This window comes from Onychomys torridus, chromosome 1, assembly GCF_903995425.1.
Source record: "Onychomys torridus chromosome 1, mOncTor1.1, whole genome shotgun sequence".
Taxonomy (NCBI): Eukaryota; Metazoa; Chordata; class Mammalia; order Rodentia; family Cricetidae; genus Onychomys; species Onychomys torridus.
In genome coordinates this window covers 82,680,542-82,752,630 of record NC_050443.1, presented here as the reverse complement: position 1 = coordinate 82,752,630, position 72,089 = coordinate 82,680,542, and the positions used below count along the sequence as shown (strand labels likewise).

General features: G+C 36.6%; 6 protein-coding genes and 1 pseudogene across 6 annotated transcripts; 4 read left to right on the top strand and 3 right to left on the bottom strand.

The window, feature by feature from the left end:
* The first annotated feature begins 152 nt into the window (after window positions 1–152).
* On the top strand, window positions 153–1,100 carry LOC118587693 (olfactory receptor 51B6-like). Its single transcript, XM_036194100.1, has one exon. It carries the CDS (start codon window positions 153–155, stop codon window positions 1,098–1,100), a length of 948 nt encoding a protein of 315 aa, XP_036049993.1.
* Window positions 1,101–9,804: 8,704 nt separating this feature from the next.
* On the top strand, window positions 9,805–10,758 carry LOC118579420 (putative olfactory receptor 52P1). The gene has a single exon (XM_036180702.1). It carries the CDS (start codon window positions 9,805–9,807, stop codon window positions 10,756–10,758), a length of 954 nt encoding a protein of 317 aa, XP_036036595.1.
* An 8,634-nt stretch (window positions 10,759–19,392) lies between these two features.
* LOC118576734 (olfactory receptor 51V1-like) lies at window positions 19,393–20,352 on the top strand. The gene has a single exon (XM_036176948.1). It carries the CDS (start codon window positions 19,393–19,395, stop codon window positions 20,350–20,352), a length of 960 nt encoding a protein of 319 aa, XP_036032841.1.
* A 14,201-nt stretch (window positions 20,353–34,553) lies between these two features.
* On the top strand, window positions 34,554–35,495 carry LOC118586996 (olfactory receptor 51V1-like). The gene has a single exon (XM_036192932.1). It carries the CDS (start codon window positions 34,554–34,556, stop codon window positions 35,493–35,495), a length of 942 nt encoding a protein of 313 aa, XP_036048825.1.
* A 1,829-nt stretch (window positions 35,496–37,324) lies between these two features.
* On the bottom strand, window positions 37,325–46,104 carry LOC118576725 (annotated as a pseudogene).
* An 11,370-nt stretch (window positions 46,105–57,474) lies between these two features.
* On the bottom strand, window positions 57,475–58,431 carry LOC118569928 (olfactory receptor 52Z1-like). The gene has a single exon (XM_036168216.1). It carries the CDS (start codon window positions 58,429–58,431, stop codon window positions 57,475–57,477), a length of 957 nt encoding a protein of 318 aa, XP_036024109.1.
* An 8,573-nt stretch (window positions 58,432–67,004) lies between these two features.
* LOC118596883 (olfactory receptor 52Z1-like) lies at window positions 67,005–67,970 on the bottom strand. Its single transcript, XM_036207894.1, has one exon. It carries the CDS (start codon window positions 67,968–67,970, stop codon window positions 67,005–67,007), a length of 966 nt encoding a protein of 321 aa, XP_036063787.1.
* Between the last annotated feature and the right edge of the window lie 4,119 nt (window positions 67,971–72,089).

Below are 72,089 nucleotides of genomic sequence, written 5' to 3'. Positions count from 1 at the left end.
TTTCTCCATACCTAGAAGGCTCCCAGGAATTATTGAATTACAATTGTTGTTGAAAAGCAGGACCTTGAACATCCACATAGCTGGTAATACCTTCAAAGAGAAAATCCCAAAGAACTGATTTTTATCAAATAATGTGGAAAATTTCCTCTGCAATGCCTGCAATTTGGCTCAATGCCTCCACCTGCCCATTCCTGCTCACTGGCTTCCCAGGTCTGGAGAAATTTCATCACCTGATCTCTCTCCCAATGCTGGTGGCCTATGTCTCCATACTCATTGGCAATGGCACCCTTCTTTTTCTCATTAAGGATGACCACAACCTCCATGAGCCCATGTACTATTTCTTATGTATGCTGGCAGCTACAGACCTTGGAGTAACATTGACCACAATGCCCACAGTGCTGGGTGTACTGTGGTTTAATCACAGGGAGATTGGCCATGGAGCCTGCTTCTCTCAGGCCTACTTTATCCACACTCTCTCTATTGTGGAGTCAGGGGTCTTGCTTGCCATGGCTTATGACCGTTTTGTTGCCATTCGCAACCCATTAAGATATACTACCATCCTTACAGATACTAGGGTAATAAAGATTGGCATAGGTGTATTGATGAGGGCTGGTCTATCAATCATGCCAATAATCATTCGCCTGCATTGGTTTCCCTATTGTCGATCCCATGTACTCTCTCATGCTTTCTGTCTACACCAAGATGTCATCAAGCTAGCCTGTGCCGACATCACATTCAATCGTCTCTATCCAGTTGTGGTTGTATTTAGTATGGGACTTTTGGATTTTCTGATTATTTGTTTCTCCTACATTTTGATTCTCAAGACTGTCATGGGCATTGCCTCTACAGAGGAGCGGGCTAAGGCCCTCAACACGTGTGTCTCCCATATCTGTTGCATCCTGGTCTTCTATGTGACTGTGGTTGGTCTGACATTTATTCACAGGTTTGGAAAGAATATTCCTCATGTGGTCCACATCACAATGAGCTATATCTGCTTTCTTTTCCCCCCTTTTATGAACCCTGTCATCTTCAGCATTAAGACCAAACAGATTCAGAGTGGTTTGTTTCGCTTATTCTCCCTGCCTTATTCTAGAACATGACTCTGATTATTTTCTGAGAACAACTACTGAAATTTGAACAAGCTGGCAACACTTCGTGCAGGAGAAACAAAGAAAAATATTTAATAGAAACCTATTTGATTGTTGTTTATTACTGATTTGACGTGACATAATATATTCACAATACTAAGCACTATGTAAAGATCTCACTTTGGTCTTAAGTGTTGTACTTAACCCATTCGGTTTGGCCAGCTTACAGTACATGACATGTATATTCATATATAGTCTTTGAAACTACAGTATACAAATATTTGGATCAAAAACATAACCTTCAGTATGGGTTTCTCATATTGGCCTTCATTTGTCTAGGGCTAAGTTTTGTTTTGTTTTTCTTTTTTTTTTTTCTTTTTTTTAGTATTTTTGTTCAAATGGAACTGGTTGCTGTTTTGCTATTTCTAGAAACTTTCACTAAATGAAATGAGCTACACATAGTTCTCAATTCACATGGTTACTCTAGGAAAAACATGTGCATGAAAGTCTGCCCAGTTAATATTTTGATAAACAAACATTTATAAAATAAGAAAACCAACAATAGAAATTTATGACAGGAATATAGTTCTAATACAATAATCATTATCTAAGTTTAGTTCCAGACACTGCTGAGTAAAAGTAGGGCATTTTTACTTAGTAAAGATGTATAAAAAGTCTTTTGTAGAGAACAGCACATGTAATACTAGATAGAAGATCTTAGTACACAGAGTTCCAGACCTTGATGTGGCTGGTTGTTTCCTAGGGTGGAGAGGGAGGGAGAGGGTAGAATCAATGGTTGTAACTGAAAGATAAATGTTCTTTTCTGACTCAAACATTTCTTTTAAAGTTGATTTTGATCTCTCTTTAAGCATAAGCAAAGGGTGGTTGTGATTCTGTGGCATCTTGAAGGACAAATATTTGCTCAGTTTCACTCATAGCCACCCTAGTCACAATATCCAGGTAATGAAAAAAAAAAACTTAAACATCTGCAATAGATGAAGTCATAGTGAAAATGTGTTACATATACATAATGGTGAATACTGTTCAGCTAAAAATAAAATGAAATCATATCAATTGAAGGTAAATGAATGGACCTTGGAAAGATTATAGTTAGTGAGTTAACACGGACTCAGAAAGAGAAACAACACATATTCTCTCCTCTGTGATTGCTAGCTTGAAATCCTCTGATATAAGGTTTTTTTGTTTTGTTTTGTTTTGTTTTTTGTTTGTTTGTTTTTTTTTTGTTTTGTTTTTTGTTTTTGTTTTTTGAGACAGGGTTTCTCTGTGTAGCTTTGCACCTTTTTCCTGGAACTCACTTGGTAGCCCAGGCAGGCCTCGAAATCACAGAGATCCGCCTGGCTCTGCCTCCTGAGTTCTGGGATTAAAGGCGTGCACCACCACTGCCTGGCATAAGTATAGTTATTACCCATTATCAAAGAAGCTTGTACTTTACAGCAAATGGAGACCATCATAGAAAACCACAAATGGACACAATGAAGATATCAAAAGTTTGTAGAGAGCTCAGCACCAGTGGATATATCTACATCACAGCTTGCACATTTATGGCTAGAGAACACCAAAAATACCAGAATACCAGAAATTTTTGTGAAAATCTCCTATAGAAATGGCTGTTTAAACAAGATATAAGCAATAGCTATATAAATGGACATATTAACTGTGGTGATATTTTATTTGTGCTTTAATAACAAAGTTTGCCTGGCAATCAGAGGAAATAACAAGCCATTTTAAGTAAACAAAGAAGTCAGGCAGTGGTAGCATGCGCCCTTAATCCTTTCATTTAGCTGGCAGGATCTCTGTGTGTTCAAGGCCACACTAGGGAATAGAGCCAAGCGTGGTGACACATGCCTTTAATCCCAGTACCAACCATAGAGGCCTGGAGGTATGTACAGACAGAAAGTGACAGAGTTGTGTTGGAAGAGGAAGTGAGGTAGCTGGGCTAAGACAGCCAATGAGAGGGCAGAACAGCAAGGCAATAAAGGTGAGGTAGACAGGAAGTAACTCACATTTGGAAGCTGCCCAGTTGGTAAGGTAAGTTTAGCTGTGGCTTTCCCTATTTCCCCAATTTTTCTTTAAGGATTTAACCCCTATATTTGGCTCCATTTTTTTTTTAATAAGTCCATTTAGAAAATTGTCTATAATTACATGGAAGGAGAAATTTTTGCAGGATCACATACCTAGACAAAGAACTATAGGCAATTAATAACTTCTGGTAGAAGGAGAATTAGCCTCTCTTAGGGTTGAACTCCATTGCTGTTTGCCCAGTGCAGATTGGTCAGCCTTGAAACCACAGAGATACAAACAACAAAAAAGGACTCAACAGAACAAAAACAATTTTAAAATATATACAAATTAGAGAGACAATCAACTAGAGAGTGAAGGGCATGGGACTCATTTGAGGGAAGGTAGCTGGGAGGTTCTGCAGGCAAGAAAGGAAGTTCTGTAATTATATTTCAATTAAAAACATATAAAGGAACCTGTATCTGTGATTCAAATGATTTTTTTTTATATTTACCAAACACATTCTTATTAGCAACATAAAGTACTAGCTAGCATCATGGGCTCCAAAAAGCCAGCTCATGTACCAGGGATAGATCTTGATCCTATTGTCAGGGGCCCTTTGAAGAATTCCTCTTCCCTCTCATTGATTGGACTCCTGGAGCTCAGCCTGGTGCTTGGCTGTGGATCTCTGCATCTGCTTCCATTAGTTACTGGATGAAGGCAGGGGAGGGACTTAGTATGGCTTAACTGAATATACCAGGCTTTGCTGACTCCCCTTGGGAGGCCTTGCCTTTTCAGAGGAGGAAATGGGGGGGGTGGATTGTGAGGGAAGGCTGGGGGAGAAAAAGGAGGAATGAGAGGATTATCTGTGGTTGGTATGTAAAATGAATACCAATTTCTTAATGAAGAAAGAAAAGAATTAAGAAAAAGTACTATCATCATAACATAACATTAAGTGCTGAGTTGTTCAAGTCTGTTCATATCTTTGTACCCTATCTGTGGACTCTGTCACCCTGGCCATGTTACAAAATGGTGATAATTTTACAGAACTTCTGGAATTTATGAATAACTTAGAGAAGAAATCCAAACAACAGTAACTGTGATGACTGGTTTTATGCCATCCTTTCACAAACTAGAGTTATCTGAAAGGAGGTGCTTCAATTGAGGAAATGTTTCTATAGTATCTGGCTGTAAGGCCTTTTCTTAGTGTTTGATGGGGAAGTGCCCAGCTCATTGTGAGTGGTGCCATCCCTGGCATGGTGATCCTGGGTTCTATAAGAAAACAGGTTGAGGAACCCATGAGGGGAAAGCCAATAAGTAGCATCCCTCAATGGCTTCTGCATCAGCTCCTGCCTCAAATTTCCTGCCCTGTTTAAGCTCCTGTCCTAACTTCTTTCAGTGATGAACAGTGATATGGAAGTGTAAGCGAATAAACTCTTTCCTCCCCAAGTTGCTTTGGTTATGGCGTTTTAATCCCAGCAACAGAAACACTAAATAAGACACCAACCAACAAACCAATCAAATGATAAAAACAAATATCATATCTGATCAGTCTGTTAATGAATTACTTCTTGTTTTATGTTTGCTTATGTAACTTGGCTATATGTTTGCATTTTTTGTATAAATGTTGTATTTTTCCTTTTTATTCTGGTTTATTCTTTATACAGGGCAGGCTAACATGGGTCTAATCACCATATTACAAGATTTTCCAGTTAAGATTATATTTAATCAAAGTATCATTTTGAGTAAATTGATTGTTGAAATTTGAAGAGACCTGGATATCTGTGTGCATTCTGGGTTATTCTGACTCTCTCTCTCTCTCTCTCTCTCTCTCTCTCTCTCTCTCTCTCTCTTTTACTTTAAATGTTTTCCAAGGTATAGATAATATAAATTGCAGCATCATCAATAACATAAAAATTATCCTGGCTTAGATAAACCTCAGTAAGGCAAGTGCTTTCCCAGCATGTTTATGCCCTCGGTTCAATCCTTATCATCTCATAAAACTTGATATGGTACCGCACATCTGTAATCCCACCACTTGAGATGTGAAACCAGGAGGACCAGGAGTTCAAGATCATCCTCATCTACATAGCAAGTTTGAGGCACACCTGGGATACATGGGAAGCTATTCCCCCTAAATCCTCTTCCCTCAGGAAAAATCCTCTTCCCTTTAATCATACTGGAAGGTACTGGGTAAATTTCCAAAGGATGGAAGTAACCACTATGGTGCTTCTAATGTGCTTATGAACCATATCAATGACCAGCATAGCACTAAACTCTAAGGATGCAGTAGTGACATGAATACCTTGGTGGTAAATAGCAGCTCTCTACTGGGACTTAAGAAGACCTACTCAACAGGCAGGAAATCATTTCAGGTACTGGAAACTTAGCCAACTAACCAGGACTAGTAATGTCATGGATCATGGAGGAGACTTTCCAACCATAACCTTTCTAAACCAGCATAACCCCTAACTACATTCTAAATATATACTTTCATACCCACAGATATGTGTAGTTTTCATTCCTCATCAAGGAAACTTCTCTTTACAATATCAGTGGGAGACCATAAGAGAAAACTATACAAGATCAAAATTCAGAGTTGTGGAGTGGATCCTAACTAATATATCCACAAAATGACTCTTACTCCCAAGTCTCAGGGATCACAGTGGAAAGGAGCGAGGAAAGATTTTAAGAGCCAGAGGAACAGAAGGTTTGTTGTGACATTCAATTTTCTAAAAGTGTCAAAAGCTGCATCCATGACATCTCACCAACATGGCTACCTAAACATACCTGAACATGGATGACTCAAAAAGACATGCTAATGTAAGATCTGAAACTGCAAAACTGGGAGGGTTGGGTGGAATTTTAGAAACTCCCTGATAATGGTGGTACAATGCCTCCCCCAGATAAGATATTCTATTAAATAAAAGCCTATTTCCAGGTATGTGATACATATGTTTGAGTTGTTGGTTAAAGGGGTCCCATGGACCTCCTCAAATACTACAGGCTATTGCCATTGCTCTTGGTTACCCTCCAAACCTTGACAGTAGGCCTTTCCATGAAGACATCAAGTACATGTGCCATAGACATAGGGCACAGAGAAATCAAACCAGTTATACCTGGAGGCATTTTCCCTACTGGATACCGTTTTTAAAGCCAGAAGTTTCTATTTATGATACAATGGGGTAAATATAAACAAAAGTCTTATGAGGATATGAACCCTGAAGACTATATGATAAGACTTGCCTGGCAAGATATGCTCAATTGTGTAATAGTAGCACAAATGTTGTGGCAGTAGCCAAATATTTTTGGGTTGAATTTAACATAGAATTCATACCTAGCACCATTAACTGTGCCAAAAGTCCCATGGATGTATAGGTAGGGGAAAGTGGTTGAATATAGAGGAAGATTTAGAACACCCTATCTATGAAATTCCCAAACAGCATAAGATACATAATAAAAATAAAGTTTACATAAATAACTTGTCCCATTCTTAGTGATATCACATGATTTTTTTTTAACCTTTAAGTTATATAATTTGACTGTATAGACACTAAAGATTTGCTCTGGGAAGGACAAATTCACAAACTATACCAGAGCTTTGGAGTATGCAGGGTTAACAAAGCAGTGTTGAGGAATATTGCATTGCTGTGTGTTTCAAGCTGTCCCAAACCTCTTTTCTCTTTATTGTTATATCCCCCAAGGAGGGCACCTACCTCTGAATTGAGGGGCCTCCTGAGCATTGGGATAAACACATTATCAGCCCTAGACACCAACTTGATCATATGTTCTCCTGTGGAGGAAATGATTATTCCCTGGTCTCATAGAACATAAGACAACAGTAAAGATAAGGAAATAAAATCAAATGGGAAAGGCAGATCCATACAGATTCCACTGGCATTGTATATCTAGATGAAGCCAATGGGAATTTGATTTGGTAGTAAGGAAACAAATATTATGGAATGTTTTATTGCTCAGGAAGAATATTGACAATTTTTGTTGCAGGATTATTTCTAGTTTTGTAAATCATTGCAGAAATAATTTGGATAAGAGCCAGTCCGTGGAGGAAATTGAAGTAAATGGAGATCGGAAATACCTTTGAATAAATCATTACCTGTGGAACCTTAGGTGATTAAGACTCAGATGGAAAAAAAATCTCTTAATGCTTCTGAGACTGAAGAAGATGCTACAGCTTCTGATCTGTAAGAATTTATTGTGCCTTTAGTGGATTTTTGTGCATGCCTTAGCATGTAATTCCTAATGAAAAGTACTGACACCAGACACTAAATTGAGAACACTAGAATAATCACAAAGTTATCTATGATTGATAAAATATTAAAATTAGTCCATCTTGGAGTATCTTTATGTGTGTTATCATGACACATTAAGATAAAATAGGCAGTACATTAAAAGAAAGCTGTATCAAGGTGCCACAATGTTTCACATGAGTTATCTGCTCTCAAGGCAAGAGTTCCAGGCTATGGACTGTGTCCAGAGATTTAGAAACAGTGTCACTGCTCAGGCTCTATGAAGCAACCAGGTGTGTTTTGAGTTTAAAATGAAGAAAATTGTGTCAATAGATGTTAGAGGTCAGAGTAGTCCTGACAACTGCCTCTATACTGAAGATTATACTGCAGGGATTCCATTCACAGTAAGCCTGGGAGTGAGATAGATGATATTCATGGGCCAACGGCATAAGCAGATCACTCTCCTAGTGTGGGCTGCACGTCTGTGCTTTCTGAGCTCTGCCAAGAAACTTTTCTTAGAAGGCGTCAACCTATCTCTTTTTCTAGGTATGAGGCAGCTATGCTGTCTTCATGAAAGTGAACTTACTGGAAACAAAATGATTAGATTTTAATGAACAGAAAGAATTTTAATTATGACCTTTAGAAAACCTTCCATTCTAAATTTTAGGTGATCTTACAGTCACAACTTTCTGCTTAACATGATATCCTCTAAGCTCCAATCAGCCTTTTATGAGCTTAATTCTTCCAGAATCAGATCAAGTATGGAACATTGCTTAATGTCTCTCCCAAGGCAAATCATTGGAGGGACTCATAAATAGCAAATGTTTGGTAAATATAGAAAACCTGTCTGTAATTGAAAGTTTCATATTTATATTTTTGCTTTAATTTCTTATCCCCCAGGCTTTAAGCTTCAATGGTAATTTTGGCTCTAAATTATTATTTAAATTTAAGCCATGATTTACTCCCCAAACTGGAAACAATCTTACTTCTTTAGTAAGAACATTTTAGAAACACATTTGCATCACCCCAAAATGGAAGTTTTTACAGATAAGTAAAAACACAGCTTGTCTCCTCATATGTCCTCTTCAAATGTTTAGGCAAGGAAGACTTTCCAGAGGAATACATGAATGAAGTTGTCTTATGAAGAGTGCAGGCAATAGTCCACAGTTTTGAATCTAGGTTGAAACTAATTCCAAGAAGAATGATTCAGGATGATTGTTAAAAGCTAAAGAACACCGTGAGAGGAGAAGCCTAAGAATCTGTGCATGCTGCTGAGATGAAACCCTGAATTGATGAGTCTTTCAGCCTTCTAGTCACTAGGCAGGGCGAGCACTCGAATTAGAGGAAGGGCTCATCTGCACATCTGTGGCTCTACAGGCTGACTGGGCTTATTTCTCTCATGACCTTACAAGGAACAATTTTTGAATATTTGACTAAGTATCTTTCTGTGTCTTCATTATTTATTTATTTATTTATTTTTGGTTGAGACAGGGTTTCTCTGTGTAGCTCTGGATGTCCTGGAACTCACTCTGTAGACCAGGCTCGAACTCACAGAGATCATTGCCCAGCTCAAACTATCTTTATAAGAATTTAATCTTCTTAAATAGATATAATATGAGGCCATTGCTAGTTTACATACATCCATGAAATTTCCCACATTTGACAGTTTTACATGACAGCATGTGGAAGGTCTGCCTTACACAAGAAAGTTTGTCTATGACCTAATGGTAGAAAGTCAGTAATCATTCCAGGAAAAGCAATTTTGAAATGACCAGCCAGCCTTTATTTTTCTTATAGTGTTTTTAAGCCCTTTTCCATCAACTTGTTATGCTCATGGTATTTTTATTTTATACTCTAAAGGGTCACACAATTTTGAAATGGAAATGTATATGATTTTTCTCTTGGCACTATGATGAAATTTGCTTGACTTTATTTTTGAAGAGTGATAAAGGATTTATGTCTAGAATTTTATATTCTTTGTTCTCATCCAATCCTATTGGAATATCTAAATATTTAGTTATACTAGGATAAAATTATAAATTTAAATGATAGAATGTTCTCACACATGTAAGTAAGATCTATTTGTGAGTATTTTCATTTCATTTTCTGCATTTTATTTTGTTTCTTGGGAAGAAAATCACCAGCAATAACCAAGATATAAAATAGTTTATTACAGATCCACTACTATAGAGGAAAATGAGTAAAATTGAAGTAAGTCTTGAAACTCAGAAAAAGTAATGAATAAATGCATTTCCTTTCAGATTGAAAGGCTGAATCTTAAAGCATGAAGACATTTACCTTAGCATTTTCAGAGGTTTGGTTGAGTCAGCCTTCTGGGAAAATGTTTTGAAGTGACTCTGGATCAAGGAAGAATTTAAAATGTTCTTTTCTGTTTATAGAGTATTACTCTTGGTATTTTCTGCTACACATACAGCCCATTGGGTTTTATCATGGCAGTCAATGTTACACGTCAACAGATTGCATCTTTCTTCCTGGTTGGTATTCCTGGGTTGGAAAACTTTCACTGCTGGATTGGCATCCCTGTCTGTCTCCTATTTGTCCTGACCTTTTTGGGGAACAGCATAATCATTGCAACTATCAAGCTAGAGCCAAGTCTCCACCAGCCTATGTATTTCTTCCTTTGTATGCTGGCAATGAATGATATGTGTCTTGCCTCTTCTGCAGCTCTGAAGATGCTTGGCATCTTCTGGTTTGATGCACATTGGATTGACTTTGATGTCTGTCTAACACAAATGTATTTTATTCATACACTTTGCATCATGGAGTCAGCCATCCTAGTAAACATGGCATTTGATCGTTTTGTGGCCATTTGTATCCCCCTTCATTATGCATCAATCCTGACAACATCTATGGTGACTAAACTAGGTCTAGTTGGCCTGATCAGAGGTGTGCTCATGGTTTTGCCATGTCCTCTTCTCATTAAGAGGCTGCCCTACAATACAAAATACATCATCCATCATGCCTATTGTGAACACATGGCTGTGGTGAAGTTGGCCAGTGCCAACACTCTCATTAACAGAGCATATGGAATCTCAGTGGCCCTTTCAGTGATAACAGTGGACCTAGGACTCATAGCTACATCTTATGTAAAAATCCTCCAGGCAGTGTTCCGACTCTCTTCCCAGAATGCCCGCTCTAAAGCCCTGGGCACCTGTGCTGCACATGTCTGCACTATGCTTGTCTCCTATACACCTGCACTGTTTAGTTTCCTAACTCACCGCATTGGCAAGAAAGTACCTCCAAGTGTTCACATCATTGTTGCAAGTGTGTACCTCTTTGTACCTTCTGCAGTTAATCCAGTGGTGTATGGTGTCAAGACCAAACAGATTAGGGATCGAGTGGTAGATCTTTTCTTTACACACAAGAAACTTTCTGAAAAGTAAAACATTACCATAAAACTGATTTTAGCAGATTTTGTCTTGTGAAGTCAATGTACAATAACAATAGTTAATTTCTGGTTTCAACATTTTGTTCTAACTTAACTAATATTTCTAATAGACATTTTAAGATGTTATATTTTATTAGTGTATTATTTTATGTAAACTATTTGTAGAACTGTATCATTTATTTCACAATTTTATCTTATATATATTTATAACTATGTACTTCTCATACTCTAACTATATCTGAACTTCTCTGTTGTAATATTTAGGTATGTAGGAAGACTTTCTGGAAGAGTATATTCACTAGGTTATTTTATTTCCATCATATAGTATGTATTGAAATCATCACTCCTATCCTTAAAGCCTGAAAATCAATTTGAAAAATATCTAAAGCTAATGATATTTCTTCAGTTTATTAGGAAAAAATATGTTTCAAATTACTTCCATGAAAATATACAGACCAGAAACACAGAAGTACCAAAGTGAAGTCTAAATGGCTGGAGACCATCTGACCTGAGTCTTAATGTTTTGCTGCACAAATATTATAAACAGATTTATGATGTAAGGAAAATGGAGATGTCAAAAATATGAATCCATGTTTAGTGAGAAGTGAAATAAACTAATTAGAACTAAAATGTTTGTTTTTTTTTATTATTCTTTATTTAGTGTTCAACACATCATTCAAAGCAATCTTAATCACAAGGCTGTAAGTAAAAAGACAAGAATATGAAAAATGATCATCATAAATTAGTAAAGGATGAGAGAGAGGATCTCTATCATACGGGTCCCCTCTGCCTGAGCTATAGTGTACTGATATTTACAATGGATAATTATGATTTTTATTTGCATATAGATAACTCCAGGGCAACCATTAAACATTTTAAAAGGATATAAATGGAAAAATACTAAAATGCTTAAAATGTGCAACTAAATTTATAAAATACAAAAATAGATGGGGAAAATTAATAAGTATGTGTAGAAAAACTTGCTTCAAGTACTGTGGTAATTATTCAACTAGAAGAATAATCACAGTGAATGTGAATTGTCTAAATATACCTGACATGATAGATTTTTTTAGTGTAAAATCCAGTAAAAGCTGTGTATTCCATATGAAGAACCCACTTTTTTTGAAAACTCTAGAAGTAACCAATTTGAAATCCTTGCTATTTTATGCTACAAGTGAGAATGTAAGAATTAACAATAATATGAATTTGGTAAAAGACTTACATTTCCTATAGATTGAGCACAAATACAATAATTTATATAGATGAATGATTATTCAGACAAGAGAAAAGCACTGTGATGGTCAACAAAAAGTTCATATTCCCCTGAGATTGCTTCCTTTCTCTTTCTGAGAGTCTATATTAAAAAAAAAAAAAAAAAAGATGTGTTCCTTTAACCAGTCTATTTCCATAGCGATCATTTAAGATTTGAAGAGAGTGAAACGCCCATCTGTAGTACCAGAGAGGTTGCCCATGCATTCCACATCCTCTTAGTCAATTATGTACATAGTTACCATTTATAGTTATGTGTATTTGTGTGTGTGTGTGCACGTGTGCTTATGGGCATGGGTGTGTGTGACTGGACTCTCATGTAATATCGAGTGTATAATACACATTTTAATAACTATAATTTGGATGTTACACATTGCTTGAAAGTATTAACTTTTAAAAACATTTTTCATATTTCTTTAATCTGCAATCTCCATCCATAGTCACTGTAACCTCCTTTCCTCAAATTTAAATATTGTACGATTCAAAATTTTAATGATACCAAGGAACATTTATCTTTCTTTGCCTGGCTTACTCAACTTAGGACAATGAATTCTGTGTCATTCACAGTGATACACAGGGCAATATTTTCTATTCTAAGCTTGGATAACATTAAATTTGTTGGGATACATTATTTGCTTTATCAATTTCTCTATAGTGAAAACCTGGTACTTCCATTTTATAGTTGTTGTGAATACCACTGCAAAAAATGGAAGTAAAAATGACTTTTTGAGCTCTAAATTTCTTTACTGCTACTATCAATAAGAAGTGGAATTTATGGAACAAATTGATAGACATATTGATAATTCTTTGAGGAACTTGTATTTGGGGTATTCTATTTAAAATTAGAATAAATATAAAATGATTAATATTTTTATAAATATGTCTGACCCAGAAAATATGATAAGACCTTAAAATCAATTATTATGGTAGTACTCTAATTGATATAGTTGTTCAGCATTACAGATATCCCTCTGTTGTTCATTTTATTTGGGTAGAAATAAACATGAATTCCATTAAAACAATGTATGGAAAAGACACGCTGTCCTGACAGATGACTGTACCCTATAGAATTACATTTCTGTTAGGAACATGAAAAAAACATCACAAGAAGGGAAGATTCCTGCTTCCACTGATGTATGGAAAAAACACAGAAAAGTGTGGGATTTTTCTCTCATACTTTAGACTAAAAAGTTTTTAGAGGATGCCACACTTTTAATAAGAAAGTCAAAATCATGTTCAATCTTTTAAACAAAGCTGTGGCAAGATGAGAGGATGTTTGACAAAACTAATACTCAAAAGGAAAGGATTTAGGCAGGGTGAAGTCAGAGCCAGCCCTGGCAAGGCAAGATGGTCCAAAGTGAAAACTGGATACTGAGCACCGCCTCCTCAAAGGCTGTGTGTTCATGATCCCTATAAACAGATGACAATTCCCCAAACATTAACATAACAAGTCACAGGCAAGCCTAAAAGTACAAATTCTCCAACTAGTGTTCAACTATTTACATGCATGTATGTGTAGGCTACTTATTAAAAACACATAGAAATGTTTGAAGCAAGCTTAAACTAAGATACAGACCTGTCTTGGTTGTGTATTTTTTTAAATCACATTTCAATTAAATAAGCAAGCTAAGATTATATCTTTTGTTTTGTTTCTTAATTGTGCAACATATGTTTGCTCTGCTTTTATTATAGTAAATAATTTGGGAAATCCTTATAATGTTTTTATCTACTACATCTTTTTCATTATTAATTGAAATTTTCATTTATTTTACATTCGTACCACAGTTTCCCCTTCCTCTTAACCTTTCTTTCCCTCCTGTCCCCTACAACCCACTTCCCCTCCTCCCCATCCATTCCTTCTCCCTCTCCATTCAAAAAGGGGCAGGTCTTCCATGGTCATGATCAAAGCATGGCATATCTAGTTGAGGCAGGACCAAGCCTCCCACCACCCCATTCCCCACCCCCACCCCCACTCCCACCACACCCCACCCAACTGCCCCATATAAAGGCTGGGCAAGGCAATCCAGCATGGGGAGCAGGTTTCCAAAAGCCAGCTCAAGTGCCAGGAACAAGTCCTAATCTCACTGCTAGGGGCCCCACAAACAGACCAAGCTACACAACTGTCACATATGCAGAGGGCCTAGGTTGGTCCCAAACAGGCTCCCTAATTGTTGGTCTAGACTCCATGAGCTCAGATCAGCTGTCTTTGTGGGTTCTCCGGTCAGGACCTTGACTTCCTTGGTCTTACAATCTCTCTTCCCTTTTTCAACAGGACTTCAGGAGCTTGGCATAGTGCTTGACTGTGGATCTTTGCATCTATTTCTACCAGTTACTGAATGAAGGCCTCTCTGATGACAATTAGGGTAGTTACCAATCTGATTAATGGCAAAGGCCAGTTCAGGAGCCCTCTCCACTATGGCTAGAAGTCTTAGCTGGGGTCATCCTCGTGGATTACTGGGACTTTCACTGGCCCCAGGTTTCTCCCAACATTGAAATGCTTCCTACTCAATCCAGACATATTTCATTACTCTCCTATTCCATCTGGCCCCCAACTCCTCAGCTCTTATCCTCATGTTCCCATCCTCCCATTCTCCCTTGCCCCAGCTCCCAGTTTACACAGGAACTACCTTCTGTTTCTCCTTCCAAGGGAAATTCACAAACCCCTCTTTGGGCCTCCCTTGTTACCTAGCCTCTCTGGGGCTGTGGATTGTAGCCTTGTTGTCCTTCACAGTACAGCTAATATCCACAGATGAGTGAGTTTTATGGTGATATTTTACTTGTACTGAAATGTGATTTTATTTCTATGTTAATAAATAAAGTTGCCTGGGGGTCAGAGCTAATAGCAAGCCATAGCAGAAGCTGGGCGGTGGTGGCACATGCCTTTAATCCCAGCACTTGCGAGGCAAAGCTAGACAGCTCTCTATGTATTCAAGGATACAGCCAGCATGAAGACACATGCTTTTAATGTCAATACCAACCATAGAAGACCTGGAGATTTGTATAGACAGGCAGTGACGAGGAGGTCATGTGGTTGGGTTTATAACCAATGAGAAGGCAGAACAGAAAGTCAATGAAAGGACAGACACACAAGAAGTAGATTCTTCCTGAGGGGAAGGACAGCAGTAGCAGTGAAGGGTAAGAAAGGGTTTTTAGCTCTAGGCTATTGCTCTGACCTCTTGGGCTTTTAACTCTGCATCTGGCTCTGTGTTTCTTATTTAATAAGACTGTTAATCTACAAGTACATACTATGTTTGTCTTTCTGGGTCTGAGTTATCTCACTCAGGATGATTTTTTTCTAATTCTATTCATTTGCCTGCAAATTTCAAGTCATTGTTTTTTTACAGCTGAGTAATACTCCATTGTATAAATATAACACGTTTTCCTTATTCATTCCTCAGTTGAGGGGTATCTAGGTTGTTCCAGGTTCCAGCTACTGTGAATAATGCTGTTATGAACTTAGTTAAGTAAGTGTCCTTGTGGTATTATTCAGCATTCTTTGGGTATATGCCCAAGATTGGGATAGCTGGGTCTTGGAGTAGATAGATTCCAATTTTTCTGTGAAACCACCATATCTATTTCCGAAGTGGCTGTCCGAATTTATTCTCTCACCACATCTACTCCAATATAAGCTGTCATTAGTGTTTTCAATCTTAGCCATTCTGACAAGTGTAAGATGGTACCACATAGTTGCTTTGATTTGCATTTCCCTGATGACTGAGGATGTTGAACAATTCTTCAAGTGTATTTCAGCCACTTGAGATTCTTCTGTTGAGAATTCTCTGTTTAAATCTGTACTCCATTTTTAAAATGGATCATTTGGTATTTTGATTTCTAGTTTCTTTTTTTATTTTATAATTTAATTTAATTTTACATATCAGCCACAGATTCCCCTGCCCCCCCCCAACACCCCATTCCCATCTCCACCAGGGCAAGGACTCCCCTGGGGATTCAGCTCAGCCTGGTAGATTCAATCGAGGCAGGTCCAGTCCCTTCCTCCCTTCACCCAGTTCTAACAAAGTGTCCCTGCATAGGCCCCAGGCTCCAAAAAGCCAGCTAATGCACTAAGGACAGGTCCTGGTCCCACTGCCTGGGGACCTCCCAAACAGTTCAAGCTAGTCAAGTGTCTCACTTATCCAGAGAGCCTGATCCAGTTGGGGGCTCCTCAGCTATTGTTTCATAGTTCATGTGTTTCCACTAGTTTGGCTATTTGTCCCTGTGCTTTTTCCAATCATGGTCTCAACAATTCTCTCTCATATAATCCCTCCTCTTTCTCGCTGGTTGGAGTACCAGAACTCCACCTGGGGCCTGGCTGTGGATCTCTGCATTCACTTTCTTCAGTCATTGGATGAGAGTTCTACCACCACAATTAGGGTGCTTGGCCATCTGATCACCAGAGTAGGTCAGTTCAGGCTTTCTCTTGACCATTGCCAGTAGTCTATTGTGGAGGTATCTTTGTGGATATCCAGGGACCTCTCTAGCACTTTGCTTCTTCCTATTTCCATGGGGTCTTCGTTTATCATGGCTCTTTTTCCTTGTTCTCCCTCTCTATTCTTGATCCAGCTGGGATCTCCTGCTCTCCTAAGCTTTCTTTGCCTCAACCCTTGCCCTTCATTAGCCCCCCTCATGTCCAGTTTGCTCATGTAGATCTCATCCATTTCTCTGTCATTAGGCAATCCCTGTGTCTTTCTTAGGGTCTTTTCTAGGTAGCCTCCCTGGAGTTGTGAGTAGCAGTCTAGTCATCCTTTGTTTTACATCTAGTATCCACCTATGAGTGAGTACATACCATGTTTGTCTTTCTGAGTCTGGGTTACCTCACTCAGGATGATTTTTTCTAGATCCATCTATTTGCCTGCAAACTTCATGATGTCATTGCTTTTCCCTGCTGAGTAGTACTCCATTGTGCATATGGACCATATTTTCTTTATCCATTCTTCAGTTGAAGGGCATCTAGGTTGTTTCTAGATTCTGGCTATTACAAATAATGCAGCTGTGAACATAGCTGAGCAAGTGCCCTTGTGGTATGATTGAGCATTCCTTGGGTATATGCCCAAGAGTGCTATAGCTGGGTCTTGGGGGAGATGGATTCCCAATTTTCTAAGGAAGCACCATATTGATTTCCAAAGTGGGTGTATAAGCTTGCATTCCAACCAGCAGTGGAGGAGAGCTCCCCTTGCTCCACATCCTCTCCAGCATAAGCTGTCTTTAGTGTTTTTGATCTTAGCCATTCTGACAGATGTAAGGTGGTATCTCAGAGTCAATTTGATTTGCATTTCCTGGATAATTAGGGATGTTGAGCAATTCCTTAAATGTCTTTCAGCCATTTGAACTTCCTCTATGGAGAATTCTCTGTTTAGCTCTATAGCCCATTTCTTAATTGGACTATTGGGCATTTTGATGTCTAATTTCTTGAGTTCTTTATATATTCTGGATAACAGCCCTCTGTCAGATGTAGTTTCTTGAGTTCTTATGTATTTTGGAAATCAGGTCTCTTGTCGGGTGTAGGGTTGTTGAAGACTTTTATCCATTCTATAGAATACCATTTTTTTTTTTTCTTATTGAACGGTGTCCTTTGCTTAAAAAGATGCTTTTCAGTTTCAATCAGTCCCATGTATTAATTGTTGATCTCAGTGTCTGTGCTTCTGGAATTAGTCTCCTGTGCCAATACATTAAAGGCTACTTCCCACTTTCTCTTATATCAGGGACAATGTAACTGGGTTTATGTTGAGGTCTTTGATCCACTTGGACTTGAGTTTTGTGCAAGACAATATATATGGATCTATTTGCATTCTTCTACATGCCAAAACCCAGTTATACCACCACCATTTGTTGAAGATGCTTTCTTTGTTCCATTGAGTAATTTTGGTTTATTTTAGGCGCTATCTAATTTTACAAGCACAATAACAGATTTATAGCTAAAAAATACATTGCATTTGTCACTGATATTTTGACTGGATCTCTGTTAAGAGAATACATAAATATACTTGAGGGTTAGTTTTTATTTCTATTGTACTTAGAAGTTGAGATTTATCCCAAGGGTAAAACCAAGCCAGGTGAATGTAAGATTTAAAACTTTCTTACTATTTAAAAACATTGACTGGGTGATGGTGGCTTACATCTTTAAACCAGCACTTGGAGGCAGAAGCAGGCGGATCTCTGTAAATTGAGGCCACCCAGATCTACAGAGTGAATTCCAGGAAAGTTAGAGTTACATAGAGAGAAACCCTGTCTCAAACACACACACACACACACACACACACACACACACACACACACACACACACAATGTTGAACTTGTTCAAAAAATTTAAATCATTAAATTCTTGGAAAGTTTTTAATTTCACAAACATAGAAATCATTTCTTCTATTGAGCTTCTATTATACTTTGAAACCTTAAATTATTTTTGCATTTGCAATGATATAGTAGACTTCATAGTAAAAAATAGCATGTGTGCTAATGCATAAACATGCATAACTAAATAATTGTATGCATGAATGCTTGTCTCTGTAGTTAATATGGAAGACAAATATATGCAGAAAGCCAGGAACAGACTAATGTTTTCATTGTTGTTCTTGGTTTTTTTTTCTATTTTGCATTGTTTTATGAATATAAGTATTTTGTCCCTAAACCGACAATAAAGACACAGATAAATATTTCCTTCAAAATATACAGTTTATAATTTGGGCCAATTATGTTATCCTACATGTGAAAAATTAATAAATGAAAATATCATGATACTCAGAAAAGGCAAAAAAATCTCATACAGAGAAGAGTTACATGAAAAATAGAGAAAAAAAGAAGTGAAGTAAATTTTACATAGATGAATAATTTAGAAAACTGATAGTTAGTACATGCTAAAAGTTCAGTTTCTACTAATATTTCTTACTTGTTATATATAATTGATTATATTATTAAAAGATACATTAATTTAAACAGTTCAGGTCTGCCATGGTCATTTGAAACTTGAAGAAGGAAAGGACCCAGATGTCCTACCAGAAAGGAAAATTCTCCTCAGGATCAGAACAAATGAGTGACAGAGCACTGTCCTGTTTTAAGACTGAACAGATTCCAAGCAGACTCTCCCAGGATCTAAATCCCATGAGACTCTGGGTGTAGCTGATGCTGAATAAAACTCCCAGGCTTCCTGGTATCCCTCAACAGGAGCACTGAAAGGTCTGTGTTGAGACAACAGGTTTCTCTGATGATAAACAACAAAGGACCATGTATGTATCTTGCTATTTAGGGAAATTGTATCATATTTTGTTTTCCTCCAAACAGCTTGTAGACATTACTAAAAATTATAGCATTGGAAATTCATGTGATTGACAAAATCTTTCCAAAGATATATTCAATCTCCTAACAATGTCTGCTCTCTCTGTCACAAACTCCAGTAGCTCTGGGTTTGCTTTGACAGGTTTCCCTGGTTTAGAGATTTATTACCTCTGGATCTCTGTCCCCTTCTCCATCATCTATGTGACAGTGTTCCTGGGAAACAGCATGGTGTTGCATGTGATCCGGACTGAGCCAAGCCTGCACCAGCCCATGTTCTATTTCCTGGCCATGTTAGCCCTCACTGACCTGTGCATGGGGCTGTCCACTATCAACACGGTCCTGGGTATCCTTTGGGGCTTCATTCAAGAGATCAGCCTTGATGCCTGCATTGCACAGTCTTATTTCATTCACGGTTTGTCCTTCATGGAGTCCTCTGTCCTCCTTGCCATGTCCTTTGACCGCTACATTGCCATTTGCAACCCTCTACGCTATTCCTCTATCCTAACCAATGACAAAATAGTGAAAATTGGAGTGGCCATCTTATGTAGGAGCTCTATGCTCATTCCTCCAGTCATCATCCGCCTGAAGTTCTTAAATTACTGCCGGCCTCATTTCCTCTCTCACTCTTTCTGCTTGCACCAGGACTTAATTCGAATGGCATGTTCGGATATCCGCTTCAACAGCTTCTATGCTCTGGCTCTGGTAATTTGCACCTTGTTGTTGGATGCCATGCTCATTCTTGCCTCCTATGTGATGATCCTACACACAGTTCTATCCGTTGCTTCCCAGGAGGAGAGAATCAGGTCCTTGCAGACTTGTGTATCTCACATCTCTGCTGTTTTGGTTTTCTACATCCCCATCATTGGTCTGACCATGGTTCACCGCTTTGGGAAGCACCTCTCTCCACTGGTTCAGGTCCTCATGGGCAACATCTACATCCTTTTTCCACCCTTGATAAACCCCATTATCTACAGTATCAAGACTCAACAGATTCGAGTGAGAATCCAGAGACTGTTTTCCTTGAAGGAACCTAAGTTCTCAGGGCCATAGTGATTGTGATTAAAAGTAAAAAAGTACATTTGTGAAGGAAGACGGTCATGACATGAAACTTGACTAATGAACCAACTCATCTTTTATTGACAATTTATATTTTACAAATACTTACTCCTACTTTTTACCCCAGCCAGCATGAATCAATCGGCTTTGACTTATTTAACATTCATAGCCATTATATAAATCAGAATGTGAACACATAGTATGCTGACAATGATATTAGTAGATGAGTTTGATTTAATTCATGATGAATTTGACTAGGACATTTCTTCCCATACTGTGGCCAATGGGTTTAGGATGCATTTATTCTTGCTATTCAGAGAAAAGTAAATTTTTATGAATATATCACTTCATGAAATTACTAAATTATCTTTTCCCACACTCCAGTGAACATATTCATTTAGCATGTGTAATCTCTGCTTCCCAGTTTATTCAAATGACATTTTAATGAGTGAGTATCATGAAGAGGCTGGGATGTTAAAATAAGTTTTATGTTATTTTTAATTACATATATTTGTGTGGTAGGTTATGCTCACATGAGTTCAGGTGCCAGCATCATCAGTGCCCCCACAGATGGAGTTACAGTAGGTTGTAAGTAGATGGACATGCCTGCTGATAGCTGAGCCATCTCTTCATTTTGAGTCTTTGGCTATTTAAGTCAGTTGAAACATAGCACAATAAAAACCAGTAAATATCTTGTGGATGGTGTGTCTCCATCCAAATATTTGCCTAAATCTGTCATATATATAGTAGGAAGGCTGGAAATATCAGCCCATGCTTAAATCATAGTAAGTGATAGAGTAGAACAGATAGACATTTGTAATTATTGTATTTACCAATATGTAATAGTGACATAATAGTGATCGTGAAAGGAGGGAGATTTGAATGACTTGAAAAACTTTATCTTTAATTCACATCTTTGTCTCATTTCATTTAAAATTTGTGTATTTAAATAAAGTATGTGAATTATTTTTCATTAAAATGTTTATAAGATATTAAATTGGTATACATCTCAAAGTTCTGGTGTATATACTCTTGTAGCATTTATATGTTTCCAATGTAATATATCCAGCAGCATTTTGATATACATAGTATTTTATTTTGTATAATTTGATTTTGAAATGTCAAAGGTGTAAAAACATGTCAGATTTTAGGGAATATTTTGTGATGAGTTTCGCACACATTGTTTTATTATCAGGCAAATTCTGGTTATTTCCTACTTTTCATTGTCCTTGTTTAAAAGAATTGTTAAATGGATAGGTGACCAATGTAAAATATATAGAAAAGACACTAGAGAGATGATTCAGAACTTAAGAGGACTTGCCACACTTGCAGTTGACCTGGGTTTTGTTTTTAGTACTGACACAATGCCTCACATCTTTTAACTCCAGTTCTTGGGCATCCAGTGTTATATTCTGGCCTCTATGGGCAACATCCATATATGTGGTACACTTATATACATACAATAACATTCAAGTAAATAAATAAAAAAATATATGGTATATAGAAAAAAAGTTACAAAAAGACCCTACTTGTGTAAATTTCAATCAAATATTATTAACATATTGTACTTAATTTAACTGATCTTTAGTGGTATGTTTATTGTGAAATAATCATCAACAGTTAGATGGAATTCATATTGTGGTGAGCTTTGAAAGATACTTATAGTGGTGTAGCCACTACAAAAACAAAAATATAGCATATTATACCAGTGTTGTAAGCCTTCTTGCAGGTGATTTTGGTTCATTAACTTCCACAAACTCAAGTTCCTGACCAACAGGTATCTCATTTCTATTGTGTGGATTTCTCATTGTAAATCACCATATAAATGTAATCAGACTAGCTCTTTACTTACATGAATTATTTTTTATTCAATTTATTTTTCAGATTTTTCTTAATATTGCTGTTTATTGTTTCATATTTTAAAAATTCAATTTTCTCTTAATATTCCATTGGACTGGTAAAGAAAAAACATTTACTTTCACATGCCAATCTATATTTTATTCATCATTATGATTCCAATAAAGATATGCTTTAATTTCCCCCCTATGTATTTGTATATTTGGAGAGGTGTGATCTACAGGGCTCAATGTGAGTTTATTCTGATTTTCATATCTTTTTTATTATGAATACTACAACTACCATCCTAATAATTAATAAAATTCCCTTTAAAATTGCCATTAGCTAATATTTGTCAGATACCCACTGTATACAAAGCTCCTTATAGACTCAATGAGAAAATCTCTGGGATGATTCATAAGCATTTAATTTCTGGAAGAGATGGAAATAAATGGATTGTAAATGGCAGTAAACAATAGGGAGTTAACTTGTTTTCAAAGTAGCATGTTTACCAGAGCTACTAGTCTTACAGTTTTCTCTTTGTGTGTTTTCACCTAGCAGGTGTTCGGTATAATAGGAAGAATTTCTAGTAGTATATTGATGCAAATGTATATGCTCATATAAAGCATTATTTATTGGATCTTTTTTACTCAGCCCTGTTATACCTGAGTCTTCAACAGTAATGTGTCCACTTAATATTGAAACATAAAGTGTAGACATTTCTGCTTTCTATTGTGGAGTTGTCCTTTGCTATGTGTCCCCTGCCAATTGTTGTCTACACTGCTGACCTATTTAAAGTTCAATCAGTGCAACTGACTAGAAAGGAAGCAATCTGTTTGCTGCAGTATAACCGACACTAGGCAAATTACTTCTTCCTCAATCAGAAGTTGGCTCTCTATGCTAGAGGACTGCTTCCCTCTGTGGGCCTCAGCCTGCTGCACCCATGCCCATTCTTCATCACTGGCAATAAAATGTGAGTTGTTGAGTCCGTGAGGTTTGGTGGAGCAAAAGGGAGCCTTTTGACTAAGTTTTATGTTGATGGACTCCAACAGGAGAATCTCATCTCAGTTCTTTACTCTAGAGTTTCTTTCTTTCTTTGAGATTTCATCTGGTTGTTTTCTCTTGGTTTGACTCAGAGACATATTCTTGGATCTTATTCTAAAGCCCTGAAACCTGACTTACCTTCTTCTCTATGACATTTGTGTTCAGAACCCTTGCTTAAAGAGTCATTTCTCAATGTCTGCACAGACAATAGCTACTACTGGCAACTTCAGAGGAAGCTATTGCCATGATATGTGTTTTGTCTAAGTTCCATGATGGACTGTATAGTCCCTTTATATCTTGTGAAAGAGGAAACTACCAGAGACTCTTGTCCTTGTTTTTTCTGACAGAACATGCTAGATGATCATTTTACTTCAACACTGCTCCAGCATATCTTGGGAGTACATGTATGGGACGGATCCTCAGACATCCATTTGGGAAACAAGTGTTATTATCTCTTGCTATTAGCTTCCTCACAGGAGATACTGTGCTGTTGCATTCTTATGTAATGACAATATCAATTAGACACAAAAACATGTAATTGAAACCAAGACCCTGAAGATTACATGAATAGAATATATATATATATATATATATATATATATATATATATATATATATATATGCCAAAATACATTGGCAACTCAAATAATAGTTCACATTCACTCAGCTTTGATAACAACCGAGAACAGAGAGATCCAACACAGAACAATGTGGTAGGTGACACATAAGAATTCCAATCCTCATAGTACAAGTTTAGATCCCAGTCAGGGTAGGCACTGAGGGCCTGAGAATCAGCCACTAAGGTGGAAAATCCTGAGTTAGAGCCTTTAGGCTTAGGGCTTCTGATGCAGGCCTTGAGGGCTGCCTGAGTATCTTCCTCTTGTGCTTTGCTCTCTCTTAATACATTTATATTTTCCTCCTGATAACAACATTCCTAGGTATAGAAACCTGTTCCTCCTTAATGAAAATCAAAAAATGAAAGTTCTCCATCCACCTCCAGAGTGAAGAATTGGTTTAGGGTCATTATGAACTGTTCCTTTAGATCTGGGACTTAACAGGATGATTTGGGAGGTTTAGAAGAAGGTGCCTGTTCACATGAAGGAGAATAAAAAGAAGACTGAGAGCATTAGGATCCCAGCACCACAAGCATTATGACTCATAATTGAAAGAAATAAAAAAAAGAGGCCCTGACAAATCATTATGAGAAAAAGGGTCTCTAATAATGCCATTGAGTTTATTTCGTGTTGCCTGGGCATGGAGTCTATTGTTAATGGTTGTATACCTAGTAAGACTTTGCTAGAGAAAACTAATTTTTCCTTTGCAAGCTCTTATTAATTATAGGTAGCTTCTGGTTTAGGACTGAGGCTTGAATTCATTTCCATTTCAATGCTGGGACCCTTCTGGCCCAGAAACATGCAGGCCCTGTCATGCTGCCACAGTCTCTGTGAGTATATGTGCACATCAATCTTACTGTGTTTAGGAGGTTTTGTTTCCTTGGTGTGCTCTACTTACTCTGGCTCTTACAGTCTTTCTACCTCATCTTCCCCAGAGTTCCCTGAATCCTGATGGGACTCATTTGATGAAGATATCCCATTTAAGAGATGTTTCAATATCTCTTTCTCTGCACATTGTCCAGCTGTGGGTTTCTGTATTTGTTCTCATCTACTGTAGGAGCAATCTTCTCTGAGGAAGGCTGATTAAGACATTGATTTTGAGTATTGTGGAATGTCATTAGGAGTCATTTTATTGCAACATTCCTTTAGCGGAACAGTAGTGTCAGGAATAGTCTCAATATCATGGAGTGGGCCTTACATCAGTCATATATTAGTTGGTTATTTTCCCAAGCTTTGTGCCACTATTGCATCAGCACATGTGGTAGGCAGGTCACCATTGTAGACTGAAGGGTTTGTAAGTTGGGTTGGTGTTTACCTTTCTACTTTGGTAGCATCCCACTATCATGAATAGTACAGAAGGGGTGAAGGCGCTAGTTTGGCACCAGCTCAACTTCTCCATTTTCAATGAGTTGTGTGGGTGTTTTTTTCAGCAATAGAACCTTGCCCTCAGTTTGTGGACTGCAACCAACAGCTTTGGAAATACCCTGAGTTGCTTGAGGATTCCCATTGAACCCCTTTGGTCTTATTTTATTAAATTTTATTAATCTTGAGGAATCTTATTCTTTTATTGAAAATAATTTTTAATATAATATATTCTGATCAAAATTTCCCCTCCTTCAACTCCTCCAAGATCTTCCTACCTCCCCTCCCATCCAAATCCACAACTTTTCTTTTTCTCTCATTAGAAAATAAACAGGCATCTAAAAAAATAATAAAATAAGCTAAAACCCAAACACATAAACCTAAATAGGAAAAAACAAACAAATAATACAAAAGAGCCAATGGAAAAGTATGCAAGAAACATATACAGCCATGGCGACACGCATCTTCACACACAGAAATCCTATAGTAACACAAAACTAGAACTTTTACTGTGCACCAAAGATCAGGTTTAAGCAGAGAATTCTCAAAAGAGGAAAAACAAATGGCTGGGAAGCCCTTAAAGAAATCTTCAACATCCATAGTCTTCAGGAAAGTTAAGTGTGGTATTGTGTTCCCAAAAATATTGTGCAGGCTAATAAACTTATCTGGTGTCAGAGAACAGGACGGCCACAATATTAAACATGAGGATAGGTGGTGGTAGCACACGCCTTTAATCCTAGCATTCCAGAGACAGAAGTACCTCTGGATCTCTGAGTTCAAGGCCACATTGGAAACAGCCAGGCAAGGTGATACACACCTTTAATCCCAGAAATCCAGCCTTTAATCCCAGGGAGTGATGGTAGAAAGCAGAAAGATATATAAGGCATGAAGACCAGAAACTAGAAGCATTTGGCTGGTTTAGCATTTGGCTGGTTAAGCATTTAGGCTTTCGAGCAGCAGTTCAGCTGAGAGCCATTGGGATGAGGACACAGAAGCTTCCAGGCTGAGGAACTGGTGAGGTGAGGTAGCTGTGGCATGTTCTGTCTCTCTGATCCCCAGCCTTCATCCCCCCCCCACCAAAAAAAAAAAAAAAAAAAAAAAAAAAGCTGATTCTGAGTCCTCATCCAGAAAGGATCTCAGCTGAACTGTGCTGCTCAAAGCCTAAAAGCTTAACCAGCCAAATGCTTCTAGTTTCTGGTCTTCACGCCTTATATATCTTTCTACTTTCTACCATCACTCCCTGGGATTAAAGGCTGGATTTCTGGGATTAAAGGCGTGTGTCACCATGCCTGGCTGTTTCTAATGTGGCCTTGAACTCAGAGATCCAGAGGTATTTCTGTCTCTGGAATGCTAGGATTAAAGGCGTGTGCTACCACCACCTATCTTCATGTTTATTTAATATTGTAGCCGTCCTGTTCTCTGACCCCAGATAAGTTTATTAGCCTGCACAATATTTTTGTGAACACAATACCACATTTCCCCTGTTTTTGTCTAAAATTTTAAAAAAGCTTATAACTAATACAAGAAAAATAATATCCAATAAGTATATATAATATACACAGTCAAGATTACATTAATGATGTCTAGTCCATTAACATCTGACAGATTCAGGCGAAAAACTCCATTTTATATATATATACAATGTCCAGTCCAGCAACATTTGATAAACTCAGACAAAAAATTTCATTACTTATCCTACGTAAAACAAGTAGTTCATTTTTAAAATTAGATTCAAAATTTGATCTTTTTTTCTTATCATATTCTCTCTTTTTTCCTTTCATAAAAGTTTCAATAATCTACCTTTTGTCATTTTTCTATCTTTCCCTTTTTCTTTTTAGTGTAGATTCAATGATCTACCCATTTATCCTATTATTTTTTTTATCTTTTTTCTCAGGGTAGATTCAGTGATCTACCTCATATCTATAGTTAAGTTTTCTCCAAGACGGTCTCACTAGGGAAACAAACTAATCTTTTTTTTTTTCTTTTTTAAAATTTATTATATTTGTGTTTTAATTTTACACATCTGCCATGAGTTCCCCTGTCCTCCCACCTCCCGCCCCCACCTTCCCCCAGCCTCTCCCCTCCATTCCCATCTCCTCCAGGGCCAAGACTCCCCTAGGGATTCATTTAAACCTGGTGGATTCAGTACAGGCAGGTCCAGTGCCCTCCTTACAGGCTGAGCAAAGTGTCCCTGTGTAAGCCCAAGGTTCCAATCAGCCAGCTCATGCACTAATGACAGGTCCGGGTTCCACTGCCTGGATGCCTCCCAAACAGTTCAAGCTATTCAATTGTCTCACTTATCCAGAGGGCCTGCTCCAGCTGGGGGCTCCACAGCCTTTGGTTCATAATTCATGTGCTTCCATTTGTTTGCCTATTTGTCCCTATGCTTTTCTAATCTTGGTCTCAACAATTCACACTCTTACAGTCCCTCCTCTTTCTCGACAATTGGACTCCTGGAGCTCCACCTGGGGCCTGGCCTGATCTGACCTAGTCTGGTGATCAGATGGCCAAACGCCCTAACAGTTGTGCTGGGACTCTCATCTAGTAACTGATGGAAGTGGATGCAGAGATCCTCGGGAAACAAACTAAGCTTAACAGTAGGCTGCATGAGCAACAGTAGATGGGAAACAGAAAACTGACTCAAGGGCATTATTGGCAATTCCTTGTCTCATAATACTGCATCAGGGCTTTCTCCCTTTCAAAAAATTAACTTATTAATTTTAAATTTCAAAATAAATTTTATTTATTTATTTTTTGCTTTTCTCTTTTTGCCCTAAGGTCCTTTGCATATACATTATGGCTTCCAGTTTAGTGTTTCATGGGATTCCTGAGTTTGTGAACCAGTGTGTCTCTGATTATTATGTCTTCTTTGGGCTCTTTTTCTTCTGTTTGTTCATTTTGTGCAATTCTGATATGATAGTTTTTGTTTCATCCTATTTTATTTTATTAGTTTTCTTTAGAAGTCTGTTTTCTAGTGAGAGACAGAAAGAGGATGGACCTGGGTGAGAGGGGAAATGGGGGGAACTGGCAGAAGTAGAGGAAAGGGAAACTGAATCAGGACATGTTACGTCAGGCACAAAATTTATTTTCAATAAAAGGAAAAAAGACAATTGAAGAAAAATTAGAAAATAAGTTATCTTTTTGTATGTACTGAATTGAATCTTTATATCTATTAGAAAGTCATATAACAACAATAAAACTGGGATGGGAGATCCATGGTTATCTGAGCACAGATGCTTCCTGACCTATGATGAGGTCAGTTATGTCCAATGAATTCATTGTAAGCTCAAACAATAGTTTTTTAAAATTTCTTAATCCATCTGACCTACACAACCACAGCAGCATAGCTTAGCTCACTCCAAGTGTGCTTCAACCTTTCCTTACTGAACTGTGGGACAAAATCACCTAGCACAAAACTCATTTTATAAGGAAATGTTCAATTGTCCCACCTGACTTATCAAATTTTGTACTGAAAATAAACTCCACTACCCAGAACTAACAATTGACCAATGTTGTTTCACATAACTAAAACACTTCTGTATAGGAAAGGGCATCACCATTCAAGTTAGAAGCTAGCCTACATAATGGGAAAGTCCTATGAGATCTGAAAAGGCTGACACTTAATTTACATGCCTATTAGAAGTTATGGCCATCATGGGAATACTTGTACAAACTAAGACTGATAATGCTCCAGCATAAGTCTCCAATAAAATGAGACATTTTTTTTCCTTATTACAATATAACGCATGTTACAGGTATACTATACAATCCCACAGGCCAAGCAGTCATAAAAAGATCCAACTTTAAAGGATATGCTAAATAAACAGAAAGAGGTAACAATGACCCCTAGAAATAGATTACATAATGCTTTATTAACCTTGAATTTTCTCAATGCTGATGAGAAAGGGACAACAGCTGTGGAGAGACACTGGACAACAGGAAAAACTCCTGAGCTAAACCAACCAGTTTACTCCAGAGATGTGTTGACCTTGGAATGGAAAACACGATATATCCTACCTTGGGGAAGGGGTTTTGTTTTTGTTTCTGCAGGAGAAGAAAAGCTATGGATACCAACAAAATTAATAAAGGTTTGCTTCAAACAGGAGAAACCTCTTGATGAGGATAAGGTTCATCCACCAATGTGACAACTCTATAAGTTGCAAGAAAAATTCAACAAACAAGGGTCAGGGCAGAGTACTGTTTTTGGTATTTACAGGACAGTAGAAATACCCATCTTCAAGAATTCATAAGGCCTTAGACATCTAAATGTCTACTGCATAAAGGAAGGACCTATTGGTACTGATATACTCTACAGGGTAATATCTCACTGCCGAATATCAATGTTTCCTTAGGAGATTCTGTCTCAAATTGAATGAGCTAACTGGTGTGAGACAGAAGAAAACCAATAATCTAGGGACCATTGTTGTCAAGATTCTATTTCTTTCCTTGCTTGTCCTTGCATTCTGGGAATCCCTTCTCAATCCAGCATAAATCCAGACTTTCTATTTTGATATTAATAGTGTTCAAATTTTACACAGTGAAAAATAAGTCTTTCCAATAGCAATCTCTGAAGTCTCCAGAAGTAAGTTCAGGCCCCAAAATAATGACTCTATTCAGTCCAGAAAGATGCCATTGTACTTAAGAACATTACTCAATGATCAACCTTGAACTAAATTCTTCAGGAAAGTTCCAAGATGAGATAGTCTGTCATACTACACTTCTAGCCAGAATCTCAGACAACCTTACCCACTACTCTGAGACTGGCTGCAGATTCTACAGCTAGTCCTATTGAGACCTAACTATCTGAGCTTTCTTTCAGGACCCTACAGAGATACCATTTCTTTCTAAATGGCAGGAAGCAATTCTAAGAAAACAATGCCACTCTCCCAAAGGTTTCATTTTTCTCAGGGTTATGGATGGATGGTTATAGGGTTGGAAGTGGAACAATAAAATTTAAACTCAGTATTTTTCTTTAAAAAAGAAAAAGGGGACTGTAATAGGTATAGTACATTAAGGTAGATTATTATATCTACTAGTCAACTGACTTAGCACATTATCAGCCTCGGATAATTTGCACTGATACAGATTCTTGTATATTTGATACAAATGTAAACTATTCTTATATTGTATTTAATATAATTTCTATATTGATACAAATACAAAACTATATTTGTTGTAATATATATATTTCTACTCTTGTTTGAAATAGAAAATTGTATTTGTCATATTGTATGTATGTTCTATCTCTGTTTAGGATATTTTGTATATTGATATATATTAAGTGTATTATTGTCATACTGCATATTACACTATAAATTTCTACCTCTGTTTAAGATATTTTGTGTATTGTCACAATGTTGAGGTCATTGTCCTTATATGGTACATCTGCTTACAGACTGTTTACCTTGTTAATGTGTAGCCTTAGTCCTTAGGTTATTTAGGTAGATAAGACTTCAAGTACTATAATCACTGATGCTTGTCATTTCTATAGTTATGTTAGTTAGGCTCTCCAGAATTATAAGAACATATGTTAGATGGATACATAATCTTCAAACACTTCATAGACCTAGGAATATGACATTTAAATGTTTCAATAACTTAGAATACTGTTGATGTGAGACATAATTGCTCCTGACAGCACTGATCTGATCCTGAGAGAATGTTGGGCTTCTAAGACATTTCCATTTGGAAGTTTGTCTTCTTCTTGGCACAAAATGGCCTGCTGGGCAAAGAAGTGCCTTTGCCTTGACTGCTGACAGTATGAACACTGCCCTTTTTGAATGAGCAGGATACAAGGAAAAGTGACTACTGAATCTTATCAAGACAAGGTAAGATGGCCTTTCAAAATTCCTGATTCTGGGCCTGTAGCCAAACTGGATGCCCCCAAAGATGCTGAGAAACTTTAATTGACTGTCCAGGCTGCTGGCTGTCTCTGTCTATTTTCAGAAGAATTGCATTTCATTTTCTCAGGTATTATTATGTTCCTTCTCAGGTCTTTGATGGAGCTGAAGAATAGCAGTTACAGTTATAATCTTCTTGTATCTTAGCTAGAACATATTAACACTAGAGTTAGAAACTTCAGGGTAGGACAGGTATTGGGGTAAACTCGGTAATTTGCCATTTACCTATTATCTGGACATTTCTGGACATTTGGTATGCCTTTCTTGTTTGATGCTGTTCTTGTTGGTTGTAGTTTTATTTTTGTCTATGTTATTACTCTTTGTTTTTCCTGGACAATACTTGATAATTATTCTTATTTTATATAGTTTGCATTAAGTTTAGAACTTTCTTATTTAGACAAAAAGAGGAAATGTGGTGGCATTTGCTCTGCCTATGACCTTGGACTATAGGGCCTGAAGGAGGCAGTGTTTCTTGCCCTTGTATGTGACCTCTTAAAAGGAAAGGAAGAAGGGTCATGAGCCCCATCTCCTTGCTGCCTGCTTCCTGGTATGATAGAACTGCCAGGTGGATTCACTCCCAGTCAAATCAGAGGATAACTTCAGCTATCTATTCTGTTCTGTATTCATGAGTGTATTTCCTCTATTTACCCTAATACATTTCTCTAATACACCTTAAGCGGACTCCTGGGGATTTGTTGCATTCCAATATTTTTATATATTCATATATATTTATTTTTCAGTAACCTTGGCTATCAGAGAAAGACAAACTGAAACTACTTTCAGATTTCATTTACCCCAATCAGAAGTGCTAAAAATAATTTAACAAATGGCATCATGTTCTGTTTTTTTTTTCCCCTCAGATTTTCACTTACTAATTGTTATATCTGTGCTCCAGCACTTTGGGCAGGATGTGTCAAAACTGTTAAGAGAGGAACTTATTAATTATGTACATAGTTACCATTTGTATTTATTTGTGCATGTGTTTGTGTGTGTATGCGTGTGTGTATGGGTATGTGCCTTGACTCTCATGTAATTTCCATTGTATAATATACATTTTAATAACTATAGTTAGAATGTTACACATTGCTTGAAAGTATTAACTTTTAAAAATTTTTTTCAAATTTCTTTATTCTACAACCTCCACTCACAACCACTTTATCCTCCTTTCTCCAAAAGTAAATATTGTACAATTCAAAATTTAAATGATACCAAGAAACATTTATCTTTCTTTGCCTGGCTCACTCAACTTAGCACAATAAATTGTTTCATTCACGATGACACACAGGGCAATATTTTCTATTCTAAGCCTGGATAACATCAAGTTTGTGGGGACACATTCTTTTCTTTGCCAGTTTCTCCACAGTGAAAACCTGGCACTTCCGTGTCACGACTGTTGTGAGTACCACGCAGAGAAGTGGAAGTAAAAGTGGCTCTTTCAGCTCTAAATTTCTTCACTGCCAATAGCAATTAAGGAGTGGAATTTATGGAATAAATGGATAGACATACTATTAATTCCTTGAGACTTTGTAGATATCATTACAAATGTATTTGGGGTATTCTATTTAAAATTATATTAAATATAAAATGATTCATAATTTATAAATATGTCTGATCCAGAAAATATGATAAGACCTTATAATCAAATATTAGGGCAGTACTCTAATTGATATAGTTGTTCAGTATTATAGATAGACTTCTGTTGTTCATTTTATTTGGATAGAAGTAAATACAAACTCTACCAAAACAAAAAGAGTTTACAATGTAATGAATAGTCATACTATCCCGACAGGTGCCTGCACCCTATAGAATTATTTTATGTTATGAACACGAATAAAACACTGCAAGAAGGATTCATGCTTCCACTGGTAGATGGAAAAAGCTCTATAGAAAATCATGGGATTTTCTCTCATAATTAGACTATCTAACTTTACAATCATAGTAACTCAGCTTTATAGCTGAAAAAACCATTGCACTAGTCACTGATATTTTGACTGGATCTCTGTTAAGAGAATGTATAAGTAATATACTTGATTGTTAGTTTTCACTGTTATTGTATTTGAAAGCTGTCCTCTCTCAAAGGTACTATCTAGATAGTGAGCTTTATCCTGAGGGTAAAACCAACCCAGGTGAATGTTAGATTTAAAATTTTCTTACTATTTAAAAATATTGTCTTGGTGATGGTGGGTTGCATCTTTAACCCTAGCACATTGAGGCAGAAGCAATTGGATCTCTGTGAGTTTGAGGCCAGCCCGGTCTACAGAGTTCCAGGAAAGCTAGAGTTACACACAGAGAAACCCTGTCTCAAACACACACACACACACACACACACACACACACACACACACACACACAATGTTGAACTTGTTAAAAATTTAAATCATTAAATTCTTGGAAAGTTTTAAATTTTGCAAACAATAGAAATCATTTCTTCTATTGAGCTCTATTGTACTCTGAAACCTTAAATTATTTTTTCTAATTATGATAATTTAGAAAATTTCATAATCAAAAATAGCATTTGTTTTAACTCATAAACATGCATAATCAAATAACTGCATAGATACATGCTCTTTTCTGTGGTTAATATGGGAGAAAATATATGCAGAAGGCCAGGTTTTCATTGTTATTGTTGTTTTGTTTTCTATTACGGTTGCATTATTTTAAGAATATACATATTTTGTCCCTAAACAGATAACAAAGGCACAGCTAAGATGTATATTATAAAATATTTGTTTCAAACTATACAGTTTATAATTTGGGCCAATTATGTTATCCTACATGTGAAAAATTAACAAATGAAAATACTATAATATTCAGAAAAGGCAAAAAAATTCTCATACAGAGAAGAGTTGCATGAAAAATAGAGGAAAAAGGAAGTGAAATAAATTTTACATAGATGAATAATTTAGAAATCTAATAATGATAGTACATGCCAAAAAGTTGAATTTCTACTAATACTTCTTACTTCTGATACATAATTGTTTATATTATTAAAAGATACATTGCTTTAAACAGTCCAGGTCTGTCATGGTCATTTGAACCTTAGAAGAAGGAAAAGGCCCAGATGTCACACCAGAGAGGAGAATTCTCCTGAGGGTCAGAACAAATGAGTGACAGAGCACTGTTCTTTTTTAGGACTGAGCAGACTCCCAGTAGACTCTCCTAGGATCTAAATCCCATGAGACCCTGAGTGTTGCTGATCCTGCATAAAACTCCCAAGCTTCCTGGCATCCCTCAGCAGGAGAACTAAAAGGTCTGTGTTGAGACAACAGGTTTCTCTGATGATAAACAACAAAGGACCATGTATGTATCTTGCTATTTAGGGAAATTGTATCATATTTTGTTTTCCTCCAAACAGCTTGTAGACATTACTAAAAAATATAGCATTGGAGATTCATGTGATTGACAAAATCTTTCCAAAGATATATTCAATCTCCTAACAATGTCTGCTCTCTCTGTCACAAACTCCAGTAGCTCTGGGTTTGCTTTGACTGGTTTCCCTGGTTTAGAGATTTATTACCTCTGGATCTCTGTCCCCTTCTCCATCATCTATGTGACAGTGTTCCTGGGAAACAGCATGGTGTTGCATGTGATCCGGACTGAGCCAAGCCTGCACCAGCCCATGTTCTATTTCCTGGCCATGTTAGCCCTCACTGACCTGTGCATGGGGCTGTCCACTATCAACACGGTCCTGGGTATCCTTTGGGGCTTCATTCAAGAGATCAGCCTTGATGCCTGCATTGCACAGTCTTATTTCATTCACGGTTTGTCCTTCATGGAGTCCTCTGTCCTCCTTGCCATGTCCTTTGACCGCTACATTGCCATTTGCAACCCTCTACGCTATTCCTCTATCCTAACCAATGACAAAATAGTGAAAATTGGAGTGGCCATCTTATGTAGGAGCTCTATGCTCATTCCTCCAGTCATCATCCGCCTGAAGTTCTTAAATTACTGCCGGCCTCATTTCCTCTCTCACTCTTTCTGCTTGCACCAGGACTTAATTCGAATGGCCTGTGGAGACATCCGTTTTAATAGCATGTATGGTCTAGCCTTGGTAATTAGCAACCTGTTGCTGGATTCAGTACTCATATTAATGTCATATATTATGATTCTGCACACAGTTCTATCCATTGCTTCCCAGGAGGAGAGAATCAAGTCCTTGCAGACTTGTGTATCTCATATCTCTGCTGTTTTGGTTTTCTACATCCCCATCATTGGTCTGACCATGGTTCACCGCTTTGGGAAGCACCTCTCTCCACTGGTTCATGTCCTCATGGGCAACATCTACATCCTTTTCCCACCCTTGATGAACCCCATTATCTACAGTATCAAGACTCAACAGATACGAGCAAGGATTCAGAGACTGTTCCTGAAGGGAACCTAGGATTTAAATCAGCTGTGAATATATTTGAAAGTCAACTTGAAGACTTACAAAGGGTGAAATTCAGTAAGTAACTGTGTCAACTGCTGTTTAATGATGTTTCACATGTTGTAAATTCTCTCCTTTCCTTTTCTCATAGATGTTTTTAAGCCAGTGCAAATCACTTCTATAGCACTGTAGTTAACTTCACAAACTAGAAAATGCAAAGGAAATATACTCACAATCATCTTTTTAACCTGTTTTTAACTTTCAAAACTTTAAACATTTATATTAATTCCACTTTTCTTTATGTATCAAGTTGATTTACTCATAAAATCCATATCTTATGTGGCCACTTGCACATGTGTATTTCTTTTTACCTTCATTATGAAACTGATATTTTTTTGGTTTATAGCCTTTGATGATTATTATAGATGAGTTATTATCTTAATCTACTTTTGTTCATCTAAGCAACATATTTATGGAATAAATTAAATCCCAATTATTTCAACTACTTAGCACATAGTAAATGAGCAGCATGTGAAATTGGACTGTTTAGTCACTTAACCGTAGTTAATTAAGCAAAAGAAGATATTTCATTGCTGTGTTCTCCAATACTCCACAGCTTCACAAGTCCCCACCCTATAGATGGTAACAGAGGTACTCATGACAATATGAATAATGACTACCATAGGAAGACTACTTAAATCATGCAAAAATATTCTTTGATTCATATTTTCTCTTTCTTAAATCTCCAGTAATAGTTACAACATTGCTGTGACTATGTAACAGAAATTACCTTCTAACTTAACATCTCCTTAAAAACTCTGAGGTAGATATTATCTTTATTCTTTAAATGAACTTTCAACCAGCCACATCAAATTTTAGGGTGCATTGTATGAGAAGAGTTGGATATATTTTATGCTTTGTTTATTTTCAAGTCACATGACTATGCTTTCCTGCCTCCCTTGTGGGCTTCTTTTCATTCAAATTAGTCTGACAGTTGCTATAAAACATTGAACAATAGGCAGAAGTTGACAAAACACCAAAATGAACCACATATGATAAGGTAGGTAGCATCCCTTTGTTAATGTAACCTTCCTTAAAATATTTATATTGTATTACATATATTATATATTTTGTTATTTACAATAAAATTATAAACTGTTATGTACAACATTTATCCAATAATTTAAAGCACAATTATTGAGGTATAATTGCAAAGAACCTTATTATTGTAAAATGTAGATATAAAAGTTGATGAATATGTAGGAAACTATTTACCACCGTGAATCTATTACCATGGCCATATCAGAGTTTTCCACATTTGATTGCACTCCCTTAAATTCATAGCCACACTTATTCGGTCTTACAGTTTGGTTAATAAGGTCATGTAAATTACATAGTACCAGTTTAACTTTGTCTTCATCCTTTATTTCACTTTCAAAAATGTTCCTCAGATAGTTAGCAAAAGCTATTGGGGTCCAGCCCCTCGATAGCCTTCATCCAGAGTTGCAGAAGAGATGCTACCAGTGGCAGATTAATCTGAGAGATACTCTAATAAATCTATGTACACAAAATTCTTTAGTCCATTCACTTTATTCTTCTGAGTCAGTTTTCTCTCTACATAGCTTCTATTCTGCTCTCATGCCTATCTCCTTCCTTGCTGGATTTCTCTCTACATTTATCTGCTGTATCCTCCAAAGGTTATCTCAATTTCTTCATCTTAGTTCTGCCCATCTTGGTCTCTCTCATCTCTTTCTTACCCACCTAGTTCTTCCCCATCTGGCTCTTCTTCATCTTCCATCTCATCCTTCTAGTTCTCCATCTAATTTTCCAGTAAAATTGTCCTTTTAGTCTCTGAGGTTTACAATTATATATCCATTCACTGGCAATGCTGTGGCTAAGGCAAGGTCACCAGGCTTGAATTCCTTCAGGGTCAAAAGGAGAGGCAATAAGATCCACACAAAAGAACAGTAATTGTCAGCCATCATCTACAACCCAAAAGGGAAGTAACTAGTGGAGAATAGAATCAGGACTAAATTCGGTTAATATCTGAGCAAGGGGATTTTATGTACTCAACTATATTTTTAGAAGTGGTTAGTTAAAGTGTTAGGAGTCTATCAGTGACAAGTGAAAATAAAACTGCCTATTTTCCTTTGACCCCTTATCTGTCCAAGCTCTCTTGGCTTCTGCTAGTTTTCTGGCAGGGCGGAGGAGTGCATTCCATGGCTGGGCAGCCTGAGTCAGCTTCATGTGCCTATAAGTAGAAACCCTTTAGTTCTGAGTTAATAGTTAAAGGTAGATCTAAAACTAAAGATATGACTTTGGAAAGGGAGAAAGTTAAACCTAATTAGTACATCCTCCAGGCCTTCTCAAACAGATAATCTGGGTGTTTAAGTTTGTTCTTACAGAGTACAGAGGTATCTTTGATAAGATACTTTCATCCATCTGTAGATGGTGCTGGCCAGATACTGCTAATGACAATAATTACAGGGAGGCTTGAACTGGGGTTCTGGCTGTGTATAGTTGTCAGCACAGAAGGTTATTTAAATATTCCATTCGTAGGGGGGAAATGCTGCCCAATAAATGATGGCAAAGCTAAAATAGCACATGAGGAATTCTAAAAGGAGATGGCTAATAATCAAAAGCTAATATTACCAAGACTCCTTGAGCCTTGGCCTCATCCTCTGGAAGAGTTCTTAACTCCTCTAGGTATAAGCTTTGTCATAATCAGCTGAATTCCTACTTCTTATATATTTTTGCAGCTTGCAGCAGATAGTTATGACAATCTCTTACTAACTGAAAGCTCTGATTTTAAATATTTATAGCTTTACAATTATGATTGAAAACAGCCTCACAAAAGAAGACAATTACATTCTTCGTAATAAAAAGTACAAAACAGATTTCTTAGAAACATAACTTACAATTCTTAGTCTTAATCTTCAGAGCAATGCTAAGGGTAGTAAATCATAAGCCTCAACATCTCTACAAAAAACATTAAGAAAAGCAGTTTAAAGTTACTCAAAAAATAACGGTGAGACAATTTGGTCTGAAATTAACATTTCTGCTACGGCTGATATTATATTTTACTGCATAGCTATTACTCTTGTACTTTTTAACATTTTTCATGTTACAAGTAAGAATTTTAAAGTTGTCAAGAAACTTATGAATGGAAAATAATTTGGGACTATTATTTTTTAGCATGCATTACAACCAGTTCTGCTGTAGTGATGTTTTCACTTTATTATCTAAAGTTTTCTGGGAAGAACTTTCTGTTACTTGCTCTCATAGTACTAACTGTTCAGCATTATTCTGTTTAAATGAACTATTGTTTAAAACTCCAACTTTCCCTCTAAGAGTTAGCCATACTTTTACACTTAAAGGATATATATATATTAATTTATTCTTCTGTCATACATTACATCCTGACTGCAGTTTCCCCTCCCTCCACTCCTCCCGGTTCCCCTTTACCTACCTCCCCTCTCACCCAGATCCACTCCTTCTCTGTTTACCTTCAGAAAAGAGCAAGCCTCCCAGGGATGTCAATCAAACACATCATAACAAGTTATAATAATAATCTAAACTAACCAAATAACCTTTCTGCCCAGTGAATGTTCATAATTTGTGCTAAAGTATTCCTTTCCTCCGCAGGTCTCTTTAAAACACACCCATGTGCATCTCTTGTCATGAGCACCAAAATCAAAGATGACCTATCTTCTAGGATCCTGTGAGAGGGCTGGGGAAGCCTGTATCTTCAATGTGATGCTGCCTAGGATACCTAGTTCACATTTACACCTTGCGTTTTTCCTTGAGGAATCGAACTTTCTGTGACCATTATTGAACTTCAATAGATTTTTTTTCTCCTGTATTTAGTGACTCATTTGTAACATTCATGCTTACTTCTCAAGCTTTGAAACCCATTTTCTCTTACTTCTGAGACTATGACATTTATATTAGGAGAATTGTATAAATATACTCCTGCTCAAAGTCTTTAGAGCTTTGCATATTCAGGAGTGGGATCTTGCTGTGCTTTGTGAGTTTCCTGTAAGCTCCTTACACTTTTGAAGAAGAGAAGAAATGCAGGCCTATTTCACACTTTCTCAGACTAGTCATTTTATACGGGCATCAGCACTCCATTGCCTCTCTGCCATGGTTGATACGGCATACCAGGGGATTTTCTTCCGATAGTTAAGCAGAAAATAGGGTATTACTGAATCTGTATCTTTGATGCACATTGGATGTCTATCTTTTCGTAGCACAACAATATAAACATGACAATAAAATGTTCAGCTGAACCTGAGAAACTGAATATATTGTCTCTATTACCTTTCTACATCTGTGCCTCTTTTTCTCTTTTCATGACAGATTCTTTTGGGTTTTCTTTCTTTCTGCTTTCAACATCAGTTTATCTCACTACCCCGTTCTAGCTTTTACTGCAGTAGTAACAACTAAAGACAGCAAGACTCTAGAAACAGGAAAGGAAGGCCAATTACTTTCAAGTATCAAAATATATTTATAATTAAAAAGTGTATGGAATGTTTATCATGTTTATACATAATAATATAAATGTGGGCAAATGTCTGCTTTCAATCATGTATGCATGATTATGGTACTTTGTCTTATGACCATTTATATTTATAAAGAAAAGCTAGGCCATCTTTATTATTTATTTTGGTTTTGAGATTATAATATAATTATATCATTTCCCCTTCCCTTTCCTCCCTCCAACACTCTTATATAGCCCTTCTTACTCCTTTTCAAATTCATGACCTCTTTTTTCAATAATTGCTACTTGCACATATTGTATGTATATACATATAGATTCCTAAATATAATCTGCTCACTCTCCATACTGTTTGTTCTATGTACATTTTCAGGGCTGAACACAATATTGGATAACCAATTAGTGTGCCCTTCTCTGGGGGAAATGATTTCTCCTTCTCTTAGCATCCCTTAGGTGTCTTTGCTTCTTTGTGGGAATTGAGATCTCATGGAATTTCCTCCATCCACTTGGACCTATTTATGGCCGTTGTTCAGCTTATGTTTGGGTAGTCATGTTGTTGAGACTTTCTGGGTGTAGCTTCTGACATCAGTAAGAGACACAATCTCATAGTAAAATCCCTTGTACTCTTACTCTGACAAGCTCTCTGCCCCATCTTCTACAGCGTACCCTGAGCTTTAGGTACAGGAGCATTTTTGCAGTACTGAGCTCCACAGCTCTGCATTATAATTGGTTATGGTTTTCTGTGATGGTCTCTGTTTGTCTCAAAGACAAATTTCCTTAATGAGGGGTATTTGTAAATATAAGTAAACATTTAGTGATTGTGCTGGTTTATGAAGGTGGTAGTTGGATGTTCTTTCCCTGATCCATGACATGACTAGCCCTGCTAAGTCATTTTTAACACATGCTAAACTTAAATCAAATGGAGAGATTTTAAAACCACTGCTGAATCAAACATGAACCAGAATAATTGAAAGATAAATGTATTTATTATTGTATTAAAATAAAAGAATATTAACATTAATAGATTATGCATCATGTTTCACTTACTAATATTAGTGTTTAATAGATACTTATGTAATTTAAAAAATAAACAGAAAGATAAAGTAGCTTCCAAAGTTTGTAAATAGAAGCAGAGGGGCAGAGATTTTGATTCTTAGTAATGTAAGTCTTAGTCATAAGCCCACATTGCCTCCTAGAAGCTATATGTCCTGATAAATTACATGTCTTATTTCACTAAGTAAAATTATCAAAGTCACAGAATTCTCTGTTCATCACTTTTAGTTTGACTAATTTCATTCTCTCTGTATTTTTGACATAGTTTCCAGTAGCGAGTTCACTATGTTACTTCTTTCAAAAACAATACTCTGTTCAAATCAGTTTTCCTAGTTTCCTCTTGATATGGATAATGCACGTCATATTTTTATTTTAAGTTTCATGATATATGTGTAATAGATACCTAATCATGAAAGGAATTGATCCAGAGTCACCATGGTTTGTAAATGTCCACCACTTAGTCTCAGAATCTAACTGTTATCCATCTCATGGTGACTTCTCAGGGTTTCCTTTTTTCATCTTGAGTAAAAAGAAGTCAGTAAACAAACAACACAAAGGACCACAGTGCAATCACACACACACACACACACACACACACACCACACGGGGAGGGGGGAAGAAAGAGAGAGAGAGAGAGAGAGAGAGAGAGAGAGAGAGAGAGAGCGAGCTGCTTTGTGGGGGTTCCAACTGAACCATTTAGTCATTGACTCTCACCCCCCTTCCTGTGCCTGGGATCAGGATTACTCATTTTGTCTCTGACTGTGTCTAACTGTGCCAATGTAACTGTTTTGAAGGTAGATAATTGTTTAAAATATCTGTTGCTGAAACCTGTTTTTATAAACAGAACTTCTCATTTTTAAACAAGATTTATTTTTATTTTATTTTTTGGTTTTTTTGAGACAGGGTTTCTCTGTGTAGCTTTGGAGCCTATCCTGGAATTCTCTTTGTAGACCAGGCTGGCCTTGAACTCACAGAGATCCACCTGCTTCTGCCTCCCAAGTGCTGGGATTAAAGGCATATATCACCACTGGCCAGCTGATTTATTTTATTTTTACTTATATGAATATGTGTGCATATCCCATCTGTGTATGGGACTGGTAGAGGCCAGAAGAGGGTGCTGGAATCCTTGGAGTTACAGTTTTGAACCATCCAATATGTGTGCTGAGAATCAATCTCCAGTCTTCAGTGAGAATAGCAAGTACTCTTTACCTCTGAACCTTACTTATATCTAGCCTCTGGCTCTCTACCTGAAACTGCATTAACATGGGTATTGAAGAGAAAACTGAAAACAAAAACCTAAGTCTCAGGGAAACATGTAGACCAAAACTGATCAATGGTCATGTGAAACTAAGACAACCATTTTAAGGATATTTTGTCTTGTTCACTGTGAGCATTTAGAACAAACTTTAAGTTGTATCTACCAAATTTGTTAATATTAGGCATTTCTGTTGATATACTATTTCAAAGTTTCTCACTAATATCTTAGGATTATAATGGGTAATACAGGTAATGATGTCATAGACTATATTCTAAAACCAGGTCTGCCAATTAAGCATTTCTTATGCTAAAGTCTCATACTAGAATGCCATGACAAATATATTATCCTTGTTTGATTTGATAATTTACTTTTTGCTCTGATGGCAATTATGCAAGAAATTAGTTTTGAGAACATCAAATTTATGATATATTAAAATAATTTTGTCTTTAAAAATTTGTTTTTATTGAAGTCAAATATAAAAACATACAGATACATTTGTTGAACAGGGTAAATGACTCTGTGAGGAAATACATATCATTGTGGGCTAGGCTGAACAAATTAAACATTTCTGTATGTGTATGCTTTGCATTTTAGAAAAATAGAGAAACTGAGAAATGATAACCAAAACACACATATCAATTACATATTTTGAACAATTTTATGGAGGAAAAATGTATTAGATATAAATAGATGTGATCAAAACTACTTTGATTTTATAACATAAATTCAGGATAATTTATCAAATTATTAATTACTTGATTAGAATCATATATAATAAATATTAATAATACTGACTTGAACAAAAGACATAATTTTTAAGAATTTAACATTTTTTTCTACTAAGAATTGTGTTTTGGGGGCTACAGAACTTAACAGAGAATTCTCAACAGAAGAATCTCAAATGGCTGAAAGACATTTAAGGAATTGCTCAACATCCTTATGTAAATGTAACCATCTTGTTAAATAAGAAACACAGAGCCAATGCAAAGATGAAAGCCCAAGAGGTCAGAGTAAAATCTAAGAGCTAAAAACCTTACCCTTCACTGCTGCTCCTGTCTTCGGTTCAGCAACTTCCTTAGTCATCAGGGAAATGCATATCAAAACAACTCTGAGATACCATCTTACACCTGTCAGAATGGCTAAGATCAAAAACACTGAGGACAGCTTATGTTGGAGAGGATGTGGAGCAAGGGGAACACTCCTCTACTGTTGGTGGGAATGCAAACTTGTACAGCCACTCTGGAAATTAGTATGGCAGTTTCTCAGAAAATTGGGAATAAGTCTTCCTCAGGACCCAGCTATACCACTCTTAGGCATATACTAAAGGAAGGCTCAATCTTACCACAATGACACATGCTCAACTATGTTCATAGCAGCATTATTCATAATAGCCAGAACTTGGAAACAACCTAGATACCCCTCAACTGAAGAATGGATAAAGAAAATATGGCAATATACACAATGGAGTACTACTCAGCTGTAAAAAATAAAATAAAATAAAAAATAGTGATATCATGAAATTTACAGGCAATTGGATAGAACTATAAAGTATCATCCTGAGTGAGGTAACACAGACTCAGAAGGACAAATATAGTATGTACTCACTCATAAGTGGATACTAGATGTGATGGAAGGGATGGCCAGACTGCAACCCACAGTTCCAGAGAGGCTAGCTAACAGAGAAAGACCCTAGAGGGACACATGAATGGCCCAGCGAAGGAGAAGTGGATGGGATATACATGAGCAGACTGGGAGTGGGGGTGGGTGGAGAGCGAGGAGTGGGGGATGATAACATAGGGAAATGGGAGGGTTGAGCTGGAACAAGGACAGGATGGGAGAGCAGTGAGGGAGATACCATGATAGATGAGGGACATCATGGGAATAGGAAGAGGCAGGGTGCCGGGGAAGCTCTCAGGAATCCACAAGGATGACCCCATCTGGGAATGCTGGCAGTGGTCTAGAGGGTGCTTGGACTGGTCTACTCTGGTGATTGGTCTAGCAAATACCCTAACCGTCATCACAGAGCCTTTGTCCAGTGACTGATGGAGGCAGATGCAGAGATCCAAGGCCAGGCACCAGGCTGAGCTCCTGGAATCCAATCGATGAGAGAGAGAGGAGGAATTCTACAGGCAGGGACATCGAGATCATGATGGGAAAACGTGTAGAGATGACGGGCCTCGCTGGTGGAAGCCCATAAACTGTAGACTAGTGGCTGTGGAGCCCCCATGGGACTGGACTAGGCCCTCTGGATACAGAAGACAGTTGTTTGGCTCAAACTGTTTGGGGGCCACCCAGACAGGGGGATCGAGATCCATCCCTGGTGCGTGGGCATGCTTTTAGGAGCCCAGTGTCGGTGGTGCGACACCTTGCGCAGCCTTGGTGCAGTGGGGAGGGCTTGGACCCGCCTAGCCTCAGTGTGCCAGGCTCTGCTGACTACCCATGGGAGACCTTGATTTGGGGTATGTGGGGATGTGTGGTGGCTTGGGAGGGAGGGTTGGGGAGTGGGACGAGGGAGGAGATGGGATCTGTGGGTGGTATGTAGGTAGGGTGAGTAGAAAATTTCATAATAAAGAAAAATTTTAAAAAAAGAAGTCATGAAGTTGAGAGGAAGTAGTGAGGACATGGATGGATTTAAAAAGAGAACATGGAGTGGAGACACTGTAAATACAATACTCCTGTGTGAATTATAAAAAAGTAATAAAATGGAAATTGTAAAGTTAAAAAAGAATTGTTCTTTTTAATGACAGCAAAATATTTCTATTATATCTTCAGATGCTCTTAATTCTTATAGATTTATGGGAAAACTAAAGAACTAAGCTGCTTGGTGTTATGTCAACAAAGTGTCTTGTTAAAAAAAAAAAAAAAAAAAAAAAAAAAAACCAAAAAAAACCCTGAGCAACCCTCTCCTGAATTTGCTTGGTCTTCATGCTATAAATGATGGGGTTGAGGGAGGGTGAGAGAACCACACAGAGGTTAGCAAGGATGATGTTAAAATGCAATGGTATGCAGTGACCTCCAAAACTGTGAGCAAGCAAAGAAAAGAAAATTGTTGTATAAAACAATAGAATAACACAGATATGGTAGTCACATGTACTCTGAGCCTTTATTGGGAATCTTGGGAAGGTATTCTAAACACAGCACAAAGTATAAGGACACATGAGACCTTAAGTATCACATCTAGGCATATGGAAAACAAAGCTACAACCATCCCATAGTAAGTATTGACCTTGATACTGTCACAGGCCAACCTTGCATTGCCCTTGTGTTCACAGTAGGAATGACGAATGATGTTCCTCCACAGTAGGTGAGCTGATAAACAAGAAAGATTAGGGAGAAGCAGATGAAGATTCTAGTCACAGATGCAATGCCCATTCTGCTGATATTAGATGGGGTTTGTATGTTGGTGTATTTTAGTGGATAGCAGATGGCCTCATAACGGTCAAATGCCATGGATAGCTGTATGCCAGACTCTGTCACAAAAATGAAGGGGAGGAAAAACATCTGGGACACACAGCTAGCAAAAGAAATGCCCCCGGCCTGGAACCAGAAGATTACTAAAACTTTGGAATGGTTGCTGTAGACAGGAAGATATCTGCCAGGGCCAACATTGAAAGGAAAAGAAATACATGCGTTCATAAAAACTATGCTCAGTGGAGATCATCAATATTAGTAATACATTGTCTGAAACAGCTACTATGTACATTGAACAGATGGGGATGGAGAGCCAAATGCGTGTATTTTCTAGTCCTGGGATTCCAATCATGGTATACTAGATGTCTCTGAGATTGGTGTAATTAAGAAGTTGAAGATGTCATCTTTTACTCTGCTGTCTGATATGGTGGAATTGTGTGCACCCAAAACATTGTGCACCCTAATAAATTTATCTGGGGTCAGAGAACAGACAGCCACTAGATACAGAGCCAAAAATGGTGGCTAGAAAATGGGTCAGAGCAAGCCATAGCAGAAGCTGGGCAGTGGTGGTACATGCCTTTAATCCCAGCACTTGAGAGGCAGAGCCAGGAGGATCTTTGTGAATTCAAGGCCACATTGGAAACAGCCAGGCATAGTGACACATGCCCTTAACCCCAGAAAGTGAGCCTTTAATCCCAGGGAGTAGGCAGAAAGAGGAAGATTATATAAGGCACAAAGACCAGAAACTAGCAGCATTTGGCTGGTTCAGCATTTGTCTGGTTCAGCATTTGGCCGGTTAAGTATTCAGGCTTTCGAGCAGCAGTTCAGCTGAAGGCCATTGGGATGAAGACTCAGAAGCTTCCAGTCTGAGGAAATAAGACCAGCTGAGGAAGTGGCAAGGTGAGGTAGCTGTGGCTTGTTCGGTCTCTCTGATCTTCCAGCATTCACCCCAATAAATGGCCTGAGGTTTGTTCTTATTAATAAGACCTGTTAAGATTCTTGCTATAGTCTGATAGTGATGGAAAAATTATGAATTGTGGCTAATTTTTGGCTTAATTTCTTGAGAAAGTAATTCAGAAATTATTTGAGAAAGGATTGTCAAAAAAGAAAAATAATAAGAAAAGAAATAATTTTTTTCTGTCAATCATGATGAACAGATAATAAAACAGGAACATTTTATGAACAGGAAAATATATCCAAGTTTTACAATATTTGTATTACTAACAGTGGTGAAATCTATAATTGTTGTACTAAACTTAAATGTATTTGACATGGATTCTAGAAACTGTTCTCAACACATTATTTTGTTAGCACCAAAATGAAAGTCTGTGTAAGGCTTTTGCCTGATTGATGATTTGTAGTGATTCATCACATTTCTCTTTTCTGGAGTTTTGAGATGTAGTCAGGACACTATCATGGAAGATGAGTTTGAGACTGGTGCATTAGACCACTTGGGCATGATGACACCCTAGCATGTGTCCTTTTGGATATAAAGACTAATGAGTCAATGACAACAAACCCTCACACTTTAATATGAAACCCTTCATCAAGGAGTGCTCTTTCTTTTCTTTAGTGATTTGTATGGTGTAGTGGTATTTGCTCGGCCCATGACCTTTGGCTATATGGTCCAAAGGAGGTGGGGCTTTCTGCCATTGTGCATGACCTCTTATAAGAAGCAGGGTAGTAGAATGAAAGAAAATCAAGACTATAGATAGTCTTCACTGTGTACTATGCTGCATTAACTTGGCATTGTGATTTCACAACTATGCTCTTGCTTTTCATGATTATAATCTTCATGTGTTTCTGGTAAACAGCTAGTAATCCTATTAACAGTACACCTTGTTCTTCTCTCTTGAAAGCATCACACTTGTGCATTCTAGTATGTGTTTTCATTTTACTTTTCCTTTGATAATTTTACTTGACGCCACAACATTTCCTTGTGTCTTCAGTATTGTTGTGTTGAAATAAATAATAATAATAATAATAATAATAATAATAATAAATAAGAGTTGAAATAGAACTATTAAGCCATCATTAGTAAAATTTGATAGAATTCATGAGGAACAAGTCATCTTATGTTGACAAGTATTGGTAACATGAGATTTTAAACAGCAGAAAGTTACCAGACAGGAGTCCTTTAAGAGGAGCATCATTCAAGTATAGAAAAAATAGAATTGGATGGAATCAAAGGATCTTGGGAAATTTTCTTTTTCTTGTTTTATGAGTTACCCATGAATTTGCAGGGACAATGGAAAACAGGCATTTACAGAGTTAAAATTATATCATGATAAGAGAAATTCAATGCAAGTGGTTTTTGTACTTCTATTGAAACAAAACAAAATCCAGAAAAATTCAAAGGAGCATATGGAAGATTTTCAAAAACTTTATATTTGATCTAGTTTTTTAAATAAAATAGCAAATACTAACTTTAAAAAGGTTTGAAAATAATATGACTTCTAAAAGAGATAAAATTGATTTTTAAAAGGGTTGTAAAGCACAAACTGCATATTAGTAAATATCTATTAATAGTGAGAGGCCTAGAAGACATGGTACAGTAGATTATCTTTTCTGAGGTAATCTCTTGCTTTAAGCCCAAGATTGCCTTGAATTGGTCTTCCTTTCTTGGCTTTTCAAATGCTGAGATTATGAGTTTGCAAGTATGCATAGCACCAGAAGGATTTTTTTTTTTAAGTAGAACTAAGGACATTTCAACAGAAAGAGAGATTGTACAGGTTCATCCAAGAGCCAGCAGATTTCTCACTTGGAGAGGATCATTGTTCCCTTCAGGATCCAGAAACAGTCCAGCATAATGCCAATGGGTCTCATCACAGGAAAAGTACAGCTTCCCCACAGTTAAAGTGTATGCTGGGTGGACTGGAAAATGACTGCAAGATGATATCAACACATATGAGAAAGCAGGTTTGGTTACAGGTCACTTTTATCCTATTCACTTGATAGTAGTCAGGTACGTTATTCTTGGTCTCAGTTCTTCCAATCTCTTCGTTCTATGTTCTACAGCTAAACTTCTATAGTCATACCTTCATTTCTGTGGCCATACCTTTATTTCTTGTGCCCTCCCTAGTAATTTATATTTGAAATATTAAATTTCTATGAATGTCTATTCATATATTAAAGGGGACACAAAGATATTTTGTTCATAGAGAATAACCACTGGTTATTAGAGAAGCAGAGATGGCATGATGCTCACAGTGCTTATTTTGGGCTTTTATTCCTCACCTCAGTCATAATGCTCTGACTTAAGAATCACAAATATACTATAATTCACATCATTGCACTTTTCTCTCTCATAATCAGTTCTTACTCTGATCAAGAAAATAATCTACAATGGGCTTGGGATTATGCTGCATCTGCAACCAGACAGGAGAAGCTGTAAATAACTGTTAGCAAACTTGTGCTATTCTCTGCAGTCTATAGTGCATAGATTTCTTACTTAAAGGTGGATAAAGGTCATTTTCCCCCATCCGATTTCTAATTACATCAAACCTAAGCTCTTAATTTCTGTTTTACATCATATTTTTATTTTCAACTCTCATAAAATCTCTACCCTACGTCCAGATACTTGCAATACCAGTGCAATTTTTTTTAAATGAAGAAAAATGTACCATGAGAAATTATTGCAATCTCAACTCTTGGTTTCCTCATTCACTATACCAAGACTCATTATGTGTTTTCTTTCATCTCTGTCTTAACCAAGTGAGGCAAACTCCTGTGGCACTTCATTTCTAAGGAGGATTTTAAATGAGAAAGTTGAAAGTAATAAGGAAAAGCACACAGAAACCTGGGGTGTGGCGTCTAAAACCATGCCAGGGATCCTTCCTCATTTGTAGGATACCTTCCCAGCGACTGAGTAGTGATGGAGAGATTGATAATTTTGGTTGTTTTTGTATGTTTATACACATATTGGAAATTGCACATCATTCATATTCCCTCAACAAAGTTACCCATTTAAAATGATATGAAACATTTTTCAAGGAAACTTTGATTGTATCCTTTGATTAGATTGATCAAATGTGTTTAACTACACCTGTTGATAGCAAATGTTGCTTCAGTAGCTAAAGATAGACTTCCCTTCCCAACCTTGGATCAACTAAAACAGTTCTCATGATCAAATGCAATATTATAAGCAGGAATGACATGGCAGACCCATAGTCCCTCCCATTTGAATTAGGATGCATTTAATCTGAAACTAACAATCAGGAGATATCCTCTGAAGGCAGTAGCCATCAACTCTCTACTATAAAATACTATATGTTGTCACCTTCTCTATGCTGTAACTCTGGGCCCCAGATAATCTGTGAGATAGGTTGTCTCTTTGATCTAGGTACCAAGAACTCACCCAGGAACCAGTCATATAACTTTTACAACCCCAAGAGATTCAAGACTCAGTGGAGTTGGGGAATACAAGAAAGTATTTATAGTCCCATGAGTTCTTTGATTAAAGCAAAACAATCAAGCAAATGAACAAACTAACTGAAATCTGAAGAAGGCACATTGAGTGTTTAACTAGTGTGAGAAGAACATCATGGACAAGATAACAAAATCTCCATCAAAGGCAACAACCCACACTCTGACTGCTCCAACAGAAAGAACAATAAAGGCCAGAAAATGTTGCAGTTGTCACTTACAACGTATATGATTTTTTTGTGAGAATGTGATTATTTTATAATATTAGGAATCAACAACTTAATAATGTGTAGCCTCTAGAAAAAAAATAATCCATGGAGGTGAAATAATGTGCAATTTATCATCATCTGTTTCCTTCAGGATATGAGAACCAACCTGAGGGTTTAGTGCATGCAGGCAAAAGTGCTGGGCTGCTGAGCACACACATATTCATCATCCGGGAATTTTAAAGATTTTTTCCTGTGTTAAGTCTGAGTCAACTATAACTATATACAGACCTACCTAACCCTTTATCTGTCCACAATTTAGTATAAGAACAGCTATGTAGGACAAACAGCCTATACTGTCAATCTGAATGGCCTTAGCACATCTTAGTTTAAACCACATTCCCTATGTCAGTTATTTGAAACCATAAAATAGCCAATGTTATTATTTTTTCACAAAATAGGCAGTGGCATCTAAACTCAGAAATTTGTGGCACATATTTCACCTGCACAAACAACAAGCAAACAAACTGAAGACTATGCAGACCACTTTGCTGAATATTGTTCGTGCAAGGTAACACTGGAATCAGTTAAAATTGAAAATGATCAATATAATAGAAATTAGTTCTTTAGTATAGTAACAAAACCACTTATTTGAAACTTGAAAGAGTTCAGCATATTACTTCCTATATGTGAAACCTATTCAAATATTATAATATGGGTTATCATTGATGAATTTTACTTTTGCTAGATGATGAAGTGACAACAGTGTATCGTGCTTGATCCAGAATCACGGATTTATGAAAAGCACCTGAAATTGACAGAGATAGCATAAATGTACATGGGAATGCTTAAGCAAGATTACAGGGATTTACTCTACCCCAATGAGTGAAGACATATAGAAGAACTTGTTTCCTAAATTTAAATAGTTAGCATTTCTAATCAATCTGTCAACAAAACTAAATTTTAGGGGAAAAAATGTGTTCAATTACAGATTCCAAACACAACTGAAAGGAAAGTGAACCACAGCCTCTTGACTAGATCTTTTAAAAATCTGAAATCCAAATAAATTTGGGTATTAAATCTGTCCACTATTGGCTGATACAAATAAAATGTTAAAATTGCTTAAAATTGGGTTCTGAAATTAAACAAATATTCAATGAAAAACCTTCCCATAAGGATAATTTTTTTGTCATCCTGGTTTCTCCATTGTAGAAGAATGCTCTAACTAAAGGCACTTTGCCAATTAGCAAATTCATGTTTTCAGATTCATGACCCGCAACCTCTATATTAATTGGAACAAGTCCCCAGAAGCTGCTGTGCTCTGTGTATGCAGATAAACAATTTATTGTTCTTATCAAGCTGAAAAATGTATTTTGAATTTATTGGACAACTTGTCAAAGAAATATTTTTTCATGTAATTTAATGTTTTTCCCCCCCCAGAGGTCAACATACGTACTTAGAAGTCTAAATACTCATACATATAAGTAGGAGGATTTGTCTGAGAAATCTTAAGCATAGAAAGAATCTGGCTGAGACTAGTTCCTCACTGTATGGCAGCTGCACTGTACCACTGTTCCACATCTCCCTTTAATTGTGGCTATGACAAGTCACTCATACTGCTTTCTTCAGTGTCACACATGATCATCATAGAGTTATCTATTCTTTTGCCACTAATTCTGTCCTAGTTCTTTATGGTGTCCAAGTGTGATTTGCCTTCAGAAATCCAAACTCTTCCATCCAGGCCATGCATGGATGATGATGTAGTCTACCAGCTGGTGGTGTCAGGGTACTGAAGAGGCAGCCAGGTACATCAATGGACAGATTCTTTTTTTGTATGTTCATTTGTTTTTTGTTGTTTGTTTTGGTTTTCAAGACAGGGTTTCTCTTTGTAGACCCAGCTGTCCTGGGACTCACTTTGTAGATCAGGCTGGCCTCAAACTCACAGAAACCTGCCTACCTCTGTCTCTCGAGTGCTGGGATTAAAGGCATGCACCATCACCACCTGGCAACAGATTCTTTAGCATTACATTGCATGGTAGACTGTATATTATCTCACTTTTCCTTGTTCTTAGGGTGAAATAAGGTACATGTAATAATACATTATAGAAGGAGGTCTATACTTGAACACAAAGAGCAGAGGCCTAAACATTGTGAATATTATTCATGCATAAAGTTTCAGACAGTAAACATGTAAGTACTTTTGCTCTGCCAATCCTTATAATCAGTTTAGACATATTTAGGCTTCATGTGTTTTCTATTAAAATGTTTAAATAATGATTTTATTTATTTCTTCACAATTTTGTACATTTTGTTTTTATTCATTCTTCTCTTCCAGCTCTTCTGAGATCATCCCCACCTCACTACTGATTCAATTTCTTTTTGTGTTCTCTCTCTCTCTCTCTCTCTCTCTCTCTCTCACTCACACACACACACACACACACACACACACACACACACACACACACACAAAATAAAGATACTCATAGAGTTCACTTGGTATTGACCAACCACTCCTGGGTGTAGGGCTTGCTCTGGCACCTGGCATTGGTCAATATACCAGGGATGTCACTGACTTTTTCTCTTCCAGCAGCAATCAGATTCTCATAGATCCTTGTATGAGTAGGACTTTGTGCCCCCAAAACCCCTCCTCTGTGTCAGGATTTTGTCTGGCTTGACTTTGTGCAAACCTTTTGAGCACTATTGTTTTACATTTTTAGGGTGGTCAAGAACCTGTGACTGGATAGACCAGGACCCTAGAGTAAAATCAAATACTATCATTCTTCTAAAAACAAAAACATAGTAAAAAATTGACTCCTAATGGCATTGTGCTATACCCACAGATCAGATGGCCTTGTTCAGCCATTATCAGAGTAGCTTCTTGTAGTAGATGGGAACTCAGAAACCCACAACTGGACATTCTGCAGGGACTGAGAGACTTTGGAGCAGTTAGGCTTAAATGTGATATCTTCATCAAACCCTCCATGTATGGCTCAGGGAGCAATGTGGAAGAGGAAGCAGAAAGATTGTAAGAGGAGGCAGAAAGGTGAGAGATGACTCAACGGAAACAATGCTCTCCAGGCACAAAAGGACCAAAGCACATAGGAACATACAGAGATTGTTCTGCTACATTTTTAAAATCAAATTGTTTGCTTCAAAAATATTCTCACAAATAAAAGTATATACTTCAGGCTCATTTAACCTTAGGAGTGTATAATGGCAATGGATAATTTTTTTTTCATATACCAAGGTCAAATACACATGCCTGAGACATCCCTGGATTCTTTTCTTCATGAAGAATGGGATAGGATGAAATTATTAGAAAGCTATATCAAGCTTATTTAGGTATAGAGAAATCTTAGAATCTCAATGTCTTATCCTTTTTGTCTTTGAGTTGAAGACCTCTTCATCTGCATTTAGGATGCATACAATAAGAATGAAGTAACACACAGCAGAGTATAAGTCCAGGTATGACTCAAGTCCTCATAATGATTTTTCCTAAATCTGAAAATCCAAGGCGAATGTTTAATAAAAATGTCAGCATGATGGACTTTTGCAATAAACAAGATACTATAAAATTGGTTTAAAAATAAAATGGAGAGTTTTCTTTATGATGATAGTTATGTTCCTTTGCAGTAGAACAGTGTAGATTTGATTTCTTATGAAATGTTAAGTGACATTCACACTAAAAGTTCAAAGCCTGCAGAAAAGAAATGTCATGATAAAGGTAAAAGACTTTGGAATCAAGATATAACAGCTGCATAGATGACATTGGACTTTACTAATCCCTTAATGCAACCCTACATAATAAATATAGATTAGAAAAGCCAAAGTTAAAAGCAAGTCAATGACAATATCTTATTATTATGATTGGGCAAAAAACATAACATGCAGAAATTCAGCATTGATTTTGTTTCCTGATTCTCAGAACCAAAGTATAGTCAAGACTATTTTGTCTTCGTATCAACATTTGGTGTAATGAAAGCTTAAAGTGAAAGCCAAGGACTGAACAAAACAGTTTTTAATACATTCAGGAAAGGCAGTGTAAGATGAACACAGGCAACTTTCTATAGTCAGGAATTTGATTTAGCTTGAAAGAGAGTTTATTTCATGAAATTGACACTTCATACTTCATGCATGTATGCACAGGGATAAACTCAATCTTCAGGCATGCATAACTCTGCAAAGGAATAATATTGCAGTATTATTATTTAGCTTCAACTCAAAAATCCACACAACTAATTTTGTCATAAGCTTAGACATTGATCCTTTTGCTTGAATCTGCTATTGTGCTCAGTGCAGCTAGGAATGCTCAGACACTGCATGGAGCATGGCAAGTTTAACATGTGCTATAGCCAGGAATGCTCATACAGAACACTGCACAGAGCATGGTGAGTATGCCCTGTGCTAGCGGCATTGTTTTTATGGTTCACTTTTAACAAATGAACATAAGTCACTGCCCCAGATTCTAATGAAAATTTGTGCTCAATAGAAATAAAAGTTGAATTTCTCTCTATAACTATATTTGAAAGAGTTTTATTCATACTTAAGTCACACATGTTTTGCTGGTAGGAATCAAATTATCACAGTATCTACTCACTTAGCTCTTTCTCAACTTTTAATGCATAGCTTAGAAGTGCCAAGTTCATCTTCTTTTGGTTCTGGAAGGTGTCCTTGGGGAATGGCTAAGGAGGCATCCTGACACTGCTCTCCAGTGATACCCCAGGCCTGATCAGCAAGTGCAGAATGTGTTCAGCAGAAACTTTATTACAACTACATGTAGAGGAGACCCTCTGGATTCTGCCTAGCTCTGAATGCAGGATGCTGATCTCAGTCTCAAGTGCTGAAGTGTTGCCAACTCATAACTTTTTACTTTACTCCTTGAATTTCTTATCTTTTATTCTTATGTTGGGATTAAAACAACTAGAAATATGTTGATCCTTAAAATACTACTTTTAAGGTTTGTCATGCATAACCAGAGAACAATTAATTTAATTACTTCCCATAGGAGCCTCATTTTTTTTCTATAAGCTCTATTGCATCCCTTGTGAATTATAAAATGTTTCCATTTGGCTGAGAAAAATTCATTTATTCAGGTCATGCTGATCTCTGGGCCTTTTTCTTCTCATACTGTGGGGTGTTTTGTGTTTTGGCCCCCTAGTCATTTGCTCATACACAAGGAATTAGGATTCTGACAATTGGGATAATGTGTACAGATTCTTCTTCTGGATCAGCCAGTTTTCTCCATTCTTTCATTTTCAATGTATAGGTCTTTTTAAATTCTCAGTGATAGTGATGACCAGAAAAATTTTATTCTTTCTAAGTTTTATCAATTTTAAGGAATTTATTAGTAGATGTGAGCTTTATTGACAGACTTCAATAGGCACACATTTAATTTGTAGAGTTAAGCAAATGTTTTGAATACATATGTCTTGAATTTTGGAAAATATACATTGTGATCTAATAATTCTACAGCTGTGTATATATTTTCCTTGCCATTGCTAACAGCTATGTGGTGATAGATATAATCAAACAGCCACCACCATACTCTTTTAATGCTTCCATAAAAGGGAAGTCTTAAAACACTCCTGTAAGTGATGAAAAACTACAACCAAATACATTTAAATACATTTTCAAGATACAATTAAAGTAAGCAAATCTAAATAGTGCATAATTTATTGGGTAATTGGATATCTGGTAAAGATTATATAACATTATAACAATTGTCTTTAAGTTTATACTGTATGAAGAAAACAGGGATATCTACCATGAAATCATATAATGTTAGTGTAATTATCTTTCTTGTAAAAGAGAAAATTGATATAGTATTAAGTTTTAAATTTATTTTAGCAAAAAAACATTTCCTTAAACATTTCTACTATATAAGTGACATTTTATTTGTTCTTCTTTAACTTTATATAAATACAATGCATATATGGGTCTATATGAGTCTGAGTTGGTGCCGCTATGTATTTGAAATCATATAACATGCATCATTTTACATTACCTCATTTCTTTCTAAAAGACTTAAAGCTTCATTTCCTTAGAAGTGCTTAAGTCCAAGTTCTGTGACAATCCTACTATGCTACAGTTTTAAGAAACATCTTAACAAACAGATCCAGGGCACTCAAGACATATTTTTTAGTTAACCTTCACCTTCAGTGCTGTGAACATGCATACATTAGAGAGTTACATGTGTATTTGAGAGAATAGTGGAGATCACTCTATATTTATTCACTTTATTTTCATGTGCTCTGACATCTCATCATTGCATTTACTTCCTAAGGGATACCTGTTACCAATGTTACTAACTGTAAATATTCCTGATGGTAGAAATTCTGCAGTCTATACCACCATGTATAATGACCAATAAGGGAATTGTTGTTTTTTCATTTATTTAAGGAGAAATAATTTTGACTAATTTCAATAGTTTAATTAACACACACACATTAATGAGGTTGAATTCTCTCTATTGCAAAGTGTTGTTTTTATTCTTAAAGATTTCAATGTTGCTCTAGGATTACCTGAGAAAGGGAGAGAAACACAAGTTTCTTTCTGTCTGGAAAATCCAGTATTCATGAGATACAGACTAGTTTTCAAGTGATAATAAAATAATACAAGGATCATTTTCATTTTATGCTTGGCACTTATGAAGCTAAATATTTAAGAGCCCATGAAGACTAGTAGTCATGACCAAAACTGAACATCTAAATTCTAACCGTGAACTCAGAGCATAAATGCTCAGGGACTAAGCCACACTGCTAATGTGGTACTTGAACTTTCTATGACGTATTGTATTATTACATTTACTTGTTTTATAAAAATAGAGGGTGAATGTCTGGTGGGTTGATAATGGACTTTTGCTTTTCAATTGCTTGGTTTGTGAATATGGACCCTATTCTTAGTTCTTCTGGTGATATTACAAGTAACCTGAATATGGAACAGAAATTAAGCTGTCCTCAGACTACTTTTTTCTAAACAAGAGACAAAAAATCAATAAGAACTCAACACTGTCCCTTTTACTTCAGCATTATTGTCATTGTCACTTTTAATCCTGCCATGACCTAAGATTTCAGGAGAAACTTCAGATGCTCTTCAGTTATGTAATTCCTAGAAAAAAATTAAGATCACACTTCTCTGTTTACATCAAAAACATGCCTTACTGAAAGAAAACATCTGGAAAATCCTCTCTTGAATTTGCTTCATCTTCACTCCATAAATGATGGGGTTGAGGGTAGGAGGTACCACCACATAGAGGTTAGCAAAGAGAATGTGCATGTGACGTGGTATGCTGTGGCCTCCAAAACGGTGAGCAAAAAATGTAAAGAGAGAAGGTGTATAGAACAGAAGGATGACACAGACATGGGAGCCACATGTACCCAGAGCCTTGAGGCGAGCATCTCGAGAAGGAATTCTAAATACTGAATGAAGTATAAGGGTGTAAGAGATGATGATAAGCACAATGTCCAGGCCTATGGAAAATAAAGGTACAGTCATTCCATAGTAAATATTGACTTTGATGTTGTCACAGGCCAACCTGGCAATGCCCATGTGTTCACAGTATGAGTGCCGAATGATGTTTCTCCCACAGTAGGTGAGCCGATAAACAAGAAAGACCAAGGGGAAACAGATGAGGAAGCTTCTAGTCACAGATGCAAGGCCCATTCTCCCGATGACTGATGGGGTTAGAATGGTGGTGTACCTTAGTGGAAAGCAGATGGCCACATAGCGGTCAAATGCCATAGCCAGTAGTATGGCAGACTCTGTCACAAACATAAAGTGGAGAAAAAACATCTGCGACACACAGCTAGCAAAAGAAATACCCCCAGCTTGAAACCAGAAGATTGCAAGAACCTTTGGTGTGGTCACTGTAGATAGAATGATATCAGCCAGGGCCAACATAGAAAGGAAAAGGTACATTGGTTCATGAAGGCTGTGATCAGTGAAGATCAGGAATATTAATAGGGTATTGCCTGCAAGGGCCACTATATACATTGAACAAATGGGGATGGAGAGCCAAATGTGTGCATACTCTAGTCCTGGGATCCCAATCATGGTGTACCAGATGTCTCTGAGGTTGGTGTGATTTGAAGACATTGCCATCTCTTCTCTGTCCTCAGATACTGGAGCTTGGAACTGAAGAAAAATATAAATTACAAAAAAATATGGTTATTTTGACTGGATTATCATGAAATATCACTTTGTGAAACTTATACATTAACAATGGGTTAACACATATGATTCAGTAATTGCTAGCCAGGTACAGCTCATTAACAGGAAAATAAAAACTTATAAGGGCTTGACAAAAATGATGATTATAATGAATAGAACCAAACTTTAAATGTTGTAGTGAGGTTTAGAAATCATGCTAAACATTTATGTTTAAGATCAAACATACAAATCCATGGATGGGTGAAAGGTTTTGCATATCATAGCTGGTTTTTTTCAGTCATTCATTTCTTGATTCTTAATCAAAATACTCTTTACTGAAGTTCTAGAATTGTAGTGGTTTGAATACTCCTTATTTTCTTCCTAGAATTACAATACTGCTGAGGTCCATGCTATCATCCCTGCACTCTAATGTAAACACTGCCATAAAGTTATTGTGTTTTTCCTCATTTTTAGACAATAATGGAAATAGATGAAATCTTTGCTTTGCACAGCCTTGTATTTAGTAAGTGTAAAACTGGAACTGTGTTCTTGTTTTACATGATCACAGTCCACGTTTGTTTCAGCTTAAGCAACACTATGCAGCATGAGCATTTCTTTAGAACTAGGTCAGACCTAGTTCTGTCCTCTTATTTTCTAAGTACCACTTTCCTTCCCCAATATCCCACTTACACTGATTCTTTCTCTCCCATTAAATCTTCTAGATTGTGTTTAAATTTTAGTATTTTCTTCTTTATTTCCATTTCTGATCAAAGATAAAGAAGGGATGTTTGTGTTAGGTAAATCAGTCATGAAAAAAAGGCTATAAATTATCTTGACATAAGTCATCTATATAAAAAATAGTAATACCATTAACCAATATAAGAAGTAAAGTGAGAATTTCAGGAATTATAAAGATAAACAAAAATGTATTTTTATTAAGAAATATTTTGTTTCTAGAAAGAACTAAGTGGATGAATTTGAAAGGCTGTTTTAAACATTCATAATGCCCTGGAAAGAGAACCTTCCCTTAACTATATTTACCTCTGGCTTTCCTATTATATTCTCACAGTTCTACCTTGTAGTGTTTCTGCTCTTACTTTTGTTATTATATTGCTATCATCATCATTGCCATCATAATCTATCATTATTAGACTTATCTTTTAAACATGACTGATCATAGTGAGAAGATAATCATTTAAATAAAGACAAAATATAACATGAAGGATTAAGGATTATTGGGAACTTTTCTTTCAAATGCAAAAGAGATGAAGCTCTCAGATTGGTCTATGTCAGAAGATGTAAGTGATGAAGAATTTGAAGGAAGGATCTTAACAGACTTTTTTTGGAGTTAAAAGTATACCATTATGAAAAACAGTTCAATAAATGTGGGCAACCTGCTTCCTTAACTGAAACAAAATGAAGCACAGGGAACTGGTTAAGGTGCATGTATGAGATTTTTGGAAATACTACATTTGAAACATCTTTGTAATAAAATAAAAGTCAATACTTATTTGTTCTAATCCTCACATGAAAAATAGCTGAAAATTGGTCAACAAGTTCCAGCTATAATACTTTGGGCACTTACCCAATGGATTCTGCATCTTATTACAGGGATATTTGTTCATCCATGTTCATTGCTGCTCTATTCATAACAGCCAGATTAGAAATAGTCCAGATGTCCATCAACTGACAAATGGATAATAAAAATGTGCTATATTTACATAGTGGTATATTATTATTCAGCTGCTTAGAGAAATGAAATTATGAAATTTCCAAGTAAATGGATAAAGCCAGAATCAATTATCCTGAGGGAGGTAACTCAGACTGCAAAAGACAAACACTACATGTTTTCTCTTATATGTGGACATTAGCTTTTTAAATCTTTAGATATGTGTGTTTTATTAGAATAACAGGGATAGGAGGGAATCTTCTATGGAAAGGAAAATACAATAATGTCCTCTTTATAACAAAGACACTACATTAGGAGAATTAAATGGAGAAGAGGATGTCAGTACAGGATAAAGGAGGGAATATGAGGAGAGACAAGTGACACTAAAGGCATCTAGAAAAGACATAGTCAAATTATTGTAGAGACTTCCTAAAATACATACATATATGAAAAATTTAAATAAAATCATCATATAATGGGGTAGACAGTGCCCCAACTAGACATCTTATGACACCAAGTAAGACTCCAGTGACAGAATGGGCTACATCTTACTTATCTATTGCCCAAAGAGGTCCCATAAATCAAGCCCCTAACCCTCACAGGCTGTTACCAAGGCTGTTGGTTACCCTTTATAACCTAACAGCAATGCCCTTTTGCTGAAAACACACTCACTTATATTATCTACATAGAGAAATTAAGCTGGTGTCCAGCTGGAAGCATCACCCCTACTGACTAGTTTTCATGCTGCTGAGGATACTATGCATGCTACTATAGTAGAAAGGTAATCATGAATAGCACCCAGCTAGAATATCCTATGACCAACAACAGTGACCTGCCTTAAGACATACTGGTGCAATAGTGGCACACATGTTATGGGATTAACCAAACATATTTGATTAGATTAAGACACGCTCCATGAGATGGAACCCATATCTGACATTTTAAAGAATTCAAGAAATTGAGACTGTATAGGTTATGGCCCCTAGGGGAAAATGTACTGCTATTATTCTGCTAAAGTAACATAACAATAAAATGACTTTTTTCTCCTTTTTTATTTATTATATTTGTGTTTCAATTTTACACATCTGCCATGGGTTCCCCTGTCCTCCCCCTCCCGCCCCCACCCCCACCTTCTCCCCAGCCCCTCCCCTCCATTCCCATCTCCTCCAGGGCCAAGACTCTTAATGACATGTTGCTATATCCATAGATCAGTACATCATTCAAGCTACATCAGAGAAGCTTCTTCTTTCAGTTGATGATAATTAACAAAGAGACCCATGACTGGACAACGTTCTGAGAATAAGAAACTTTGAGTACTCAGGCCTAAATGATATGCATTTATAAAACTGTGCCTTCAAGACTTATGAGTCTATGAAGAAGAGAAGTAAGATTGTAAAGATTGTAAGAACTAGAGGTTGTAGATGACTCCAAGAAAACTATATCTTACAGACACAACAGGACTGATGCACATATAAATTCATAGAGACTATGAAAAGATGCAAAAACCTGCATGGGTTCAAATCAGAGAAAGTATTAGAACTTAGAGATGGACACAAAGTTCTAGCCATAACCAAGAAACTATTTGGCATTTATACCTGCTGTGAAGGGGGAAATCAGTTTTCTCCAAAAGAGTGACACTAGGTATGTCAACCACACTTTATGGCAGGCCTCTTTCCAGAAGTTTGCCAGCACAAAACAAACTACATGTATTTTTGTGTGTACTTTCAGTTTAGTTTAGTTTTGGACTTCATTTTCTTTGGATTTTTTTTTTTACCTTGTTGTTTTTGTTTGATTTTCATGTTGAGTTTTGTTTTGTTTCTTTCTAGAGCTGAGGATCGAACCCAGGGCCTTTTGCTTGCTAGGCAAGTGTTCTACCACTGAGCTAAATCCCCAACCCCAAGTTTTGTTTGAGAGAGACAGAGAGAGACAGAGAGAGAGAGAGAGAGAGAGAGAGAGAGAGAGAGAGAGAGAGAACATAAATTTTGATGGATAGAGAAATGGAAAGGATCTAGGAATAGTTGGGGAGGGTAAAGAATATGACAAAATATAACACATAAAAAATTTTACATATGTAAATAAAAATCAAATAATCCGTTGATTCTAAAAGAGATCTAGTTGAGAAAAAAAAAGTGTTGAGTAGTCTAAACAATTATCCATTAGAAATGAGGGGTCTATGAGATGATAAGAAAAGATAGTTTTTTTTTTCTGAAATAGTACTTTGGTATGTAACCAATAATCCGGGACCAAGGACCAATCCAGTAGAGAAACAGGATACTACCATAGGAAGAAGACAGTTATCTAGCAGAATAAGGATATGTGAGTGGATGGGCCAATGATTCTCCAAGACGGCAGCAATGCCCAGAAGTCAAATAAAAAAGTGTGTCTTTGGTTAAGAAAACATTTTTCCCTATGAATTTGATACTGGTTAGGTAAGGGGTTCTGTTCTTACTTCTGTTTACTCTCATTTATTGTCAAACCTCCTTGTTTAGAGCTTCAGCTCTTGTCCTCACTCTCATAATTTCCTCTTTTAAATGTTCTACGAGTCCTACATTTAAATGAATGTGGGTTAAAATGCTACAGTGAAACTATTATTGGGTTTATGAGAATGAATTGATCCTGGAGAGTATCTTAGATACTATTAATAAAATTGGATACTGATGTAATTAGCAGAGAAAACATGGTTCTCAGAGTCCTTACTTCAGGCTCTATTCCTCAACTCCAGCCATTTCATGCTGATCTGAGTGTCATCCAGAATCCCTATGCCTCCATGGTAATTTACATCACTTTTCCTTCTCTCTAGGTTACTGCTTCACTCACTCAAGGTAACGGCCTACTGCAACTTTGAGAGGAAAGGTCACAGATAATTGTAAGAAACATATTTTATAAACCCTCACCCACCTCCCAGTGAAAGCCACATCCATCACTCTCAGTCTTCTATGTTTTTAAGAATGAAATCGCGCATACATTTTCTCCTCTTTTGTTATTGCTAATTACACTTCTATGCCAGTTGCTTTGATTTCATGTCATATTTTATTTTTCCAACTATTATCACAATTCTATGCTGCTTTGAAACAAATACGATGTTCCAAAAACAAGTGAAAAAAGACAAAACAAATTAACACAATAAATAAAAACCATCATGAAAATCTCTTAGAAATTCAGCTCTTCCTGTCTGGAGAATCAGGCTTCCTCACTTCACCAGAACTCCTTTTGTGCCTTTTGTTTTTATTTTTGACGAAGAGGGAAGATAACCAATTTCCTTTTAAATTTTAAAAGAATCTGAAATCTTAAATCATGAAACTGAATGTAATAAATAAAATCAAAGTCTTGTAGAATCAGATATCTCTCTTTATTTACAGCAAACCCAGACTGTAATTGACTATGGTTGAAATGGAAGACTCCCACTTTTTCTCTCTACATTTTCCCATTTTGGAAACAATTCACCATTACTATCTTGGAGAACTTTCTGTTATGGATACTTTATGTTACAAAAAAAAACATATTTCAATGAAAATTTCATTTGATTAAAAGAACAGAGTCTGGCCAGGTGTTCCATCATCCCTATCTATTCTAGATATCATTTCAAGAGGGTGAGACATGCTCCCATTCCTTACCCTGATGCAGCTAAAGGAACTTTCTTGAAGAAATGCCATAGCATGAGCAGGCATGATTGAAAAAAAGTGGCATTTCTTTTCTTAGGAATCAGGAGTGTACTTAACTTGAAACTTGACCCACAGGGAGCACTGTCTAAAAGAAGTTGTCATCAGCTCTCTAATGTGATATTCTAGATGTGCTTACCTCTGTTTTAAGTTGGCAACTGTTCTCTCTGATGCTATATGAGATAGGTTGTATTTCCTGGATTTAGGTTCCATCCAGACACAGGTTATATATCATTGTCATTCCCAAGAAGCATACCCTCAGTAGAATTGTGGTATCTAGGAAAATTACCATTGTCTTATGAGCTATGGATCCTTAATTAAGCCTAAATACCTAACCAACCATACAAAAAAACCAAACTCCAAACAAGCAAAAACACAGAAAGGAAAGACTAATGGTGGATTAGTTTCATAAAAAGACTATCATTCAGATGCAGTATTCAGGGATTAACATAAAAATCCTACCTGCACTAGCAAGCCACAATGTGATTATTATTATAGAATGACCTAGAAACAGTTTAATCTAAAATTGTAATATTCATCATGAATGAACAGAGGACAATTATTTAAGGATTATTCTTTCCTAAGTATTTCTTACTTCTAGGACCTTTAAAAAAAAATCTCACCTCTGTTGTTTCTACAAACTATTGTGTGTCTCGTAAGTTATAAAATATTTCAGTCTCATGGGAAAACTCACTTATTCAGGTTTTATAGAGTTGGAGATTTTTCTTCTTAAACTGTGGAATGGTAGATATTTTAGTTGCAGGTAATTTTCTTATATACATGCAAGGAATTGGTATCCTAAAAAACAGCACAATGTAGTGTAGATTCCTTTTTTTGGACAACTTTTCACTCCCATTCTTAGAATAGTTATTTGTCTTCTTAGATCTTCAGTAATGATACTGGTGGGCAGAGATTAGTGTTTCTAAAACTTATCAATTTCAAACTTTATTTCCCAGCCTCTAAAAGGTAAAATCTAGGAAATGCTTTCATCCAGACACTTATGAAAGTATTTTTTAATTTATTTTTTCTATTCATTTTACATATCAACCACAGTTCCTCTTCCTGCTCCCCCACATGTCCCCCAACCCACTCCCATCCATACCTCAGAAAGGGTAAGGCCTCCCAGGGGAGTCAACAAGGCCTGGCACAATCAGTTGAGGCAGGACTAACTTCCCTGCCCCCCTCACCTACATCAAGACTGAGGAAGGCATACCACCGTATGGGATGGGCTTTAAAAAGCTAGCTAATGCATCAGGGATAGATCCTGGTCCCATTGCCAGAGGCCCCATAAACAGACTAGGCTACAAAGCTGTCGCCCACTTGTACAAGTCCTAGTTAGGTTCCATACAAGTTCCCCAGCTGTCAGTATAGAGTCCGATAGTATTTTGGATACATAAATCTTGAATTTTGAAAAAAACAGTTGTTAATTAAGAATTCTGTAGAAATATAAACATTTTTCTTTTCTCATCATTGACAACAACCTCATAGTAAATATAGTTCAAAGGGGCATTCTCTATTTTTCAAAACAATCAGCAGTCCTAAATTATCATCTTTTCAATGAGGAACAATTCCAATTAAATAATTAAAACATAATTTTTGTATACAAAAACCTCAGCAAATAAAAATCTTGAATAATTTATTATGTGATTAGATATTTGTCAAGAATGAGACTTATGACAATGAGTGTAGATAAGATTCTAATATATGAAGGGAAAAAAGAATATCTGCAAACTAGTGGGATAGGGCAATGTTAACACTATGTATCTGTTATGTGAAGGAGGGAATTCATAGAGCTTAAAGATTTAAAGTTGGTTTTCACTAAAATATTCCCTTAAAATTTTTAAATGAGCAATTAAATTATACTTATTCTTCCTTATTTTATGCAAATAAGATAAACATTGTTTCACATGGATGTATGCATTCTGACATACACCTTATTTTATAACCATTCTCTTGTTTTTCTGAAAAAAATGTATTTCCTTGTACACACTTAGCTATAATTTAAATTGTAACAGTTTTACTATACTATAATTGGATTCTATTTTAACAAATTCATCATGAACATTTACATATTTAGTTCATACTTATTTTCAATGCTGTGAACATGTACACATGGAATAGTGAATTTGCTAATGTATTTATATGAGTGAATATATAAAACTTCTCTGTGTTCAATTACTTATCATTTATAAATACTCACTAACATACCATCATACTTTATCTCTGATATATACTTGTTATTTTTACTACCAATTCTAATTATTACCTTATGAAAATTCTGAAGGTTACAGTGCCTTCACAAAATGGTCAAGATGGATAGCTGTCACCTTCGCATTTATTTACAGAGAAAATTAGGGACATTGTTCTATTTCAGTAATTAATACATGTGCTAATGTGGTTAAGATCTCTCTCTCTCTTAGGCCTTGTCCTGTACATACAGTGAAGATACTTAGCATTTGTATGCTCCAGAATTATCTTCTGTGAAAGACTAAATGCAATAAAAGGAATTAAATTTTAGGATTATCAGATTCATACTCACTTTTCAATTGATAATAATAATAATAGACAAAATTGTTATTTTCATATTATACATGGCACTACTTTAGGAGTTTTCTGTAAGACATTCCTGTCTGTCTATCTATCTATCCATCCATCTATCAGTGCAAATTGGAGATGTATATGCAAGAATGAAAGATTACCTTTGACCAAAATCAGACATCTTTAATAAAAAACTTGACCTTGGAACCCAAATGCTCAGTGACCAATCTAGTATGATAACTGCACAAGAATAATGTCTTGGACATGTAGCACTCTTCACTTCCCAGTTTTAGGAAAATGGGTTGAGATGAAAGATTATATAATATTCTATCTCCATTTGTTTGGTGTATAAACAAGGGCCATGCCATTTATTTTCCTGTTTTATGTGTTAACATAAAATATAAAGTTTTTGAAATATTATGAATATGTATGTTGTAACAAAGATGAAAAATAGTACATATAATAATGTGTCCTTGTTCTAGCATTGTTTTGAACAAAATATATGCTGAATAGAATTCACTCTCGATTGCTCAAAATTGCCATGATGGCCTTCACAAATACTCTCTTGATTTAACATTCCTATTGTAACTTCAGATATTCTTGAGTTCTATAGTTCACGGTAAAATTATAAAGAACTGAACCAAGCTGCTTGGTTTATGTCAACAAAGTGTCTTACCTAAAGAAAAGACCTGAATAACTCTCTCCTGAATTTGCTTAGTCTTCACGCCATAAATGATGGGATTGACAGTGGGTGGTACTACAACATAGAGGTTAGCAAGGAGAATGTGCACATGCAGTGGTATACTGTGACCCCCAAAACGATGAGCAAAGAAAGAAAAAAAAGCTGGTGTGTAGAACAGGAGAATAACACAGACATGGGAGCCACATGTACCCAGAGCCTTGAGTCGAGCATCTCGAGAAGGAATTCTAAACACAGCACAAAGTATAAGGACATATGAGACAATGATCAGTACCACATCTAGGCAGGTGGAAAATAGAGCCACTATCACCCCATAGTAAATGTTGACTTTGATGCTGTCACAGGCCAACCTGGCAATGCCCATGTGTTCACAGTATGAGTGCCGAATGATGTTCCTTCCACAATAGGTGAGCCGATAAACGAGGAAGATCAGGGGGAAGCAGATGAAGAAGCTTCTAATCACAGATGCGATACCCATTTTGCTGATGACAGATGGGGTTAGAATATTGGTATATCTTAGTGGATAGCAGATGGCCACATAACGGTCAAATGCCATAGCCAGCAGTATGGCAGACTCTGCCACAAAGATAAAGTGGAGGAAAAACATCTGAGACACACAGCTAGCAAAGGAAATGCCTCCAGCTTGGAACCAGAAGATTGCTAACATTTTTGGTGTTGTGACTGTGGACAGAAAGATATCAGCCAGAGCCAACATGGAGAGGAAAAGGTACATGGGTTCATGAAGGCTGCGTTCAGTGATAATCAGGAATAATAGCAGTGCATTGCCTGAAATGGCCACTACGTACATTGAACAGATAGGGATAGAGATCCATATGTGTGCATCTTCTAGTCCTGGAATCCCAATCATGGTGTACCAGATGTCTCTGAGATTGGTGTGATTTAAAGTGGTTGAAAATGTTGTCATGTTTGTTGTGTCCACTAGTTCTGAACCTGCCACGGCAAAACAGCAACAACAAAACAAAAACAAGAAGAAAAAATCATGGTTATTTTATTAGATTAAATGTGAACACTCGCAGGTGGCTAAGATTATTTTATGAAAATGTTAGTCTCTTGTAATTCAGGTATGTACAAACTTCTTTAGCAGAAAAGTAACCAAAGTTTTATAAAGCTTTGTTAATTGGAAAATGTAACAATGTTAATTATAGTGGCAAACTTCAAAGTGGCTTGAAATTGAGACTATACCATTAAATGCCTTGTGTTTATTTCATTTGCTTCAGAACTATAAGGCTTTGGCAGGCTTTGCCTATCATCATTCATTTCCCCTATTGTTCACTTATGATGTTCAAATTCTCTTCTTCAAGTTCTAGAGATGTAGTGGTCAGAAACCTGTTGTCTTTGGGAGCTCATAGCTATTGAATAAGTGTTAACCATTACCTACATACTATTTTAATGTAAAACTTTTAGTAAAAGAATTGCCTTTTCCTTACTTAAGTAATTTATTTAACAAACTAAGGATATAAAAATGTAGGTAATCCACCCTAACTATCATCATAGAGCCTTCATGCAGTAACTGATGGAAGCAGATGCAGAGAACCACACTCAAGCACCAGGCCGAGCTCTGGAAGTCCAGTTGAAGAGAGGGAAGAGGGATTCTGTGAGCAAGGGGGTGGTCAAGATCGTGATGAGGAAATCTACAAAGACAACTGAATCAAGCTTGGGGGAACTCACAAACTAGACCAATAGCTGTGGAGCCTGCATGGGACTGGACTAGGCCCTCTGCATATAGAAGGTAGTTATGTAGCTTGGTCTGTTTGAGGGGCCCCTGTCAGTAGGATCAGGACCTATCCCTGGTGCATGAGCTGGCTTTTTGGAGCCCATTGTCTTTGGTGGAGCACCTTGCTCACCCTTGATAGAGGGAAGAGGGGCTTGGTCCTGCCTCACCTGAATTACCGGGCTTTGCTGACTCCTCATCGGAGGACTTACCTTTTTGGAAGAGAGGATGAGGGGGATGGATGGGAGGCTGAGGGAGAACTGGAAGAGGGATGAGAGGGGGGAATCTGTGATTGATATATAAGATGTATAAAAAATTTCTTAACTAAATAAATGGGTAATCCTTGTTTTGAAGAATGCGATACTAGTTTTGTGTTTTGATACTGGATCATGCCATCTTTGATACTGGCATGACTACAGTGCACAATGCTCCAGTTGAACCAGGCACCTGACCTTTTGTCTTCTGTGGATCACATTGTGATCTACAAAGTTCATGCTTAAGAACTGTGCAACCAAGTTACAATAAAATCACACACAGAACACTGTCATAGTGTTATAAGTAATATTATGAATGTCAATTGGACCAGAATCATAGCTCTACATGGCTATCTGCAACTTGTGGATCATGATTTGGACACACCTGTAGCCACTGCTGAGCTGAGTGAGCACTTATGTTACAATATTAGAAGTCAGCATGCATACTCTTTCACACACGAGTTATCTTCCTCCTTCTATCCTCATCTCTTCTTGACCCTTGTTCACACATATGTCTTCTAGTTTCTCTTTATATTTCAGGCTTCTTCTTTTATTAATTCATTTTATAAACAAATTTCAATGATAATGGAGAAAAGGCTCATAGAAATTAAATTACTGAATTGTAACATATCAAAGAATTAAAATAAAAATCTTAAATTCACTCTGCTAAGGTACTATGTTAAAGAGATAATCAGATATAGATCATACATATATTCAATTAGAAAGATTTCATACCTTTCAGAGAACTCAAAGCATGGAAAAACAACCATCTCTCAGGATAGAAATAGTTGGAGATAAAGCAACGTGTCATTAACATAGTAGATACTATGTTTATTAAGAAGCAGAATAAAGATTCATGAAAATGTTGTCATTAAATCTATCTGTTTATCAGAGACTCTTTTGAGTTACAAAAAGCTTTTCCTTGGATAAACAAAGAAGTCAAATAAAAAGCTCAGACAAAAAATATATATAACTGGACACATTTCAAACCATCAAACACACTAAGGGCTGGGGAAAATGAGACATAGGATTGGACACATAGGTTGTAACTTTAAACTTCAGATAGATGACAGAGAGTATGGCTTTTGGCTAAAACCTTGATGCTGAGAATGATTTATTAAACCTGAGGAAACACAATATATAGTATGATACAATACAAATAATGTTTTATCATTTCAAAGTAATGTTTTCAAAGGGAGTATGTGCTTATTTTTGTTCTTTTCTAAGCAAATCCTGATGTATTATGCAACAGCATAACTTACATTTTGTTTCATCAAGTCAACCTTAGATTTAATGATACTGATGAATATGTTTTCAGCATATAGAATAACAAATTTTTGTTGAGCAAAAAGTTGTTCCAGTTGAAGGACAGAAAGATAGAATCATTGATATCACTTCCCATTAGCAATAAGGTGACTCAAGACACCAAACCTAAGCCAGGTGGTGGTGGCACATGCCTTTAATCCCAGCACTGGAGAGGCAGAGCCGGGTGGATCTCTGTGAGTCCAAGGCCAGCCTGGACTACCAAGTGAGTTCCAGGAAAAGGCACAAAGCTACACAGAGAAACCCTGTCTCAAAAACCAAAAAAAAAAAAAAAAAAAGACACCAAACCTAAACCTAAACAGAACCATGACATTGCCAAAACTGTGTTTTGGTGGATGTGTGTATACTCAGATGTATAAAATAGAGATTTCTTTGCAGCAGATTAATGTGTGATGAACAAAGCTTGCAAATTATTTTGACACAATTTGAAAAAAATGTAGCGATGCTATTAATTAACATAGGGGTGAATCAAGAATTTAAAGGAATAAGTTGTACTTTTTTTTCTTTCTTTTTTTTTTACAACAGGGTTTTTCTCTGTAGGTAAGCTGTACTTTTAAAATAATAGTTTGGTTCCTTTTAATTTTGTTGATAAACAAAAGCATCTTTGGGTATTATATACTGTCACTTGCATAACAATATTGATAACTATACTATTAAGGTTATATAAGTTAATCAGCTTCCTATATGAATTGCTATTTAACAGCTACTTATGGAATTCACATTATTTGCACAAAATGTATTACGCTGTGAAGAATATTAAAAGACAGGTAAAGAGCTTGGGCCTTAGACTCTGACTGCACTCTAATTTCAGCCTTCAAATTCTCATCTGTGTATATGAGTGTATTCACATGAGGTGGTGACAACGGTTATGCCATTGCATTGATATGTGGTTCCTTGAGGATAATGGTTGTGAGGGAGTAGAAACAGCATCTCTCACACAGTTACTCAGTAAGTTATCATTTCTATAACTGATGCAGTTCTTGTACCAGATAGACATAATAGAAACCAACCCACATGCCAGATTTCATCCTATCATTTATTTTTTTTTATCATGAGCAAAATCATTTGTGGTTTTGAAGATTCAGAAATCACCCTAGGACTATTCTTGTAGAATTCCTCTATCTTATACAAAGACCATGAAGCACATTGAAGGAGATACAAACAGGAAACAGGTAGTCAGCAGGCTTTTTAAAAAAAAATGACATTTAGTTGAGGTAGCTTGCTGTCTCCCCATGAAGGAACTTAACCGTTTGGAAGAGAGGAGGAGGAGTGGGTTGGGGGAGTTAGGTGTGGGTGGGAGTGTGGAAGGAGGGATGAGGGGCATCTGTGGTTGGTATGTAAAGTGAATAAAATAAAATAAACCAAGAAATACGTATGTATGTGTTAAGAATGAATATATATATATATATATATATATATATATATATAGTGACTATTTCTTATTGAAATTGTATTTTTTTATACATTGTATAATGACTATGGTTTCCCCTCCCTCTATCTTCCTCCTGGTTCATTTACACCTCTTCTGATGTCTGGATGCATCCTCTATATGTCTCATTAGAAAACAATCTTCTTAAGGATTATACTATACTATATATACTAAACTATACTATACTATACTACACTATACCAAACAAAGTGCCTGTTGCTTAAGTTGTATTTTTATCTTTACATAATAGGCAAGTAGTTTGTATCTAGAAAAAATAAGTGAGTCAATCTGAAGGCTGACAGAACG

Bases quoted from the DNA above. Each gene is read 5' to 3' on its own strand.
- LOC118587693 (XM_036194100.1), top strand. From the start codon at position 153: ATGCCTGCAATTTGGCTCAATGCCTCCACCTGCCCATTCCTGCTCACT.
- LOC118579420 (XM_036180702.1), top strand. From the start codon at position 9,805: ATGGCAGTCAATGTTACACGTCAACAGATTGCATCTTTCTTCCTGGTT.
- LOC118576734 (XM_036176948.1), top strand. From the start codon at position 19,393: ATGTCTGCTCTCTCTGTCACAAACTCCAGTAGCTCTGGGTTTGCTTTG.
- LOC118586996 (XM_036192932.1), top strand. From the start codon at position 34,554: ATGTCTGCTCTCTCTGTCACAAACTCCAGTAGCTCTGGGTTTGCTTTG.
- LOC118569928 (XM_036168216.1), bottom strand. From the start codon at position 58,431: ATGGCAATGTCTTCAAATCACACCAACCTCAGAGACATCTGGTACACC.
- LOC118596883 (XM_036207894.1), bottom strand. From the start codon at position 67,970: ATGACAACATTTTCAACCACTTTAAATCACACCAATCTCAGAGACATC.